Source organism: Pelecanus crispus, chromosome 13, assembly GCF_030463565.1.
Source record: "Pelecanus crispus isolate bPelCri1 chromosome 13, bPelCri1.pri, whole genome shotgun sequence".
NCBI lineage: Eukaryota > Metazoa > Chordata > Aves > Pelecaniformes > Pelecanidae > Pelecanus > Pelecanus crispus.
Genome location: NC_134655.1, coordinates 12,671,782 through 12,740,257, shown reverse-complemented (window position 1 = coordinate 12,740,257; position 68,476 = coordinate 12,671,782). Strand labels below are relative to the sequence as shown.

The following is a 68,476-nucleotide window of genomic DNA, read 5'->3' as shown; positions in this document are numbered from 1 at the left end:
GCCATGGAAAGGGGGTGACTGGCCTTTGCCTTGAAATCCACTCTGGTCCCCTCCAGTGAGCATCACCCTGGGGATGGGTCCCCAGGTGGCCCCTTGCTCGGTGAGGAAGGGAGAAAGCATGACTCGCCGTTATCAGGAGTGCATTAACCCCATGGCAAACATGATTTCACTGGTGCAAGGGTAACGGTGGTGACGTCTGAGCGGGGAACATGGTCCCCTCCTCTCTGGGACCTAATCTAAATTGCTTTATGAGGGGCCAGCAGGTAGACCAAAGCCTTCTGCTCCCTGGGGGACAGGGTGCCAGGGCAAGAGGGTCCCTGGGCAGCCCTGTGCCGTGCAGGGGCTATCTCGCCTCCGACGGTGGGATGTCAGAGGGGGCATGGTGGTTAAAATGTACTTGCTCCTCGGTGGGCTGTGGGGCTGGCCTGCCTGCGCCTCCTCTCCTCCTACCGTGCCCTGGCACACACCCAGCATCCTCCAGTGCTACCAGCAGCCTGTGCAGGGTGTCCCGCTGCTGCTACTGTGCTGGGTGTCCCGCTGCTGCTACTGTGCTGGGTGTCCCGCTGCTGCTACTGTGCAGGGTGTCCTGCTGCTGCTACTGTGCTGGGTGTCCCGCTGCTGCTGAAGGGTTGCGTGGCCCCTGCCTGCCCATCCCTTGTGGCTTACTGATGTCTCATTGGTGGTATTTTTCCTCCCAAAACAGCCTCTGCAAGGACCCCCGGGCTCAGAACCTGCCTGCGAGAACCCTCTGCAGCTGTGTTGGGGTGCTCAGCCTCCACCATGGCCAGCAGCTGCCTCTGGTGCTCGGGACTGTGTTGCCTCCTGGGTGCCAGCGCTCACAGCATCCTGGGATGGAGATGTGGTGATGCTGGGGCTCTCCCCCCTGCCTGGGGACCCTGACATACCACACGCACCTTGGGGGCAGCGAATCCCCCTGTGGGCACACTGGGCCCAGTGATACCTGCACCCTTAGAAGCGAGCAGGGCTGGGGGGGGCATTGCTTGCCTAACAAGGCCCCAGGGAGCTGCGCTTGCCTCTGCTGGCACCCTCACAGCGGTGGCACATGGCAACCTCCCAGCACAGTGCCCAGGGACAAACCGTGCAGGGGACTGACACTGCCCCCCCGCCCCAGACAGCACTCCCACCCGCCTGGGCTCCTGGGTGGCAAAGCCACGGGGGGATGATGGGACACAGGCCAGAGCCCAGAGCAAGGGCCGGGGGGGCCCTCTGCACTATGGACCTGCCAGATGGGTGAGCACGGCCCCCACCATGGCCCACCCTGCCAGGGAGCTGCCAGGGCCCCTCGGTGACGGAAGAAAGCTCAGCCACAGCCTGGCTAGAAACACAGATTTATTGCGACATCAGTTTGCAACCAGCACTCAACCCTCCCAGCGGCGACTCTGGACCCGCGCGGATGCCCTGACCCCCCCATGACGCCTCTGCAGCCAGCAGGCTGGTCCCTGGGGCACAAGCGCACCCACCCCCATCCAGGCAGGCTTGCTGGGGCTGCGGGCTGGGGTCCCGCTGTGCCAGGGCCTGCCTGCGGGCTGGCAGCTTGGAGGAGGGAACAGAAGCTGGATTTGGGGTCCTTCACCGATGTAAGCCACCAGCTGGGATCTCTGAGCAGTCGCAAGGCTCTCAGGATCCCTGGGGAGAGAGCAGGGTCAAACCCCCCAAGCCTGTGAGTGAGAGGGCTGAGCATGGGAGATGCCGCTGTGTCCTCTCCTCTTACCGCGCTCCCTTGGTGCGAGCTCAGATGCTCTGGGGAGCTGGGAGAGGTGCCAGCCTGGTTCCCAGCTGCAGCTGCTACACGTATCCTGTCAGGTTGTAGGAGTTGAGCTCACTCTTGGTCTTCTGCGTCTGGCTGACGGAGGGCTGGGGGCTCTTGCCCGCCAGCAGCCGGGGCTGGTAGGTGCTCGCGTAGGTGGCCGCTGGGTCCCGGGCAGGGCAGGAGGTGCAGAGGATGAAGCCGCCGACAAGGGAGAGGAGGGAGGAGATGATGCCCAGGTAAAGTGCCTCCCCGAGCTCGAACTTCATGCTGTCAGGGAGGACGGGGTTGTGGAAATCCCGCAGCACCACATGGATGTTCCACACCAGCGGGATGAAGCACAGTAGCCCCCCGAGGATGAAGACCGCGCCACCTGCCACCGCGACCCGGTCCTTGCCTGGCGAGCCCTGGCTGAAGACGGTGCACCTCATGCCCACGACGGCGAGGAGGCAGGCGACGGAGGAGACAGCGCAGGAGCTCACCATCAGGGCTTGGGCTGCTTGAATGTCGGCGGGCAGGTTGAGCAGGGAGCTGTAGATGTCGCACTGGGTGATGCCCGTGCTGTATGTGGCGCACTCCATCCACAGCCCCTTGGTGAAGCCCACGGCTGTCACGATGCTGGAGCCGATGTAGGAGCTGGTCTTCCAGCTGGGCAGCAGCGTGGCCGTCAGTGTGCCGATGTAGCCCAGGAAGGCCACGGCATAGCCCAGCAGCTGGAGCCCCATGGAGACCATGGTGGGGGCTGGCTGTCACCTTGCCAGGGCTCGTGGCTTCTCGTCCGGCTCGCCTGCGGCTTGCTCCTCCACGCTTACCTTCCCATGGCCCTGCTGGCTGCTCTGCTTGCTGCACTGCAGCTCCACCCCGCTCCCGGGGGTGCTGGTTTTCTGCGGGCACTGGCACGTGGGTGGGAGCTGAGGGGAGGAGAGGTTACCTGCAAGAGTGGAAAGCAATCCCTCCCTGATTAACGATTGACCCAAGCCTGTGGAGGAGTGCCAGGTGCCCTTTCACCTCTGCTATCTCCCCAGCCAGGCTTCAGAGGCAGAGCAGCACTGCCTGGGAAGGACGCCAAAGCCCTCCCTTGCGCCGTGGCCATGGGCAGGGATGGAGAGTCAGCCACTGGCAGGGGGAAAGTGCCTGCTGCCTTCCTGGGGGTCCTTTGTCTTCTGTGATGTCCTGAACAAAGGAAGCCAAAAAGCTATGGCTGTGCCATGTTATTTGGGACCTGCCGGAGGCGACTTCAGGTGGTGTCCCTGAGGCTCCCCCAGCTGAGGAGGGCGGATTGTGCCTTTTCCCCATCTGCATGAGGCTCACCCAAGGCATCTGCAGCCATCCACCACCCACCCTGAGCTGCCGAGGCTCCGGCGGCACAATGGGATGTGCCTACCTGAGATTGAACCATGACTATTGGCCTTTCTGTGCCGCTGGGGACAATGATGGAAAGGGATGCATGTGACAGTGACGCCTGTGTCCCCAGGAGAGCCCGGAGCTCCACAGAAGGCAGAATTACATCAGGGCAAAGCATGCTGGCAGCACCTCAGGGATGCTTCCCTGGAGCGCCCTGGCCAAGCAGGGTGACCCATCCCTTGGTGAGGTGAGCAGACTGGGGTGCAGCTTGTGCTCACTGCCATCAGCGAGGGGTTTTCTGCGGGTGCAATCTCCTGCCTGCAGCCCTGGGTGTGGGTGGGGGGGTTGGCAGAGGTGGTGGAGTGGGGTGGTTTGTTTTCCCTCTGTCTTGTTTCAAAATTCTCTCTCCTGTGGCATCTTGCGAAACCAGACCGAGCCCACGCCACACCACACACACACCGGAATGCTCCCGGCTGAGAGTGCTGCCACCACCCAGCACCTCTTGCTCCTCTCCCCGTCCCCTCACCGGCACCTCAAATGCTTGGTACCAAAGTTTCCCAACTTTCTGTCTCCTTTTCTGTGCGCTAACCAAGACGTCCCACTCTGTCTCAGGGGTGTTGCTGCAAAAGAAACACCAGGGTTGCAGCAAAAAAGCACGGGAGGGTCATGCTGGAGCTCTGCGGTACTTACGGAGGCGGCTGGAGACGTGGTGCGGGACAGAGGGTGGCTGCGGCTGGGGGTCACCCAGGACTGGAGGTGGCTGGTCCGGGCAGAGCGAGCAGCCGGAGCCCTGGCCTGGGGGATGAGGGACTGCAAATTGTTTAGCTACGGCTTTGCAAAATCCACCTGCAAATCTCAGCCTGGATCAGAGGCTTATTGCAGATCAGAATTAAACCCTTTCGGCGTCGGGAAGGATTGGGGAGCTGGGATGCCTCATTTTGCTTGTTGTCTGTTAATTATCAGGGTAGGTTTGCCTAAGTGGCTCAGATCTGTGGCTTGCTGTCACCTTTCTGGCCAGCCTTGGTGGCTGGTGGGTGACTGTGTGCTACCGTCCATGTGTCCGCTTTGGGCTGCGTCGCCCGTGCTGCGCTTGGAGGGGCAGTGAAACGCCAGCAGGTTGAACTCCCCATGCCTGCAGGGTGAGCTCCAGCTTTCGGTTCGCTCCTCCTGGCCCTGCTTGTCCTCCGCGGGGTTTGTTGTTGTAAGACTCCTGGCCCAAATGAGGAGCAAATGGAGAGGGTAATGAGGGCTGCGCTGGCCCCGTGCCCCCTCCTGCTTGCCGGCTGCCGCAGATGGAGAGGGGCAGGGAGGGCCCCTGGTGACAAATTGTGCTTGGAGCTGAGCAGGGTCCAGCCAGCGTTTGGACGGGGGTGTTTGGATGCTGATAGCAGAACTGCAGCAGGGACCATTTGCTATTTTTCTTCCCTTGTCCCAAATTGAAACCCTCCCAGGAGTGCGAGGTGACCTGTCTGCCAGCAGCACCTCACCTCAAGCACTCGGGCAGGAGCAGCAGGCAGGGATGGGACGCATGGCAGTGCTGGGGACGGGGAGGGCAAGCCTTGCACCCTCGTATCCAGAAGCTTTTCTGTACCTCCCAGTATGGTCCACATCTCAAAAAGCCAAAGGAGAGAGCAGGGAGCACGGACAAGCGCATGCTCTCCCCACTGTGTTGGCAGTGCGGAAACGGGGCCTGGCAGCTCCCCGGGGCGATCCGAGCAGGGGCCATGGATGCCTGAGCAGGACCAATGCCCTGCCTGTGCCTGGGGTCCACGCCTGCTGTCCGTCTTCCCTCCCTGTCCTCTCTTGAGCATCTCATCGCCTGCCTCCTGGTTGCTCTGTACTTGCTGCCACTGCAGCCCACCACATGGTCATCATGCCCGTTGCGCTGGCCCCATCACAAGCCCACCACACTGTCCCCATCCCATGCCCATCATGCTGCCCCAGCACTCCCCATCCCTCCCCTGGCGTCCCCCCTTCCTTATGCAAATGGCTACAAAGAGCACTTAATCATCCTTGTTAATTGTCTCTGCCCTCCCCTGTTCCCCCCTGGGGATTTTCTCACAAATGGTGTCTAACTTTTCCCTTCTGTGTTTTGCTTTTCCACCAGAGATCGCAGCCCCTCCACCCCCAGCCTCCCCTAACCCTCTGTTTACACAACTGGGACAAATTTCACACTCTGGGGACTGCTGTCCCCACACCCCTAGTCCCTTGCTGCCCTGCCCTGAAGAATTTGTGAGTCACCAGCCAGGGCAGGGCTATAAAGGTGTCCTCGCCAAGGGTCTGCAGCATCGGAGGGGACACTGTTGCCTGCCACCATGGAAGCTGCTGCCTGTTGCCTGCCTCCCCACGGGCTCCGGATGCCTGTAGCCAGTGGTCACCCAGCCCCGGGGCTGGAGCAAGGGGGAAGGTACCTGGGTGCTGGGCAGGGGGTGTGCGGGAGGTGGGATGGGGAAGGCTCCACCTGGATTTGGGTGAAGGCTGGGTATGGGGACCCCTCTGATCCTGGTGGCTGCGGGTGGGAGAGAGGGTGCAGAGCCTGGGGAGCAATGCTGGGGGCTCCCAGGGATGCTGGGGGGGGCTGGAGCAGGGTGAGGAGCACAGAGGCTGCGGTGGTACAAGTGCACCCACGTGTGCCTGGCACCCCAGCCACACACCCAGGCAGGGGCTGAGACGGGCTGGTGGGACTGTGGGCTGGGGGTGTGTGGCTGCAGGGGGGAGCAAGGCAAGGGAGGAGCGGGCCAGGGTGCGCAGCCATTGTGCCGAACCTGTTGTCTGCACCTAGATCCCTGCCTCTCTGGAGACCGTGGCTGCCCCGAGCAGAGGAGGGAACCAGGTGGCTGAGGGAGCAGACGGACACTGTGAGTTTTACACTCCCTGCTGGGTCCCCATCGTTTTCTGCTGGCAGGGTTGGGGTCCCCGTTTGGCAGAAAACCAGCCTCTCACCCCAGGCTCCTTCGCCCCTGGCACTGTTGCATGGCAGCACTGTGCCCGCCTGCCCTGGTGCATCACCCCTGTGCCCCACAAGGCACGCAGCCTTGCCGGGGCAGGGCCAGGCAGACCCCCCTGGGCAGCCACGGCCAGCACAGCCACGCCGCGGGGGCCTCAAAGGGCTGTCTGTTCCCAGGCCTGGCAGACATTCCTCAGGGGGTTAGTGGGACGCCTGGGCATGAGCTTTTGAGCACGGGGGGGAGATTACACTGGCAAAAAGCCCTTCGGGGAGGGGGTAGATACCAGCTTCCTTTGCGGGAGCATGAGGACCTAAACCCAAGGGCAGAGGTCGGGGGAGAAGCCGGCTTCAGGGCAGGCTGACCCTGCAGGGGTCTGCCAGGTCTGTGGGGCATCACCCCCGCCAACAGGAGAGAAAGGTCCCCGGCCTCACTGCCAGCTGGGGTCCCCGTGTGCCCCGCTGCCGCTGTGCCAGGAGCAGGGGGCAGCAGGAGCCCCAGGGCAGGTCCCACCGGACTGTGTCTCCTCAGGCTTGGACTCCAGAGGCAGCGGGGGACAGCGGCCCTGACAAAATGCTGGCGTTTTTCCACCACCCAGTCAGGTACGTCCCCTGCTGCTGGGCGCCCCGGCCACGCCCGAGGGCAGTGGGCAGGCGGGGGCTCTCACCCTGGGTCTCCCCACGCAGGCTCCTCTGGCCCAAGTCCAAGTCCTTTGACTATCTGTATGGCGTGGGGGAGAAGCTGCTGGAGAACTTCCCGGTGCAGGCCACCCTCTGCCTCTACGAGGACTCGGGCAGCGAGGAGGAGGACGAAGAGGAGGAGGAAGAAGAGGAAGAGGAGGAGGAGGAGGAAGAGGCAGGGGCCATGGCGGCAGGTCCCCCGCCGCAGGCAGGCAGCCCTGGCAGGCCGGTGTGAGGGCACGGTGCAGCAGGCGAGGGCAGGCCCGGCAGCACCAAGGAGGTGCAGGCAGCACGTGGGCAGGCAGCGGGCACAGACCCCACCGCCCGGGGTCACCGGCCCGCAGGGGTGGCGCGGCCCGGCCCGGCCCGGCCCGGCCCGGCCCCAGGCCCTCGCGGTGCCCGCTGGGCCGTGCCGCCGCGCCCGGACCCCGGCGGTGACCGCGGCCCAGCCGGCGCGGCCCAGCCCGGCCCTGCGGCACGGCCCGCGGCGCCGGGGACCACGACTCCCAGCAGCCCCCGCCGGCCGCCGTAGCCCTCCCTCATTGGCTGCCAGTCCGGCTCGCGTTGGGGGAGGAGCGTGTGGCCCCGCCCCCCCCGCTCCGCGTTCCGATTGCCGCCGCGGGGGGAGGGGGGCGGTGCGCGCCGGCTGCGGCGGGCTCGATTGGCCGAGGGGCGGTGACGAGCGGGAGGAGGCGGGCAGGGGGCGGGGCTCCCCGCCCCTCCCCGCCGGCGGGAGGGAGCGGCTGCGGCGGGGCGCGAGGCGCGGGGCGGCCATGAGGTACGGGCGGGGCGGTGCTGCCGGGGCCCGGGGCGAGGGGCCCGGAGCCGTGGGGAGGGGCACGGGCCGAGGGGGGCCGCGGGGCGGCAGGCAGGGTCATGGGGCGGCGGGACAGGAGCTGTGGGGCCGGTTATGGGGTGCTGGGGCGGGAGGAAAGGGGCTGGGGCCGAGGAGGTGGGAGTCGGGGTCGTGGAGCTGGCAAGGGGTTCCTGGGCGTTTGGGGCAGAGCGGAGCTGCGGAGGTGGGGTGTGTCGGTGGGGCGGGGGGCTGTGGCAGTGGGGCAGGGGGTGACAGTGGGGCGGGGGGCTGTGGCAGTGGGGCAGGGTGTGGCAGTGGGGCGGGGGGCTGTGGCAGTGGGGCGGGGGGTGGCAGTGGGGCGGGGGGCTGTGGCTGTGGGGCGGGGGGTGGCAGTGGCAGTGGGGCAGGGGGCTGTGACAGTGGGGCGGGGGGTGGCAGTGGGGCGGGGGGCTGTGGCAGTGGGGCGGGGGGTGGCAGTGGGGCAGGGGGCTGTGGCAGTGGGGCGGGGGGTGGCAGTGGCAGTGGGGCAGGGGGCTGTGACAGTGGGGCGGGGGGTGACAGTGGGGCAGGGGGCTGTGGCAGTGGGGCAGGGGGTGACAGTGGGGCAGGGGTGCAGAGGTGGAGTTCGTCTGGGCCTGGGAAGCCCCGCTCCGTTGGGCAAGTTCACGTTTGGGCTGATGGGGCAGGTGAGCCGGGGGGCACCCTGCTGTGGGGTGACACTAGAAGCTGAGGGCGGTGGGAATAATTTGGAGTTGGGTTTGGAGAAGGCAGGGCTGGTGCTGGGGCGGAGGGGCCGGGCGGAGGCTGGCGGCGGGCAGCGCGAGGACCGGCCGCGTGGGGTCGGATGGGATCCGAAGGCTGTTTTGGGAGGGCGAGGCATCCTGGCACCCCACGGGGACCCCGTGGTCCCTGGCAAGCCGAGCTGGTGCAGCCTTTTCTCCTCGCTGTGGATCTTGGCACGGAAAACCCCAAATATTGCTGGGATCCTGCTGAGCGGCTGGCAGCCGCAGCTACGTGATGCCAGGACAGCCGGCAGCCTTCCTGCGTGCCGTGGCACGTCACTGGCATCTGTGGATCCCCCCGACCCGTACCTGTGCCCCCCAGCCCGGCGAGGAGGTGCCGCCTCCCGGAGTGCCCACCACGCCTGCTCGAGGTCTGCGGGGGGCTGGCACCACGCGCGCACCATATTTTACCAGCACGATTTCCTCCTCTGGCATCAGTGACGGGAGCGGGGGCGGAGATGGGGGGAGCCCGGGGGAGACACAAATGTGTGACTGCAGCATCCTCACTCTCACGGCTGCATCCCTCGCGCCTCCTCACGGTTGCCTTAGCAACCTCCTATCGATGGGGTATTTATAGAGGAAGCAAACGCGTGTTGGGAAGCCAGAGGGGGGGACCAGGACTGGGTGGGCGTCTGCTAGGTCGGTCTCCAGCTTCACGCTTCTCTCGGCTTGCGTGGCTGTGCGGAGGCAGGAGGGATGCTGCTTGCCTTGGCATTAGTGCGTGCGGTGGTCCAGCTTTTCCTGCTCATCTGAGCTGGGGGAGGTGGTTAGGGATTTGCGTGTGGGAATAAAAATAAGTGTCTGGGACGTCTGCCCTTCTCACAAGCACTGCTCGTGCTTGTAGGCTTGCGTAGACCTGGCTTATTGGTGCACTGGAATAAACCATCTCTGAGCTCTGACACCGGGTGTATTGGCACAGATACTTAGAAAAAAGTTAAAGATAAAATCTTCCTGACGCATTAAATGTGTTGCCTGATGTGTGACGTGGGTTATGGAGCTGGGGGTCCTGACAAATCTGGTCTTGAATATCCTTATTTCTGCATCTCTCTTCTCCTTTCTGTCAAAAGGGGAGAATGCCTATAACAATGAGCGATACAGAGGTTTTGTGTGGAAACAGTGGCAAGTTTTCCATGCTGTGTGTTCTTTTATCCTGTGGGTTTGGGTCTCTTTAAAAAAACCTGATGATAACAAAAGCAGGTCAGGTGGTCCCAGCTCAGAGCTGATGCAGCCTGTGGGGGAATGCACAGATCCCGGGGCCTCTCAGCTGCTCTCACATCCCCCAGCACGGCTCAGAGAAGCGGGGTTGGGTGCACAATTTCTTGAGAAAAGGTGCGGGCTGTGGGGTGCAGGAGGCGGCAGACCCCTCCTGTGTAATTCTGGTGCTCTGCTGCTTTCCCTCACTCCTGCTTAAACTCCACCTGAGGTTTGCAATCTGAGTTTCACAAACTGTTGGAAAGAAGCTGTTTTCTGCCCCTGGAGACAGCTCCAGGCTTGCTTGGTCTCTTGCCACTTTTGGTGCAGAAACCTCAGAAACCACAGTAGGGTTGATGTTGGCAGCGAGAGGTGCTAGATTTACTGAGAAGGTGGCTGTTGGTAAGGTGTCGTGGTGCCTGCTGTGGTGGTGTGCATCAGCCTTTCTGTGATTTTGGATGCCTGCCTTTTACGTGAAATGAGAAATACGTTTCTAGCCCCACTGACCCCGTGAAGGGCCCTGTGCTGTCCCTGACCTCTCGCTCCAGCTGAGCAGATTCAAGTGCTTTTGGGATAACTCTGAATATCTGGAGTCCTGGACCTAAGATCAGCATGTGGGTTAGTTCCTGCTGTTTCTAATGGCATTTGCTCCTTCATCCGCAATAAATCCCTGTAGGGGCTGGTTAGTCCTGTCCCCTCTGTCTGCTGACAGAGTTGTGGCTTTGCCACAGCAAGGTGTCATACAAGGCGAGAGCAGAGGAGCTTGCTCAGGATAGTCTGATCGGTGGGGCATGGAGCACAGGTAGAAGACAAAGTGTGAAAAACAAGTGAGTGAAACTCCTCCTGTGAGCAGCGAGGGATATACTCTGCTTCTGCAGGATTTTGTTTCACTCTTGTGGGGTTTTGTTTAGTTTAGTTTTGCTTTTGAAGCACAAAAGGTGCTTTTCCAGCTGGAGAGCTGTTGTCCTGGGTGTGCAGGGAGCTCTGTCACTTTGGCTGCTGCCCTTAGCTTGGCCCAACAACCTTTAGGAGATGCATATCCTTTTCTTTCTTGCTGTGTAGTCAGCTTTATGGCAGTGAAAACAGAAATGAAACAGTATGGCCCTGTTTATTGCAGATCGTGGGTAGGAGTTGCAGAAGTGAGAACTGGCACGGCTGTGAAGTTGATTTAAAACAGGATGACTGCTTTACCTGTATCCATTGATCTCTTGTGGAAGGGAAGAGCACCAGGCTGCTCCCAGCAGCTTCTGACACGCAGGTCATCTCGTCAGCTGATGAGATATGGGGACTCTCCATCCAGTTCTTCCCTTCCTACTTGACTTGTCTGCAGCCCTCTGGGCTTCTTGGGCAGGGCCCCGGCCCCCCCTGGGCTGGTGCAGCACAAGTATGGCAGAGACCTGCCCCAGGCTCTCAGAGAGCTGAGGGTGCCCTGAGCCCCTCCAGTCCCTCCAGCCATGTGATGGGTGGGGAGGCAGCATGAGTCCTTGGCTCTCTGAAGAGGCACTGCTTGGCTGGGAACTTTTGTGGGTCTACCAGACAGCACCCTGCTTTCTGCATGAATCTAACCCTGGGCGATGGAGGTCTTGGGCTTCAGGGGGTGAAATTTAAGCTGTCGGTGACTCTCCTGTTTTCTTCCCTGCAGGTAGGCAGGAGCCCCCCGTAGCTGAGTGAGGCAGCATGGCAAGTAAGTGTTCCCCAGTCAAGACGGCGAGGTGGTGGTGCTGCTGGAGGAGAGAAGGGGGATGTTTGGCAGCCGTCTTTCAAGGAAGGAGTGCCTGTGCTTTTTGGGGGGTGTTACTCTCTGTGGGGAGCAGATTCCATCAGCTGTTACCCTTGGATGAGGTCTGAGGTCCGGCCTGACTTGTGCTTCTCTCTACCCTTTGCAAGGCAGGAGTTGAGAGGAGGTGCTGAAGGGCTGACCTTTCCGTGATTCCCCGTATGCTGCAGCATTTCTTTATTTGCGTGATGCTGTGCAAGGCATGCCTCCCTGAGGCTCTTTGGACTGACTGGCCCCTCTGCAGGGGCTGCCAGTCTGCGCTGACATCTCCTAGCAACGGTGCTCCTCGTGGCCCATGACTGGCATCCCACAAACCTCCCATCCTGAGGGCCACATTGCCTTGTAGCCTGCGTGGCTGGTGGCACTGGGGCTCTGCATTCCCAGTGGATGGGCAGCTGCCTAACTCAGTCCTGCCGGGAGCTCGCTGCGTCTTGGTGTCTGAAGGAGTGCCTGGCAGATGGGGCCAGCAGCTAAAGCTGGGCTGAGACTGGTGAGGGTGCAGGGTGGAGGATGGCGTGTGGTCTGTAAAGAGCTGGACTCAGCCCTCCCTCCTCGCTCTTCTGGGCAGCGTGCACGGAGGCTGCATGCAGCGACGTGATGGGAGCTCAAGGAGGATGGCAGCTGTGAACGGGGAGATCTAGAGATCTGGCTGGGATCTCGGGATTTGCTCGGGGTGCCGCCGGAGCTAGCTATGAAGGTGGAAGCAGTAGCCACGCTGGGCAGGAGGAGGACCACCGGGATGACAGGTATGCTTTCTTTCATTATGTGTGCTGTGCTAGGTGGGGGAGGGAGCAGGGATCCTCAGGCAGTGTTTTTGGAAGGCAGTTTTAATCTTCTGTTAATAAGGCAGGGTACCCAGCTGGGTCCCTGCCTTCCTCCACTGCTCCCTTTTCTCCCCCCGCAGAGCTCAGGCGCTGGCTCACCAGCACTTACTGGTTGTGGGAGGTGTCCCCTGTGGTGGCAGTGTCCCCCGCCAAGCAGTCCCCTTCGCGGTGACCCTGATGTGCAGGAGGGGGATGTGGTGGTCAGCATGTTCACCATCACGTGCTCTCCGGCAGTGTGCAGCCCTGGCTGTCCCTCCACAGACACAGCCGCATGTCATTCTGCAGAGAAGCCGCCCCGGGGTGTCCCCACAAGCCGGGCAGGAGCTGTGGGGTAGCGGTGTGGCCAAACCTGCCTGCCACCAGGGGCCAGCAGCACCTCAGGAAACCCAGCAAGGATGCGGTGAATGCAGCTCTCGCTCCTGCTCCCCCTGCCTAAAGCTCTGATCTTTCCTGAGCACCGGTTCTCCAGCTGGTGTGGGGAGACTTGCGGAGGCACAGGGTGTCAGTACTGAGGCTGCTGGGCCTTGGGAAGTCCCCTCTGCCCTACGGTTTGGGGACACTACCCGCTCAGCTGTCTGCTCTTTGTGTCAGTTGGGGATCCAGGCTGGAGATGAGAGGTGGCAAGGCTCTTGTTTCCTCAAGGCCATCAGTTTTCCTGCTCTGGTCTCCAGGCACATGGGAGCTCTTTGCACTTTCTGTGTAAAAGAGGGGAGGGATCAGTGACTTAGTTTCTGCTCTTCTGCCATTTCTAGGTCCCTGAGGGAAATTGGATGTGGGGAGAGGCACACACCTCCATTGCAGCATGCTTTTAGTCAGGACATTGCTCGTGATACCTGCCTGCCTGTGTGTCTGTTTTTATGTCCCATCATAGTGGCCAGTTCAGCACGGCAGAGCAGGGTGACTGGTATCTGCAGGGATGGAAAACCCTGACAGTGAGATCTGCGGCCAAGCTTGTTGTTCCAGGGTGTGCTGAGGAAGTTGGAAAGAGGCTCAGACTCAAGTGCTGAAGAGGGGAGAGTCGATACTGCAGCCTGATCAAGGCGGGAGACGAAGGAGGTGAGGCCAGACTCCTCCAACAAAGGATGGGACGTTTGCGGAATGGATGGTGTCTTTGTAAAATTTCATCTCATTCTGGAAAGGCTCAAGAGAAGGTCGGCCTGCCAACCTGCTCCCTCTCCAGCCCGGATAGCCCTTCTCAACTGTGAAAGCCAAGGCAAGCTCATCCCTGCCCTCCTGCAAGATGCCTTCTGTGCCTCTTGAAAATGCTTTTTCGGTTGTTGTTGTAAAAAAAAAAAAAAAAATTTTGCATAATAAAGTTGATTCTGAGGGAAGGTCTCTGACTCACATCATTCATGCTGCTCTTCATTCACACCTCAGTGGTTCAGCCCTCTGCAAACTCTCACTGAAGCAAGCCATTAATAAATCAAGGGGGGAAAATGCACCTACACAGCACAAAAAGAACACAGTGCCTCCAAGCATGGGATGGTGTAGCACAGTAGTAGTTGCTTATGCCATGGTCGTGTCCCTGCCTTGGTATTTACAAATACTCTCACAAATCCCTTGATGTATTGTTTTAGGAGCAGGGTACATGGAAGGTAAAGCAGAAGGAAACCTGCTGGTCTCTCTGGTAAAAGACTCCTAATGAAAGGAGTTGGTAGCTTTTCACTAACTGTTAAGTTTGATCTTCACCAAGCTCCTTATTGAAGGAGTATTTCTGTGTTACAGCCAAGCTGGTCTAATGGGAGATGCTGGCTGTCCCCTTGCCTCCTTGTCCTGCATCTGCTGATGTTGCTGCAGTGTGAGTTGGTTCATCTGGTTGATGCAATGGAAGACTGAGCCTGAGGGTGAAGGAGGTAAATAGGTTTCTGTGGATCAGCCAGCTGAACCGATTCATCTGCCTCAAGGGAAGCAGCACAGTTATGTGACTTGGTGGGAAGAGGTGGTGCCAGCCTACAGCCGAGTGTGTTGAGCTGCGTTACGTAAACACTCTCTTATGAAGTGCTCCATGGGATGTTTGGATCCTGGAGGGGCTGTGGTTTGTGTGGAGTTTCTGCTTTCTGGGCAACAACTCATTTGTCTCTCCTGTGCTGCTACAGGTCCTGGTAGCAGGTACTTGCTCCTTGCACCCCATGGAGGTCTGTCTCCTGCAGAATATGGCGGGAGAGGCAGGAAGCTGCTGTTCCTGCTCAGTCTGGCTTCCTGACTGCATGCTCTGTAGGAAGACCTGACGTGGGCAACGCAGAGTCTCCCAGGCTTTGGGAGCAGAGGAAGGTTTGTAAGGCCTCTGCACCAAAATCCAGTTGGGATGAGACTCTGATGCCATGTGAGGAGAGGTTGCTGAGGCCCCTGTCAGTATCTGACCCCCTGTGCTGTCCCTGTGTGTTGGGGATGTTTGCCTTTGTTGGGCCTGGGCCTGCGCCTGGGAGAAGATGTAGTGGTTTCTCTGGGAGCTGAAGAGACTCCCTGAAGCCACGTGAGCTTGCATGACCCCACAGCAGCTGGCAGCAGGGACACCAGCTTTCAGCAGGCTGTCTGCTCTCCTCCTGGAGCGGTGTGGAGATGTGAAGCAAGAGAGGAGGCTCTGGGGTGATGCATGGGGGTACTGTGGAATGATGCACAATGCACTGTGTGTTGTGAATCTGTCTTGGTGCTGGCCCCGTGTCTTGGCAGAGAGGCCTGGCTCTGCGTCCCAGCCCTGCAGGGTCTTGCTTGCCTGGTGGGATCTCCGTTGCCCTGCAGCAAAGGGGCAGCAAGGTGAAATCCCATCAAGGGCAGGAGGTTGAAAACAAATCTTTTTGGAGCCTTCTGTCTCTTCTTCAGCTGTCTTGTGTGGTCTGCAGCTGCTGCTTCTGATGTCTCTAGCATCTCAGCCCTGCTGGAAGGATGCGCCTGGTACCTTATGTCTCCGGGCAGACCCCAAGAACCCTGCTCCCCTCTGGGTGTGCTCTTCCTCAGTGGGCATTCTGTTGTGCTAACTGAATTGTAGCCCTGGGCTTTTGGTGTTTGGGATGCCTGTATCACCAAAATCCTGTGGGAAGCCAGGTGAGAAAGCCTGGCTGGGCAGAGGCCATATGTGGGGTTGTCCCTGCTCAGCATGTCTCTGCATTGTGTGTTGCAGTGTTCTTGGGGGCCAGGAATGCCCACTCAGTCCTGAAGCGCTTTCCCCGAGCCAACGGCTTCCTGGAGGAGATCCGGCAGGGCACCATCGAGCGGGAGTGCATTGAGGAGGTCTGCAGCTATGAGGAGGTCAAGGAAGTGTTCGAGAACAAGGAGAAGACGGTGTGTTTGTCCTGCCCTGCTCCCCAGTGGATGTGTGAGGGCTTACACCTTAGCAAGCTGGGTGTGGAGAAGGAAAGCACAGGGGGAACAGCCTCTCCTGTTCCTTTTGTCCTCTTCTGTCTGCAGGCAGCATGCTGTGACCTCCCTTTCCAGCATGACTTTCCCTTCCCAGGCAACGCCCTCACCTTGGTATTGCCAGGACACCCTGCCCACAGCTGCAGGTCAAGCTGGCACTCCCATGACACGTGTGGGAAATTTCTGCTGTTGTCCCTGACTCTCCAGGCTGGGGTTGGTGTTAGCCAAATGTCTCCCTGCTTGGTGTGGGGGCTGTTGGCCACTGTTGAGGGATGTTCCTATCATCTTTTGTGTTGGTTTCCACAGTGCCTCAGATGCTGGCAAGCCCTGGTGAGAGTGGTGGGGGATGGCCAAAAAACTGCCTCTTTTGTGGGCCTAGGGAGGGCAGTGATTATTGCTGTGGTGGGCAGGGGGTACTTGTCCCACCCGCAGCACATGATGGTTGCTTCTCTGTTCCTGCCATAGATGGAGTTTTGGAAGGGCTACACCAACTCTGTCTACTCTGTCAAGGACCCCGGGCACAGCACGGAGCGCTCAGACGCTATGTACGTGGTGGTGCCTCTCTTGGGAGTGGCTCTTCTGATAGTCATCGCCCTCTTCATCATCTGGAGGTGCCAACTTCAAAAGGCCACCCGCCACCGCCCTTCCTATGCCCAGAACCGTTACCTGGCCAGCCGAACGGGACGCAGCCTCCCCAGGGTCATGGTGTACCGGGAGCGGTCGCAAAGCCAAGGGGAAACCCCGTGTCAGCGAGAAGCGAGCAACCGGGCGGCTGGAGACGGCAGAGCTGGGGGCACCCCCCAGCAAGATGGTACCCTTTACCCGCCAGAGCATTCGGTCTCCGTCCTCTCCAGACTGTCTAGTGCCACTCCTCCGCCGTCCTATGAGGAGGTGACAGGCCACCCAGAGAGCAGCAGTGGTGAAGAGACCAGCATCTCCTACAATGACCCGCCGCCCAAGTACGAAGAGATTGTGGCCACTGCCCCTGCCGCAGGCAAATAGTGGGTCTGCATCCCTCCTGCCTCTTCACACACTCATGCTCGCCCACCCACCCTCCCTTTGCCTTGCCCCGGACCCCCTTCAGGTGCCAGTCGGCACCCTGTCTCACCTGTACGAGCTGGTGCCATCACACAATAGCCTTACCCTCCTAACCAAAAATAGCTGTCCCCAACTGGGGTGAGGCTGGGCTGCGGGGATGGCTCTGGAGCCAGCCAGCTGTCTCCTGCCCCTCGTTCTCTGCTCACCTAAGTGCTGTAGCAGCCAGAGCAGAGCGGCAGCTTGTTCCTGGCTCAATGTGGGGGTTTCCCCATGGTGCATTTGATTTCCTCTCTTCCCCCGGAATAGACATAACATTTCCCATGATTAAAACAGCCTCGCTGCCTCCCTGGGGTGCTGCTCAGCCTTACCCCATGTCCTCACCATGCCCCGTCTTGCTGCTTGGGGCTCTGACTAGGAGCTGGGGATGCAGGAGGGGTGCGGTGAATGGCTGGCGATCCACACAGTCGGTGTCCATGCTCTGGGGAGAAAGTGCCTCCCTTGTGTGGATTTGCTGCCGGCTGGGAGTGGGGAGCCTGGTCACCTGTAGTGATATTCGCTGTCTGGAGATCAGGGAGGAGCAATCAGGGAAGTGCTCTGTGATCTCCTAGATCCCTTTGGAAAGGAGGAAAGGCTCGTGGTGGTCTTGTACATGAGGTAAGTGACTTTGGAGTAGCAGGTCCTTTTCCTGGTGCTCTCCGCTTTCCCCCTGCGGGGTCCCAGGCAGCTGGAGGTCTGGCTGCAGCGGAGATGGCCGATGGGGTCATCTCTGACCTTGAGCCAAAGGTGGTCCCATGGCTTTAAGCGGTGGGGATGCTCCTCTTTCCTGGAGCATGGTCTGTCTGATGTCTGCCCCAGAGGTGGGATGCCAGCACAGGGAGCCTGCAGACAGGCCAACTCTCCACTCTCCCTACCCCAAACCTCTCCATCCTGCCTGGCCCTTTGGGGCTCTTTGTCCTCACAAGCAGGTAAAGGGGAGTGTGAGACCCCGCTCTCCTCCAGGTCCCTCTGGTGGGCAGAGTGCTTGGTGGCCACAGTCGTGGCACGGCGGGCCTGCTGACAGAGGTGCTGCAGAGGTGAGAGCTGACTGATCGTGCCACAACCCGGCGATGCCAGTGGGTCGGGAGTAGGGCCAAACACTGTTGAGCCTGACCAGGTGGTTGTGGTGCCAGGGCAGGGCAGAGCCAGGTGCTGTGCTGTGGGACCGCAGCATCCCCTTTTCCTCGGCAGCTGCTTTTGGGGTCCAAGCAACAGGGCTGCCCTTTCCCAGTCATGTCTGATGGGTTACAAAGGGGGTTGTGCTCATCAGCGTCCCAGGAGTAGCCCAGAAACTCCCAGTACTGCCACCCCTTGGTGTCCACCCCAGCACCAGTCTCTCCACCAGCACTGAAAGGCTCCTGTACATCCATCGGCTGCCTGCACCCCGCTCGGTCCCAGCAGCGCTCTCGCAGCAGGTGCCCTCAGCCCAGAGCTGAGGTCTGCCCAGCGTGGCCGTTCCTGGGGCAGGACGCGCAGGGTTTGCAGCTGCTGGCACCTTGTCTGTCCCCTCCCAGGCCTTTACTCTGCCTTTCGGCCTTAGCAAATCGGGGTTATGGGAAGACCTGACAACTAATGTCGGGGTCAGAGCTTGGAAAAGACCAGAGGGAGACAGAAGGGCACTCTGCCTCCTCTGTCTGATGCTAGGTCATTATCCCTGCAGTTTCTATTCTGTACAACTAGGTATATTTCTGTGCAAAAAAAGGTATTTATTAAAAAACTTTCACTGTCTGAGTGGAACAGGGTGGCTTTTTCCCACAGGGGGGATGTCTCACTGGGCACAGCTGGATTTCCATCTCATGGGCGTGCTGGGGCTCAGTTCTGCGGGGTGACGGAGGCAGCTGTGGGACAATGGCACCAATGCCTGCCCCCGGCACGGCTGCAGCACAGCCCCCAGTGAGGAGCGGATCATCTCTGGAGGTTGGGTGTGTGCTGCTGTGGGGCTGGGAACGAACCCCAAACATCCATCAGGAGCCTTTGACTTCCCCGGGCATGTGGTGCGACTCCCAGTGAGAGCTGGAGGGTGTCCTGTGGGCTCTGGCCAGTCGGTAGGTGAAGTGCGGAGGGATTTCCTAAGGTCTTTGAGGCGATTTAGGTGCACAAGTTGTCTTGCTGTTCCTCTGCGTGCTCCTAAACCTCTTAGGTAATCCCCTTTAAATAGCGAGGCTAGGGGCAGCGTGGGATTTATTTTAAGCCCTTTCAAAACCAGATTTTATGGTCAGGTCTTGGACTCTGTCCCCAGTCAGGAGTGTTTAAAACTGTCGTTCATCCCAAACGGATCATTTTATCGCTGCAGGCTCCACCGAGAGGCAGGAGAGATTAGCCCTGGCACAGCTCGGTGCTTGGATGGCGGCCACCTCCGCTCCCGCCCGGGCTCCCACGGTGGCACGGAGCCGTGCTGTGGCTGGGGGTGCCACGGGCAGCGGCGTTGGGGTGCCAGGAGGAGACGGGCTGAGGCCTCACCTTGAAGCGTGGGTCGGTTTGCCTGCAAGCATCCCCGGGCTGCGTGTGCGCGGGGACGGGGAACCTGGTGAGGCTCCTGGGTTTGCTTCTGTCCCCCGGTTTTGCCCCCGGCGAAAGCAATCCTTTCGCTCCGGCAAACTTCTTACCTTCGTGATCAGCGCTGGGAGACGCAGCCCTGGGGCCGGGGGATGCCCGCTGGTCCCTCGCAGCTCCTTCGTTTTGCCGCGGCGGCGGCTTTAAGCGCGGCGGGCGGGCTGCGGGGAGGGCGGGCTGCCCCGGCCGCCCCGCCCCGGCTGGCAGCGGGCGCGGCTGTTTACGGGTCCCACACTTGCCTTGGACTGCAAAAAAAACAAACAAAAAAAAAGTAAGTGGCCCCCACTCCCCCCCTCCTTTCCAAGCGGCAGCGCCGGTGGGGGCCGGAGCCGGGGCTCTGCGGGCAGCCCCGGCGGGGGAGCGCGTCCGGCTGCGGGAGGCGCGGGGGCGGCCCTGGGGGGCGGGGGGGGCTCCCCTGGGAGGGCGTGGGAGCCCTCCGTGCCTTGGAGCCGCCCCCAGCCCCGCTCCCCTCCCGCCGCCCACCCCGCGGTGGCCGGCTGCTCTCACGCGTGTCCCGTGGCCCGAGTTTGTCAGCTCCCCCCCCCCCCCGGTCAGAGCCGGGGCGCTGTCTCTGGGGTCCCCTTTGCTCCTCAGCGCATCCCTAAGCTGAGGCCGGGGGGGGGGGGGGCGGCACCCCGGGGGGGGGCACCCCGGCTCTGCGTGGCCGGCTGCGCTCTGCGGCTTGGCTGTGGCCGGCGGCAGGACCTGAGCCGGGTGACAAAACCCGCTCCCCTCCCTGTCAGCCCCTCTCTGCCGTGGCAGGGCCCACCCACCCTCAGGCTGAAGGGCAGAGCGGTGAGCGAGGTCAGCTCCTCTAGCAGAGGGCTGCTCACCCCAGCACCCCGAACTGAGAGGGGAGGGCGGGGGGGGGGGGTGCTGGACCAGGCTGGTACCCCCGCCTGCCTTGTATGGAGCATCCTGAGCTGGGGAGGGACGGAGGGAGGGGGGTTGTGGGGTTTCCCTCCCCAGGGCAGGTTTTCCCAGCTTGCAGGACTTAAACTTACTCACAGGCTTAGTGAGCCGGAAATTCCCTGTCGCTGCAAATGCAAGAAGTGCCAAAGCAGAGGCTGAGAAGCAGTCGTCTTCTGCCGGGGGAGGGGGGGTGGTGGTGGTGTTGCTTGGCAATAGCTAGAAAAAGCCCTAAAGAAAGTTAAAGGAGGAAATCCAGCCACTTAAGCATTTTGTTCTTACAGGTTTTGACAGCTGATATTTTTTTTTCTTTCCTTAATAGCTTAGTCTCTCAGAGCCTGCTTCTCAGTCCCATCGCATCCCTCTGCTCTTTGGGAGCTGCAGCAATTTCATAGGTGATTAGAAAATGAATCAGTCTGCCCTCTCCAGATTTATTGTTATTAATATATGCTGTTTTCCCGGAGAGCAGGCTGAGAAAGCAACATAGGGTGTTCGTTCCTCTAAAGCACCAAAAATGTGAAGGAGAAACTTGGTGGTCTCCACGGTTGTGGACTGTGGGGCTGGGTGTCTGATGCAGGTTTCTCCTGTGGGACCGTCCCAGGACTTACTGCTCCACTCCTGAGTGGGGGGTTCCTGCAAAAATCCACTTTCTTCAAGGTTTTGGGGAGAAGCAGGGGGTGTGTGTGTTGTGACACGCATGGGCTGGTGTCACCCATGCCAGTGCTGGGTCTGGGCAGGGTGATGGAGAGGGTGTGGGGCAGCGGTGCCCTCACACGCCGCATCTCCGGCAGCGCCTCTGGGGCAGACCCGGTTGCAGAGACGGGGATCTCATCTCTGCGCGGCTGGAAGCAGGAAATTGCCACAGCTGATGCTGGGCAAATTTCTGTCTCTTTAATTAAAAGGTTTTTAATGACAGAGGAGGAGAGAGCAGTGTGACGCAGGTCATCACTGGAAGTGCTGGTTATTGCAGATGTGAAGCTGGTTTTGCTGCCCTCGTGTACCTGGAATTACAGGGCCCAGCTGCTGCAGGGGACAGAATCAGTGGCTTGGGGGCCGCGGTACTTCGGGCTTCAGGTGGCGGTGCTGCTCCCCAGGGATTTCCCTCTGCTCCTCTCCCCTGTGTGATATCCTAGGGGGTGGCAGGGGGCTGGGGCAGGCGAGAGGGTCTGAAGCGCCTCGAGAAGCAGCAGCGAGGGTGGCGGTGGGCAGCCCTGGCTGCTGCCGGCTGGGTGCAGCCTGGTGAGCTGGAAATGCAGCGTCAGAGATCTGGTTGCTAAATATAGTCCCTGGACGTGATCAAAGAAGGCAGGGTGCCTGCATGCTCCCGCTCGCTTGCCTCCTCCTGCTTCCCCCCGTTGAGCTTTGAAGAGGAAAACCTCTCCTTCCTCTGGCTGTGCTGGAGCAGGTGGCCCCTCTTATGGTAGAGATTTTGACCTAGAAGCAAAGGGGGACCCTTTCGGGCATGGAGAGCGCAAAGGGCGGCAGCAAGGAGGGTGCAGGGGCACTGTGCATGCACGTGGCACGTCTGGGACTCAGGGGCAGTGCTGGGATCCGGCTGGGGTCTGCCAGCCTCGGCACCCCTCGCTTCTTGGGGTTTTCTCTTCGGCTGTGGCTTTTTGAGAAAGAATAAAGAGTGCATGTGCTGGGAGCCAGGAAGGTGTTTTTTGGGGCTTCTCTCCCAAAAATGCATGTTGATTGCCCTCTGCTTGCATTGCTTGGTGAAAGCGTTCGGACATTGTGGCCCCAGAGCACTTCTCAAAGCTCTGGGTCTTGGCAAAGGGGAAACTGAGGCGCGGGGCAGTTGTGCGTCCTGAGCAGCTGCAGAGTCCCAGATGGTGTCTGTGTCCCATGTCCTGCTGTCAGCTGCGCCCAGGAGCAGTGAGAGCTGGGGACTGTGTCCCTCTTCGGTGCTGGTCCCCCGCCGTGGGAGAGAGATGAGCTGGTGCTGGCCTGGGGGAGCTGATGTGTGCTTCTCCTTCCCCCCTGGGAGGATGGTTCATCATCTGACAGCTCTGCTCAGGGCAAAGTCCATCTTGTTCAGCTTGGTGTGGGTCACTTGAGGAGATGGGTGCTAGATCAGGTGGGGAATGGGGTATGACCCTGTGGGATACTGCAGCGAAAGTGTGTGCAGAGAGAGAGTTTATTGCTCAGTTTTTCCTGTGGTAACCTGGAATCTTATCATCAAAACGTGTGTTTTGTTGTTAGAAAACCTCATTTTTCGATGAAGGTTTATCAACACAAAAATGTGCTCCCAGCCCTCCAAAAAACTTTACTCCTGGATGGAAAATATTTTTTTTTCACTAGTTTTGAGGGTATACTGAACTGCTCTTCTCCCACAGGTGTGCTGAACTATTGCTCTTTCCTTGCTATCAACTGAGGCAATAGGTGCTAAGCTCATGCTTTGCTCCCAGGACATGTAGGAGTTTTCTCCTTCCTCACCCTGCCGGGCAGGAGTTCCCACCTGCAGTGGCCCCGCTCCCTTGCCCCTGCCAGCTGGGATTTGTGGGACACCCCATTCTCTGGGACAACTCTGATGGTGTCTGTCTTTTGGGTTGTTTCTGCCTGTATTTTAGCTGTCTTATAGCACATGTGTTGTCCCTGTGCAGGTGCCAGTTTGGAAGAGCTGCTTGCTGTCACTTTCGCTCAGCTTGCTTTTCCTCTGTGTGACACCCCAGGGTGCTCAAGCAATCTGAGGAGATCAAAAAGGATGTGGCCCTTTTGGGGACTGGACCTGAACAGAGTTCGCTGTGACCTGCTTTTCACAGAAGCCATCAATCAAAGGATGCAGGTTCCCAACAGGCTGAAGGTAGCAGATAGCTTCAGCCCTGTGGACGAGGAGCCAGTGACAGAGGATGTCCCTCCTTCCTTTCGGATGCACATCCCTGATAGGATTTCACTTGCAGGTAATGTCCTGGGTTGTGTTTTGGGGGGGCTGAAGGTTGGTGGGGCTCTACAACATCCTAGGGAGTAGGATCCCTTTATAAAGTCCTCAGTGGTTTGCTTTACAAGAGGAGAGGACAGGGGCAGATATTGTAGTCAGCTTTCTTCTGGAAGGTAGGACAGGATGGTGGAGAGATGCTTGGGGAGAGGTGGGCAAAGGTGACCAACAGAAGGCAGGAGGGGTCTTAGTTCCAAAAGGTGAGAAATAAAATGTGGAGGCATCTCCCTCCACATCTCTTACAGTTCTCTCTTGGCCTTTGGTAGGCTCCCTGCTTCGGGATGCAGAGACATGTAGCCTTGTCTCTCTGAAAAACAGCTCTCAGACCTCACTTTCCTGGAGCAGCGTGTCCAGTTGCTTTGAGTCCATGCCTCTCTGGGCCGTCCTGCCGCTCACACCTGCGGGACATGGGTTTTGATGTACGTCTGGTAACACTAGACACAGGGTTGGCTCTCCTACATGGGTGGATCTCTCTTCTCTCCTGTCCTGAAGGCATTCAGGTTGGCTTAATTCTTCCCTCTCTCCTCTCTGTAGAAATATCGGATGCCAGTTTGAGGCCCGTCCTGCTGAACCAGCAAAGGAAGGTCCCCTCTGTTGTGGTGCACATGTCCCCGGACTCCTCTGTGCAGCCCACCCATCTCGGGGAGCTTCCTTTTCTACATGTAGCCAGCAAATCAAGCTCCCAGAAACGCAAACGATCGGTACTGTATTGAGAGCAGATGGGGTTGCCTGTGGTAGGAAGGGGGAGCAATCCCAGTGTTGGGTTTCTCCAGAGGTCTGTTACCAGAATTCATCTTCCAGAGTGCTGCCTCCTCCTAGGAGGTTCTAGGAGTGAGGGTGTAGGGGTGGTAGGATCTCTTTCTGTCCCATGACCAATACACACCTGTGTGCTGGGACATCGATTCAGCCAGATCTCCTACCGCATTTTGTGAGCCAGAGATAGGCTGAGGTAGGTGCAGTTCCCCCAAGCTCCTTCTGCTACTTTTGAAGTCAGTTTTCAACCAATGTTTCCCCTGAATGAAATACGAGGTGGAGCTGTTTCATCATTGCATGTAAAGGGTTCTGGTGTCAGAGCTGAAAGCAGATTTTAACCTTGTGTGAAATTAGTTCAAAGAGAGGCCCCTGACATGGGCAGGCAAAGGCTCGGTTTGGCTGCCGGAGCTGCTGATCTGCCTTAAGTGCTTTCACATCCCTGAGATTCAAGAGCTGTTCCTGGATGCGTTAGGTTCAGGATTTTTGGTCTGAATAGAGACCAGATCAGCAGGCTCCTTGCTGGTGACTCTTGCCCTGCTCTGAGCATGTCTCCCCACGCACTCCAGCATCAGCTGAGCAGGTTTGGGGCTCTTGTAATGCTCCCACCACCAAGGGCTTTCCCTGTGCTGATGGGCTCCTGACACTGCAGACCATGCAGGGCAGCGGGCTGGACTCGCCCCGTGCAGGCTCTCTGCACTAATGTGGTTGTGTTTGATGCCAACAGGGCCATCACAGCAGCAGGTCGCGGCGGGAGAGGACTCCAAGTGACTGCGCCCAGCTGGCTTTGCACAGCCCGGGCCAGCACCATGAACGGTGAGCACAACCCAGAGACATCTTAGGTGCTCTTACCCAGAGCATCTCCTGTTGTCTGTGCTGCTTTGGTGCTCTCTGATGTTGGTGCCCCGAGGTGGGGGGGTATCCAGATCAGGGCAAGGCAGTGCCTAGCAAGTCCTACTCTTGCACAAGAGGAACATGGCTTCTGACGTCAGAGAGGTTTGTGCCTGGCAGTGTTGAAAGCAGCTGCATTGGTCCTCAGGGTGACGAGCTCTCTGCTGAGATGCACATGGCGGAGCACATCTCCTCTCGCAGCAGGCTGGGAGTGCTGTCGATCCTTGCCCGGCCATTGGGCCAAGAGGACCTCACTGCCTGCTCTGGCTTGTCCCAGTTTCTCTGTCTCTGCCCATCTTCCTCTCAGTGCTTTGCAATGTGCTCTCCTGCCTCAGCACCAGCATGGCAGAGTGCTGGGGCCTATGGGCAGGTGACCACTGGCAAACGAGGCACCAGGGCTTTACTGGCTTTCTACAAGGGTTGTTAAAACTTGCGGTGCCTTGCAGACAGGGTAGGCTAAGGGCACGCTTGCTTTTCAGCAATTGGAGCGTAGCTTGTGAGCAAGTAGCATGGTGGTAGTGATCCTCTGCTCATGGCCTTGTGCTCCGGAGTCTCTTCAGTGGAGAAATTGTCTCTAACTTAATCCCAGAGCAGAGCCACCTTTCCCCCTAGAAGTCCAGGGTTGTCCTGGGTGGCAGGAGAGCTGCCTTCTGCAACCCCTGTGAGAGCAGCTGGTGAAGGTCCAGTTATCACACAGCTGTGGTTGGCTTTGGAGGAGTTGGTCGACTGCCTCTGAGCCTGGGGGCTGCTGGAGGGGGTTCTCCCACCTGGTGATGTTGGGGTCTGGGTGCAGATGGCATTGCTCCATGCTTGGAGCTGCTGAAGGGACAAAAGGCACCGCCCAATGCCAGGCTGTGCCCATGCTGTACAAGGCCAGGAAATAACAGGCGTGATTCTATGTGCACCCCAGGCCAGACCTGTGCCCCCTGCCCGTGCGCAGCGCCCCGCTCCCCCTCCTCGCAGGGACGGGCAGGATCTACTCCATGCAGAACATCTTCCAGACCATGTACCTCCTGGGCCAGGTGCTCTTCCACCGTGTCCAGGACTCTCTGCAAGACCCAGTGCCATCCAGGTGACTTTGGCTCGTCTTGAGCCACCTCCCTGTCACTCTGCAAGGACTTGCCTTTGCCTTGCTAAGGCGTGAGCCGGGCATGAGCTCTGTAAACCACAGACTGCACGGTGCAGGAGCAGGATGGTCCTGCGTGGCTGCCTCAGACTCTCCTCCTCATCTGTCCTGTCCGCCAGCTCCGGGTGCCCGGCCAGGAGTGCCTGGTGCAGCCAGCCTGGGTGCACCCTGCTAACCCAGCCCAGCTTGTGTCTCCTGCTTAGCTTAACACTGGTCTCCCAGGCACCCGGAGTGATCGAACGCCACCTGTGACGTTGCTGGGATTTCAGCTGCTCTTCACTGCTAAGCAAGTGCTAATTTTTCTGCATGCCTTGATAGCTTGATGGAGAGAAATGTGTGAAGGGAATCAAAATCCAGAACAGATAGCCTGACCCAGGTCCTGTCCCTGAGACACCCTCTCCTGCAGGCTCCTAGCACCCTTGGCTGTACCTTGGTCACTCTTAATTAACCTTTTCCATGAACTGGCTGCAGCGAGTTACTCATCCCATAGCCGATGCCTCTGGCTGGGGTGCAGTATGTCTGTGTGCTCACTGGAGCAGTTATGCAATGACCTCAGTCTCTCTGGATGTGCTGGAGCAACTATCTCCACCACACTCTTATCTCTGCAGGTGTGGTAAATTTAACATGTTCAAAGACATCATTGCAGCCTTAAGGTGTCCCCACTGCTCTAAGGCTGCTGAGCACCCGGAGGAACATCTAAATACTTCTAATTCTCCTTGAGCAAAGCCTCCAGGCAGAAAGAAAGGGAGGAGAGTGAGCATCCATCATCAGTGGCACATCCTGCCTTTCCTCCCCAGCTGGTGCGGAGGTGCAGGCGGCAGAGCTGGCTTCTGCCTGCGGACAATGCAAAGTGGTGTCCCTGCTTTTAACCACAGTAGGCTGACTGTCTTCAAATGTAGCTTTTTTTTTTTTTTTTTTAAATGAGGTCTGGGCATGCCAGTAGATCTGGTTAGTGGCTATGTAAGGCTTTCTCCCTCCTCCCATCAGCAGCAGAGGAGGTTTAGGCCATGGTACCATGAGAGGTGGTAGCTTGTGGAGCTGCTGTAGTGCAGTGGGGTGAGTCCCAGGCCTCTCCCCAGGTCTCAGGCTCCCTTTGGAGCCAGCCACCTTGAAACGCCTCTTCTTGGTACTTTGCATCACTTCAGATGCATGTGGTATCTCTTCGATACGACAACTTTTTACCCCTACGCAACAATAAAAGTAAAAACATGACTGACCTGACTTGTTTGTCCTGAAATTTTAGTAAAGAAAAGTCTGGACTCAGAGAGAGTCTGGAATATTTACCTGACAGTGACCTCTTGAAGGGTACGAGTCATTGGAAGGTAATTTCTAGTCTTTAAAGGGCATTCACCTGTATCAACTGGGATTTTCCAGTCAAAAGCTGCAGGATGTGTCCCTCTGTGCTGGGGAAAATTGGATTATCTTTCTGCTGTGACTTTCATTTTACACCGCAGCTACATTACATGGAGGTTTTATCTCACAAATGTTTTTTCAGATAGAGATTCACTGAATCTCCACATGCTGTTCTGGCTTGTCTTCAGTGAGATCGAAGTCATGTTGCAAACAGGAATAAACACCCTCCCCTCCCGAAGGTCTCCAAAGGATCGGTGTTAGATGCTTGTTAGCCTGTACGGTATCAGCAAGTGCCCGTGCGAGTTATTGGTTTGCATAGGGGAGTTTTGATTATAGTTTTCCCCCCAGTTGATGGCTGCTTCCCACCAGCAGGATCCTCACTTGTTGGTGTAAATGAGATCATCCCTCCATTTTGGCATTGGCCCTGTGATACATATTTACCTGACTGGCTCTAAAGATGATTTATCTAACCATCAAAGAATTCCTCTGACTGTAGAGAATGGATGCTCGGTAAATACCATGTTTTCCCTCTGTTGGACCTCTAAAGAAACACAAACATGTGTTGTTCCTGTTGTCTGTCATGGCATGTGCTGTATGTTTTATTGTGATCACTATGGGGTGCATGTTGGAGGGGTATAAATATGCGTGATGGGGGTTAAGAAGAGATGAGTAGATGCTGTGCAGGTGCTGTTACCTCTCTCCTGATGCTGCATCCAGACAGCACATCTTGGGCGCGCGCACGCTACCTGCATGGCTTGGCTCCCAGTGGCAGTGCGGGAAGACAATTGCACCTCTTGAGCAGTGTTTGTCCGTCTGCATCTCTGTTTTTCTTCCCCAGCTCCCAGGAGGCTGGCCCAGCCCCAGAGAGCGCCTTGGAGGAGGTCGGGGTGGCTGAGATGGCAGCAATGAAAAAGCAGGTGAGGCGGGGGTGAAGGGCTGCAAAAGTTTCCTGGAAAAGCTATAGGAGGGTGGGTAAGGAGGCTCCAGGGGTCTGATGCTTAGTCCTGATGGGCTGGTGTTGCCAAGCTAATCCCAGCTGATGCTGCTAATGGAGAAGCAGGGGAGGACTTACATGTGTGTTGACCCATCAAGCTCCTACCCTGAAGAGCCATAGGGCTACAGGAGACAGCCAGACCCCTCCATCTACTGGCAGTAAAGGGATCAGGTGCTCTTTTGATGGGAAGGAGCTGAGGTACTGCTAATTCTCCCACACAAAGATAGCTGCTGCTCTAGAAAAGGAGGACCTGAAGGAGACAGCAGCTCCCATCCCTCCATCCCTTGTGGTCCCATGCCTCTGGGGTGTAGCCAGTGTTCTGCACTTTGCTGCAGGGCTGACAGTGGCCCCACTGCTTCCTTTGCAGCTGACAAAGATCTCGGGGAGGCTCCGCGTGCTGGAGGAGCAGTGCAATGCCTGGCGGCAGAAGGAGGCCCTGGTCTACTCCGTGCTGATCTCCGCCTGCCTCATCAACACGTGGCTCTGGCTGAGAAGATGATTTCCTGTGCCCTGACCTCCCCTGCCCACCCCTGGCAGGGTGGGTGAGGGCAGGGAGAGAATCCTTGCTCGTGTACTTGCAAACAGTAAAACTACATGTTTCTCCTTAACTTGACCTGCTTTTTGTACTGCAGGCCCTTGAGGATCTGTTTCCTTTAGGCCCCGATTACAATGAAGGTGCCATCCCTCTCCCATGTTCTAGCGTCAGAGGTGGGTGAGGGAAACGATGAAGCTGGACCTCGTGCCACAGCAGCTGGAGACGGGTGTTAGGGAGAGGTGGGGTACAAGGAGTATGGCCCAACAGGTGTGGTCCCAGGGCTGGGCTATGGCTACAAATGCGCTGTGTACACTAGCAACCACCTTGTGTGTTTGAGGGGGTCAGTACTTGTGTGGGAAGCTGCTGTGAAGAGCCTAGGTCTCTTATGAAATTGGTGGCTGATACGGGAAGTGCCTGTCCTGCACAAAGCAACGGGAGACCCTCTGGCCCTTGGGCTGTCTGCCAGAGGAGATGCAAAACCAAGGCATTGGGTGTTTGCAGACATGGGGTCCTGTCACAGTCTTAGCCTGTGGTGGGCCCAGTTCCCTGACCACTCAGTTCTGGCCCTGTAAAAGTCCTCAGCCAGCTGCTGTGGTCTGTTCCTCATCTTGCACCCCAAAAGCTTGTGTAGAGTAGTTGAGTGTTTTTAAACTGCTGGTGGGTTTTCTTTCCTTCCTTGCGCAGCTGCTCTTTGGTGGAGGTAGTACTGCCAGTTCTGCTATGCCATACCCCCTGCTCTAGGAGGCATGGAGCTGGAGGAGCCAGGAGCTCCCATCCCTGCAGCCACTGCTGTGCCACTGTCTCCTCAGCTCCTGTCCTGCTGGAGGCAGTTCAGCAGCGGCTTTGCAAATGCTCACTTCCAAAGTGACTATAAGAGAGTTGCTGAGGTCTGGGCTTATCCAGGAGCTTGGCTCTTTCCCAGAGAGATTTAAATGGGAAACCTCCCCATGGTGACTCTCTGGATTATAAGACCTTGTACCAACAGTGATAGCGCCAGGCAGTCCATGGAAAAGTGCCCATTTGGGCAGCAGTAGATATTTGTTAGGTTGCCAATGCCAGAGGGCAGGATCGCTCCCAGGTCTGCCTCCAAGCTGTAACTTCGGCGATGGTGCAAGACGACAGGTGAGGAGAATTCTTGGCCCAGATGCTTTTCAGCTAAAAACAAGCCCAGTTGAACAGCTTTGGTGTTTCTTTCCTTCCGTGGAGTTTAGTAACACTTGGATCTGAGGTGACCTTGAGATGCTTTTGGTGGTTCATCCAAGCACATCTGCTGGAGTTGTGCTTTCAGGCTCCGGGGGCAGGTTTTGGCATGGCCTAACAGGACCTCTCTGTTCCGCCTGTAAGTAATTGTAGCTGGATCTGCAGGTCATCCAGATGTCCCAATAGCTTATTTACAGACATGGATGCTTGGGTGTTTTCTGCCTGCAACTGCATCAAGCATCTGTGACTGTAAATCTGGCAGCTGGACATTGACTAATAAATAACTGTCCCACAAGTAATTGCAGGTCTGAACCTGTGCCTGATAGCTGAGCTGAGGAGATGGCTGAGATTTATTGCAGATGAGAGCCAGGGTGGAGTGGTGGGCTTGGTGTGCTGTGCCGTGGCCGGGTGTATGCGAGGGATGGGAGCACTGGTGCAGGTTTGGTTCCTGTGGCTTGTGGCTCAGGGATGCGGTCAGGGTTACCAGGGGACCTTACACAACAGGTCTGCATAAGGGGGCTGCTGCTGTGTGACTTGTTCAGGGAAGTAGGTAAATCATTTGGCTGGTTTCTCTTCTCTGAGAGGGGCAAATTTGTTTTGGAGGAAGCTTGTGTTTTTTTTTTTTTTTAAGGTGTATTTTAGGGTAAGAGCTGACCCTTTGCAGGACACTCCACCTTCAAAGTGTGGCTTGAAGGTATTTGGAGGAGAGGTGATCAAACTGTATGTGTTGTCACAGGCTAATTATTGGCAGGTTGCAGGGGAGATGACAATATGACTTTTATGTAAGGCATAAATGCTGGTGTAAATCTGGAAACACTGTCCCATAAAATTTATTTTAATAAACTCTGGGTGTTCTGGACATGTTTCTTCTACCAACCACAGAGTCTGATCCTGGTATCCCGGTGGATGGGAAAAGGTAAGGTTTATTCCCTTGGCTGCAGGACTCTGACCTGGTGCTGGATGTCTCAACCACACATATTTATTTAATCAGATGCTGGATTTCTGACATCTCTAGAGGTACAGGCTGTTTAGACTGCTGGTATAAAACATGCATGCCAGCCACCCTGGCTGGGGTGGGATCTGGAGGAGGAGAGTTTCTGGTTAATACCATCCCTGTTGGGGCGCGATGCTTTTATTTATTTCCTTCCTCTCTTCCCTGCCTCCTCCTCCTGGCTCTTCTTTGTCCCAGGGCAGCACACGTGGCAGGGCTGGGTGTCTCCTAGGGTCACTGCCACAATGACGTGCATGGAAAGTAAAGTGTCTTGTGCAATAAGGTGCTCGAGGGAGCTGCGAGGGAGCAGCTCCTGGAGTTCCCATGTTGCTTTTGAAGGCAGCTGCAGGCAGGGAGCAAAAGGAGAGGTGGAAGGGGGACACATGCTGCTGTCAGTGCTCCTGATCTGCGTGCGAGCTGTCCTCAGTGCCACAGTCTGTGGCGTGGGGACAAGAGCAGGGTGATGTGTCCCTTGCTGCTGGGTGCTCGCCCAGGCAGCACCCAATGCTGCCAGCAGCCCCGGCCAATGCTGCAAAAATTCTGTTTCTTCCTTTGGGCTCCCTGCTGTCCAGGTTTTCAGTGAGATCAGAACAAGTGGAATTTAAGGCTTTGAAGAAAAAAAAAGGTAAACTTTTGACAGTGAAGGGACTCCCTGTGCTGGTGCTTTCAGACCAGCCCTGCACATGGTGCAGGACTCCATGCGCACAGCAGGGACTGATCCAGCCTCAGCCACTGCAAGTGGCTAGATGCTGGAGGAAGGGGGTAAAAATTAAGCTCTTCCTTATTGCCTTGGGGATGCAAATTTTTTGCTACCTGGTTGTTAGAATGCATTTGTGAACAAAATACAAGGGCAGAAATTGGTGAAAGATGCATTTCATGATCATCTTCAAACTCTGCAGCTCTCTTCTCTGGGATTCCAGAGCAGCACATTTGGTCTCGTGCTCACTGGGCATGAGAAGAGGTAACTGGATGGGAGGGTGTTAAAGTGTGGCTACTTCTGCAAATTTTTCATCATAGCAGTAGCTGTGGCAAAGCCTGTGAAGCAGGGAAATAGTCACCAGCTTTGTTTTTCCCTAGGGCAGAGAGCAGAAGCAGGTGGCCTGGGGGGCAATCCAGGTGCATCCCCTTGTGCAGCAGGACCTGAGTCCAGCTGGGGGTCTGCTGGCTGTGCCTGTCCCCGTGACTCTTCCCTGAGGTTTGCTGGGGACTCAGGAGCCACTGGACCCAAAGCTGCTCAGGATGGCTGCCATCTCCAGCTGGGCTCTGCCCTGAGAGATGTCTGAGGTCCCTCCAGCCACTGATGAGGTGGCAGGGGGAGAAGAGGGTGCGTGGGTAGGGAAATGGAGCATCCCTGAGCGGCATGGTTCCCTCCTCCCCTTTCATCCCCCAGACACAAAGCTGGCTGCTATTAACTCATCTGAAGTGCGCCTTGCTGCTCAGGGCGTCGAGGATGCTCAGGGGATGGGCGTGCTGTAGTGACGAGACAGGCGCACACGCGCGTGTGCATCCTCTCTGCGCACCACGGAGACCCCTCTGCCACTGCTGGGGTGCTGCTCAGCCACCTTGCCTGCTTCTCTGCTTGGGCAGGGGAGAAGGGCAGGAGCGCAGGCAGCTCTGCTTGTGCTGGCTTTGCTTTGCAGCTCAACACACATTTTAAAAGCTTGAGTGCTGCGGAGACAGCCCAGGAGGCTCCTGGGGGAGGGATGCTCCCCAGCCGCCCCTGCTAGCCTGCATTAGGCAGCAGCCAAGTGTTGAAGGCTTCGGGGGACGCCAGGCTCGTAAGTGGATGGTGGTGGCTTCTCAGCAACAGCTCCGCTGCCCTGGGGAGGTGGCTTGCCTGGGCGTGTGTGACTGTCCTGTGCGTGCAGCGTGCATGTAAGTCTTTGTGCGTGTTGGTAGAGGTGTACAAGTCATTGCCTTCCCCCAAGCAGAGCCTTGTGCACATGCACCATGTGAGAGCATGAGCGTGTTGTCTCCAGCAACCTGTCTCATCTGTGCATTGCGAGTATGGAGGGTGTACTGTGCGCCGGCGGGAGCAGGCAGGGCAGCCAGGGTAGGAATACGTGGTCTAGGTAGGGCTGGGCAGTGCCTGTATGCCTTTGCATCCATGCATGCGCAAATCTGTGTTTCTGCAAGGTGCTTTTGTATGGTGTGGTCTGTACTAGGGTTCAGCAGAACAGTGATGGCTGCATGTGATGCTGGGACTGGGCAAGCCCAATGGGCATCTCTTGCTTTTTAGATAAACAAACCCCGGTGAAATCCCACACTCCACAGCAGCCTCTGTGTATTAATGTAGAGTCTTCTCTGCTGCTCTCTGAAACCAGGTGGTAGCTCCTGCCAGTAGGAACCTCAGCAAGTCTCTTTTTAAATAGCAAACCTTAATTTGTAATGCAGGGGAGATTTCTGTGGTGACGAGAGGTGGGGCTCACTGGGCAGACCACCAGCAGGTTGCAGGGCCCTGGGGTAGGAGGGTGGTTGCTCAGGTGCAAACACCTTTGTACATGGAACATCTATCCCGTGCTGCTGCACAACAGCATCTCCCCACCAGGGCTGGCCTTCTGCTTAGATCCCTTACAAGTCTGTTTTCTTGTCCTTGGGCAGGCAGTGGTGCCAAGAGCCGTGGGCTCGTTGTTATGGCACGGCTCACTGGGGATGCTGTTGCCCCGGCAATAGCCGAGGAGCCTGAATGATGAGGAGAGCATTTTTCATGGGCCACAAGCAGATGTGGGATCTCTTGGGGAGGGCAAAATGCTCTGCAGGACTCTTACTGCAGCATCAGCAATGGCTGGTGGTGGAAAACATGGGGTGGGCACATCCCGTGGGGTTTGACCCTGTCTCTTCCCGTGCTGTGTCGTATCTCTGTGTTCAAACCATGTGATGTGTCCTGCATGACTCTTCTTGTGGCTGTTTTCTGTTCTTTGCAGGTCTCTGGGGCAGGGTATGCGCCCGTGGTCTCCTCACATGGAGGATGATGGCCAAGAGTAACAGTCCGCGCAGCTCACCTGCCAACCGCCGCCCCTGCCCACGCGCCCAAGCCCGAGTGGAGGGTGATGCAGAGGGGACAGGGCTCAGCACCAGGAGGTCAGGCTGGTCCCTGGTGTGGTTGGGGCGGGGTGGGGAGGGCCAGCTCGGTGTGTCTGCCGAGACCCGGTGTGGGCAGGGCTGCGATGCCAAACCTCAGCTGCCTGCTTCCTCCAGTTTGTCTGGCTGTGGGCAGGTGCCACGATGGCACGGTGTGGCTGTGACCGCCTCTCTTCCCCACTGCAGGACCTGCTCAATCCAGGATGACACCTCCTCAGAGATGCAGAGAGGGACTCCCCCAGATGGTGGGGAGCAGCCGGCTGCCTCCGCTTTCCAGGGCAGGCAAGCCTTGGCCAGGTACCTGTGTGTGCCACTGGCCCAGGGTGAGCCTGAGCCTTTTATGCCTGGCTTTGACACTGGTGACTTGCATGGGGTCCGGATCCTGTCCTGCTGTATTGCATTCAAGTGTTGCAGGGACCAGTTGTCTGTGAATGCTGCTCTGTGTGCCCCGGTGCCCATGGAGAGGGCTGTGGGAGGGGACGGCTCCATCACCTCTGTGGCTCCAGGAGGGCTTGGGGGCTCCTTTCCCTTGCAGGCAGCCTCATGCTGCCCCAGTCACCCACACATTCCTCATGTCCCTGTGGGAACGGCAGCAGGATTAGGGAAGGAGCTGTGGGACTCTGCCATGGTGGGCTCTCTTGCTTGTATATTCTTGGTCCCATACCATCACTACAAGGGGGGAAAAAGGAAATGTTTCAGCTTGAGAGGGAGCTGTGAGAATTTTCTTCATAGCTGTAGCCTCCCTGCTTGCTCTCAAGCTTTTGCTTCTCCTTGCTTTGCAGACACCTCCTGACTCTGCCTCTCTCCCCCATTCAGGATAGTCCGGCTGGTGTTGGTGCTGAGGGACTGGGCCAGCAAGAGCTTGCATGAGGAGCAGCAAAGGCCAGACCCCTTCCTCGAGCGGTTCCAGGGCCCCGAGCTCCACACAGTGGCTGCAGGCGATTGCAATGATCTAGAGGATGAGGAGACCGAAGAGGGAAACAAAAAGTAGGGTCCCTTCCCTGTGGCTCCAGCTGTCCTTGGCTGGAGATCAGCTACGCACAGTGCTCGGGGGCTCCCAGCAGTGATGTCTAATGGAGGTGGATGGGGATGGGAAAGGGGGAGGTAGGATGCAGTGGTGAGAAGGGTCCTCCCTAACCTCTCCATACCCTGTCCTGGCAGCCAGCCTGACTTTGCCAGGCAGTTGTGCAGGCGCACAGGACCTGGTAGTCTGTCCCTGTGGAAAAGACATGGCCTGTCCCTCACCGTGGGGTCATCTCTCCCCTGGTCCATGTGCTGGTAGGAAACACACATTGCATGGCTCGTGACAGCCAGCAGACCTCCCCATTTTCAGAGCAGTTCAACACTAGGGTTGGCATTTGGAGCCAACCCTGGGTCTGTAAAAAGATGCACCTTCAGCTTGTGCGTATGAGGAGCTGGGGACAAGCCAAGGGATGTGGGGTCTCCACCCAGGGGACCGCAGCAAGCACAAACACATGGGATTTGCCAGTCTCATTCATCATCTGCAGGATGAAGGAGATGAAGGGAGTGCATTTGCTACCCATGCCCCCCAAGAGCAGACACTGCGACGGCAGCTTTCTGAAAAGGCTCTTTCTAATACAGCCCTTTCATCTCTTCAGCTCACACTCCCAGTGAAAAGCAATAACCTGGCTTTTCTTCTGCTGGCTAATTAAAGGGCAAAGGTCACAGACTAGTCTGGACCCTACCATTATACATGGTAATTAAAACACCAAAAATTAATTGTTTTCTGTAGGAGAAAAATATCTGAGCCTTGTATCTGGGTCTTTACTAGTCATGGAAAAAAACGTTCTGCCCTGCAAGGTTAAGGGGAGCTTGTTAATTATCGGAGGGAACTGAAGCGTGCTGTGAAAGGGCTGCTCGGTGCCAGTGGGCTCCTGGGGAGATGGTGGTAACATGCTGTTTTTTAGGTCCTCAGCTCCACAGGTAAGAAGAGCCCCAAGTCTGGTAACTGAGCTGCTGTTCACAGCTGTGGGAGCCTCCATGGTTGCAGGCTTGGGTGCAAAGCCTTCAGGAAGAGGCAGATGATTATTCCCTGTTCCTGGGTTAACCCAGAGCCCTGGTTTTCCAGCCTTGGTCCCGCTCTCAGCGTAATGTCAGTGACTCTGGCCACCTGCCATGGGCAGCACTGCTGATTTAAAGCTGAAATTACCAATGTAATTAAAACCGTTATTGAGGTTATTAGCGCTTGTGGGTGTTACAACAGTACTGGGTGGCTGCAGGTGAGTCAGTGCTTCCTGTGCTGTGTGTCCCAGGGAGCAGAGTCCCGTTCTCAAAAAGCATTTAAGCCACACTTTCTGAGCAAAAGACACACGCTTTTAATGGGCAGGTTGGACCACCCGCTTGTCTGTGGCTGTACCCAGAGCAAATGTGAAGGACTGCCGCTGGCTTTGTGCCTAGTGCCAGTCCCCATGCTCTGGGCACTGCAGGTGCCATTGCCTGTGCCGCTGGGGAAGGAGAATTCAAGGCAGAGTTTGCTTTTGAAGCTGTCAGAAGCAGTGGGGTGGGCACAGGGAATCTGTTGGCAAGTGGGTTGTTTTTTTTCCTATCACTGGAGGGAGTTTTGCATGTTCAAAAGCTGGAAGGGAGGGAAGGAGGGAGAGGGAGTTTTGCCCTACCACCCTGCAGCAGCTAAGCCTGTCAGCCCAGCTGCAGAGTTTCTCTTCCCTGGCTTCTCCAGTGAGATCTGGTGACTGGAGTACACACATCTTATCTCAGAGTCCCAAGATGAGCAGGATCAAACACTTGGGAGCAGTTCAAAGGCTGGACCCAGGGCTGAGCAGACTGCAGGCAGGCAGCTGCAAGCAGCATGGTGATGGCAACCTTGCAATGCCAGCTGGCCCCCAGGTCGCTGTTCTGGGGCTTGGGCATCCCCTCCTGGTGCTCCCACTGATCTGCAGCACACTTTCCTTCCTGCTCTAATTAATCTCCTCTAAGATCTGTCTGGCACCAATCTGTACCTCATCTGGGAGAGGCAATATCATGTAATGAGAAGTTTTCTGATCACCCTCTTCCATACATCTGTTTCTGGCTCTGCCACTGGGGTGCTCTGTGCATGTAGGACACCTGCTTTGCCTTACTGTCTTACAGTTTCCTCTTCTGGTACATTACTGAGCCCAGTTTTGGGGATAAAGGAGCTTAAAGAGTGCTGGACATTTTTGCTCAGCCCTGCTGGGACTGGTTTTAGCTTACAGACTGGCACTCAAGCTGCAGCTATGTTTGAGCCAGTCTAGTGCAAGGGATGAAGGATGCGGCTCGGATGGTTCCTTCCAAACCTATTTTCTATGTTTAGCCCTTTATTCATACATTGCCAGCTCTGGCTTCTCTCTGCTTCCAGGAAGAAATGGCAGATCTTTGTCGTGGACCCTGCAGGGGACTGGTATTACCGTTGGCTGGCTGTCATTGCGGTTCCTGTCCTCTATAACTGGTGCTTGCTTGTAGCCAGGTGAGCTGGGAGGTTGTAGGGTCCCTGTCTCTCTAATCCTCCTGTTCACCTGGTTGCTGTGGCTCAGCCAGGATCAGACAACTGACACTGGTGGTGCTGGGGCTGGTGGGAACCTAAAGGAAAGGGACCCTTCTGCAGTGCAAAGGCAGAGCATCCATCCTCTGTTGCCAGTTGGAAAGGACCACGATTTCAGGGTAAAGCTGCAAGGTGCATTTGGGAGGTGGTTTCAAGATGTTGCTTTACCTAGGTCAAGCGAGGGCAGATTTTTCAGAGAAGGGGGTTTTAATTTCCAGAAGAGGGGCAAGTGGCCAAGCTCTGTTGCAGAGTTAGGAGCCTCAGAATCAGCCTATATTCAGCTGTTGGAGATGGTACAGAGATTTGTTGGTCTCACCACCCTATTTTATGACCTTCTTCCAGGGCTTGCTTCAGTGACCTGCAAAAGACATATGTTGTCCTCTGGCTGGTATTAGACTACATCTCAGACTCCATCTACATTGGGGACATAGTGATCCGCCTGCACACAGGTAAGCAGAAGCAGCATCCTGGCTTGAGAGTGCTTTGCTTTAATCCCCCAACAGTGGAGATGAGCTGCAAGGGAGAGGCCTAATCTGCAGCTCCATTAGAAGAAGGGTTTTGTCTACCTTGGCACTTGCTAGTATGAAACAGTCTCCAGAGAAAGAATCTAATTAAAAGATCTGAGAAACGGATTAAGTTTCAGAATGAAAGATTAATCGTCCCAGCTTTCAACTTCACCTTTGAATAATTATACAAAATTACCTGCATCACTATTAGTATTCGGGCATAGTTGAAGGTCTGTATCTCTGATTTTGCACCAGTTCAGCTAATGAATTATCTACATGGAAAAATGGTAGAATGTAATGTTCTTGGAATGTGGCAGGCGGCTGTACGTTTTCTGTCGGAACTGCAATAATTCATGATCTGGAAGATGAAAACCTTTGTGTCCCCATTTCTTCATGGCAACCAAGTAAATCCCTAAGTGATATCTTTAGGTGGCTTTTGCCAGATGAGGGGCTTGAGTGATAACAAAAGCTTGTAAACTGAGTAGATCAGGTGGTACTGGTAATGTTTGTATGACCCTGTGTATATATGCACACATGTGCATGGCATACCATAAAATGTTTCTCAGAAGTCCTTACAAAGCCTGCAGAAGAGTTGAACATAAGCCAAGATAATTCTATCATTTGCTTCTCTGTTAGGTTTCTTGGAACAGGGCCTCCTGGTTAAGGACCTGAAGAAGTTACGGGATAACTACATCCACACCTTACAGTTCAAGCTGGATGTTCTCTCCATCCTGCCCACAGACCTGGCATACTTTGCTGTGGGATTGCACTGCCCTGAATTGCGTTTCAACCGGCTGCTGCACTTCTCCCGCATGTTTGAGTTCTTTGATAGGACTGAGACCAGAACCAGCCACCCCAACATCTTCCGCATCAGCAACTTGGTTCTTTACATCCTGGTCATCATCCACTGGAATGCATGCATTTATTATGCCATCTCCAAGGCCATAGGCTTTGGAGAGGACACCTGGGTCTATCCCAATGTCACAGACCCTGAATATGGGTATCTGACCCGGGAGTACGTCTACTGTCTCTACTGGTCTACACTGACTTTGACTACCATTGGAGAGACTCCTCCCCCTGTGCGTGATGAAGAGTACTTATTTGTGATCTTTGATTTCCTCATTGGTGTCCTTATCTTTGCCACCATTGTGGGGAATGTGGGATCCATGATATCCAACATGAATGCCACCAGGGCAGAGTTTCAGGCAAAAATTGACGCCATCAAACACTACATGCAGTTCCGCAAGGTGAGCAAAGACGTGGAAACCAAAGTCATCAAGTGGTTTGACTACCTGTGGACCAACAAGAAGGTAGTAGATGAACAGGAAGTCCTCAGAAATCTCCCTGATAAGTTAAGGGCTGAGATTGCCATCAACGTTCACCTGGAGACACTGAAGAAGGTGAGGATTTTCCAGGACTGTGAGGCAGGTCTACTCGTGGAGCTGGTGCTGAAGCTTCGCCTTCAGGTGTTCAGCCCAGGCGATTACATTTGCCGGAAAGGAGACATTGGGAAAGAGATGTACATCATCAAGGAAGGGAAGCTGGCTGTGGTGGCAGATGATGGAATGACACAGTATGCTTTGCTCACTGCAGGGGGCTGCTTTGGTGAGATCAGCATCCTTAACATTAAAGGGAGCAAAATGGGCAACAGGCGCACAGCCAACATCCGTAGCTTGGGCTACTCTGATCTCTTTTGCCTGTCAAAGGAAGATCTTATGGAAGCAGTCACAGAGTATCCTGATGCCAAAAAGATCTTGGAGGAGCGTGGCCGGGAGATTCTAATCAAGGAAGGGCTGCTGGATGAGTCAGCTGCGGAGGAAAGCATGGAAGGGAAGAGTGTGGAGGAGAAGCTGGAGAGGCTAGCCTTGAGCCTGGACACACTGGACACCCGCTTTGACCAGCTCCTGACAGAGTACAGTGATGCCCAGATGAATCTCAAGCAGCGCATCACTGCTCTGGAGTCCAAGATGAGGCAGCAGGATCTGGAGGACTTCTTCTCTGATAGTTCAGACAGTCTGCTTGAGGATGAGGAGGAAGCTTTGCCTGGTGGGACGCAATGAGGGGGTGCAGCAGTCAGCTAGATGATGTCTGGCCTTGTGCTGAGACAGTGTTTTCTATTTCACAAAGCAGATCCTATGGCTGCCTTGCCAGGGACTTCTCTCAGGTCCTTAGCATTGCTGCTGCCGCTGCCTTGATGGCAGCTCCTGAGATGGCTCCAAATCAGGTGATTGTCCTAGCTCCTCCTCCGTCCTGTCCCTTTTCTCATTGCCTTGATCTGAGACCTTGGACTTGGATCACTAAAAAGAGGAGAATGGCTAATGCCACTGCTAACATTTCCTTCCAGCTTCTGCAAATGGTGCCCATTACAGCTCCTTCCTCCTATTTCCCTTAATAGACAGTGAGACATGAACCTTGCATGGCGGGGTGCCTGGACATGCTGACCTCCCATGTATGTTGAGGAGATGCAGAGTCATGGCAGACAGAGCCTGCCATGTGCCACCTACCCATCCACACAGGGACCAAGGAGGAGACGGGCTTTGAAAGATGCTGCATTCCTTGCAGATAACAGAACCACCCCAACAAGAGAGACCAAAACACAAGCCAGATATTTACAAATGCATTTTGGGTTTAGTCTTTATAACTCACTTCAGGTAAATAGTCTCCACTGAGTGCCTGCGGACACCCAGTCTGCACTGAGAGACTCCTTACCTGCAAGATACCAAAACTCAACTAAGACAGCCCAATCTGTGCCTCTTATGTCTGCAAATGGAGAGGCTTGTCTGGGTCACCGTCACTACTTAGGTCATCTCCAACACCCACACTGAGGCTGGACATCTACCTGGAAGGGCAGGCAGGTGCCATCCTCCTGCCTACCTCTCTTTCCCTTCTGTTATCTTTGGTGCTGTCAAATGACACCTGGCATGGGTGGCTTGGTACCCCGAGCACTGCACCTTCCTGGGGGACAGTGTTCCCAAGCCCTCCCGCTGCGGAAGCAGTGTGATTTCCATTTGGGCCATGGAATGACAAGTACAATACAGAGGTAAAGACCGTGGCTCCCTGGCCCAACAGCCGGTTGTGCTGTGTGCAGAAGGAAGACAGTAGCAGTCTCTCTCCTCTATCTAATGGTGGCCGGATGTGTCGGGAGGGGTTTGACTGAAATGACACATTTTTAAGGAGCAAAGCAGTGCTAGGGCCCAACTGTGCCCATATTTGCTTTGCTGTGGGTAGCTCAGAACATGTTTATTTTCTTAGGCAGGAGGTTTTCTTGTACTCAGTGGGCATTTTGGGGTTTTGCAGACCAGTTGCCTTCTGGAGGAGAAATGAGTGGCAGAGCCACAGGGACACATGCAAGGGTGAAAGCGTGGCACCATTGCATGCGCTGGCAAAGCTCTGCCAGGCTATGCTGCAGCCCTACAGGCTCCACGGTGCAAGCAGCTTGTTGGTGAGGGGTGCAGTGCAGAAAAGGCCACCAAAACCCTGCAAGCAACAGCAACCTCAGGACAAGCATGCCTAACGGTCCTGTGCAGGTGGTGGAACTGGGGGATGCAACCTCATTTCTTGCTTCTGTCGCGTAGCTTGCCCTGACCCATGTGTAGGACTAGGTGACGTAACATTTCTCAGGTGATAAGATGGTATCTGGGACCTCCTGCTCCTGCCCACTGGGTCTGTGGGGTGGGCTGGAGCTGGCTTCCAAGGAGGAGAACGGTTGGTGGAGAAGGGAATTTTGGAGGAATTCATGTTCTGGGTCAAATTCAGCCAATACTTTGGCTAAAACAATGGGATGTCACATGGGGAGGTATCAACCCAGAAAGGTTTGTGGTGGAAAACTGAGGGTATTTGCCTTGTCCTTTCTTTTCCCTCCAGTGTAAGACTGCCTCTCTTCATTTGTATGAGAATTTTCCATTTAAAACTAACGCCCTCGCTTTTTGGGATGAGTGGGGGGAGGGATGGTTAGATAACTACCATTAGAATTTGGGGTAAGATAAAAAGTTTTTTTGTCATCTCTAAATTAAATTGTAGGGTTTCTGGTTTTTTGGTTTTTTTTTTTTTTTAATTATTATTATTAGTAAGATGATTTTGGTTGAAGATGAGGTGGTTTCTGTTCTGCTCTTTCTGACACCACCAAGAGCCCTGGCTCCCAGCTTTCCCCTTCCCTGTGGTTTATCGCTCCTGAACAGGCTGCCCATTCTTTGCCTGCGGCAGGCGGAGTGGGGACGGGTGAGCAGCTGTGGGCCGCCGAACCGTGCTGGGTCTGGGACCGGACCCGCGGGGCTGCGGGGGGCTGGAGCGGCCCCGGCAGCCGGGACCCCCGCTGCGGGCAGTGGGTTCACAGCCACGCGTGTTGCAGCTGCGGGGAGCCGGGCGTTTGGCAACGCAACATGGAGTGTTTCCCGATGGAGCTGCAGCTCCTTGGAGGGTGAGTTGGAACCTTTTCCATCACCCCGGCGCTTCTCAGTTCCCTTTTACCAGCCCCATGCACCTAATCCGTGCCCCTCTCCGTGGGTGGCACGCCGAGAGCCTGTGGGCTTTGCTTCTCTGCGGCCGTGGAGCGGGGGGGCCGGGGGTGCAGCCAGCCCTGGGACTGCTGTGCCTCTGCTCCTGCCTCTGCTCGTCTCTGGGACAGGGCAACTCCTGCCTCCAGGCTGGGGAGCTGCTGGCGGCTTAGGGGTTATTCTGGTTTATTCGGCGGGGGGGAAACCAATCCCTCCCCCAGTTTTAATCCAAGATAATAATCCACTCAGGAAACTTTAAGCCTTCAGACAAATTACCCCAGAGGATGGCTTTGTGAATTCAGAGCAGATCCTGCTTGTTCCCTCATGTCAGCAAGCCAGGAAATCATAGATTGATGAACCGCTTGACGGGCCTGCTAATTAAATTAGCAGCAGCTCCATGATTTTTGCAGTGAGCAGGACAGGCAGATATTGGAGAGAAGCACACAATGGCACAGCTGCACTTGCGGGCTGCCTAAATTCCTGGCAGAGCAGACACGGGGCACAGCAGATACACCTTTGGCTGCTGCCCATTTAACAGGTGGTTTTGGTACATACCTTTCCCCCAGAAGACTCTCCTGGAGATGGGGAGCAGAGGGCTACCAAAGGCTGCTCCTCAGGGCTGGCATCCAGGAGGATGCCCACTGTAAGGGTCTGCTCAGCACCCTGCAGACACTTGCCCATGCACCACAATACATTAAACTTCTTTGTCTGTATATTATCAATCGTTTCCTTCTTTTAGATATTTCCCATTGCAAAAAATAATCCCCTATACAACAGAAGCTTTCTCAGCTGTGTGTTGTGGGTGGGAGACATCAATTATGGAGCAACTATATTGACCTCCTGAGAGGTCAGACCATGGGGAAATGTGTGTGCCTCACCAGGCAGCCACCACTTCCAGAGCCACCGAACCAGGGAAGCCCCCTGACTTCTGCGGCAGATGTCTTCTGCAAATCTGCTGCTACCAAAGGGTGCATCTTCAAGACCTCGCCTACCTCTACCAGAGCTGCAGGAAAGGGTCTGGGATTGTCAGGTGAATCACCCGTAAATGCAATGTGTGGTACGGGGTTTCCCTCCTTCTTTCTGAGCACCACTTCTAGGAATGAAATAATCATCACTGGATGATACCCAGAAAAAGCTCTCTCATCGGCCTCTGGGAAATCGAAGTACCCATTTCACAGCTGGGGGAAATGGAGAGAACTTGCCAGGACACAACGGTGATAACCCCTGCCTCCTGGCTGCCTGCTTTTTGTTTTTCTTAAGATGTTCATGAAGAGGCCATTTTGGTGATTGTGAGAAAGCCCCAAAATAATCTCTTTTCCTTAGGCTGTGGGCAGCAGGGCTGGAGACTGCAGCACAGGAAACCATCTGGCTTTGCCCCTTCTCCAGAGGTAAGTTAGGTCAGCAAGCTGCAAGCAGGGTTCATATAGAATCATAGAATCATAGAATCATCTAGGTTGGAAAAGACCTTTAAGATCATCCAGTCCAACCATTAACCTACACTACCAAGCCCACTCTAGACTAATCAAGGGTAGACCAGACTAAACCATATCCCGAAGTGCCACATCTACCCGTTTTTTAAACGCCTCCAGGGATGGTGACTCCACCACCTCTCTGGGCAGCCTGTTCCAATGCCTGACCACCCTTTCCGTAAAGAAATTTTTCCTAATTTCCAACCTAAACCTCCCCTGGCGCAGCTTAAGCCCATTTCCTCTTGTCCTATCGCTAGCTACTTGGGAGAAGAGACCAACACCCACCTCACTACAGCCTCCTTTCAGGTAGTTGTAGAGAGCGATAAGGTCTCCCCTCAGCCTCCTCTTATCCAGGCTAAACAACCCCAGTTCCCTCAGCCGCTCCTCATAAGACTTGTTCTCCAGACCCTTCACCAGCTTCGTTGCCCGGTTTGGACCGAGTTTGGACCACTGGATTTTGGGATTGCAGAGTGGGCCTGGCATAAAGCCTGAAGCCTCTGAGTCTTGCAGCACAGCAGGCTCACCCTGGTGAGAAGGTCTGCTGTGGTGCATGCAGTGCTGGGGGAAAGGTGTGAAATGCAGAGGTTGTGGGGATGGTTGGCTCATGGCTCACCGGGATCCCTGATGACTGCAGTTCTGGCATGTGGTGTGGCAGGGGCAGCAGTACAGCTGCTCTTGGTGCTGCTGAACTTGGTGATGGTCTTCTCCATAGTGCTGTGCCACTGCAATAATCTGCTCTGCACTGCTGAGATGGGGTCTGGCTGTCCAGCCAGTGTGAAGCAGCGGGCAAGCTCCAGTCTTTCTCTGTCTTCCTGACTGCATTCTGTCTCTTCCATGGGCTCAGCTGGACTGACGTTTCTTGAAAAATTGGGAAAGTTCAGAGGCAGCTCCAAGCTCTCTAGCACAGATCCTCTGAGTGCTCCCTAGATGGCTTTGCCTCCCCCAGCTCCTGCCTCCTCTGCGCCCAAGGGAACCAGGACTGCCTGCGTGCTGCTGGTGCTGCCTTCCCAGGAGTGAGGCACTGCATGCAGAAGGCTGCCGTGAGCAAGATTTCTACCCGTTCTCCAGGGGCTGGGGTGTGAATGTGATATAGAAGGTCACCAGGCTGCCATGCAGCTGTTCCCTGGAGGGGGGATGGCTTGGTCATGATCACTTGGATTCAATAGCTCTGAAATCAAAGCACTGCCTGCTTCTCCTGCAGGTATGAGTGGGGTTTCAAAGAAAAGGCTCTACACTCAGCTTGTTCTCATGGTCCACAAGCGATGCAGGATGTACTGTGTCCTGGGGCTGCTCCTGGGAGCTGGCTGGAGAGGAGAACAACCACCCACCAATGTAGAAGCTATTGCCAAAGAGTTTTTGGTGGTGCTAGGCAGTGTGTGTTTTCTTTGCAGCCCCTCATGAGTATCTGAGGACCTTCCTGAGTGGTTTCAGTGCATCTTGACTCCCTGAGGTGTGGTCTGCCCTTTGGAGGGGAAGGTTGGTGCTGAGCACCCAGCACATCATACAGACTGGTGGGTGCTCAGTCCCAGTTTTGTCCTGTGGAGCTCAAGCTCTCTATCACCCCTGTTTTCATGTGGGGTCTCAGTGTAGCATGGGGGCAGTATCACCATCCCCATGAGTGTGTTTCCCAGCCATGAGGAGCAGAGCCAAAGTGCCTAACCATTGCACCCCTCTTGCAGGTGGCAGGAGGCTGCAGACCTGCACATTGTGCAGGTCCAGGTCAGCCTCCATGTGAGCTCCCATGCCGACTGTCTCGCTTGCTCCCCTCATCCTTCCCTGTTCAAAACACCAGGATGCTGCCTTCTCCTTGGTTAAACAAGCAGAAGTACCCATTCCTTCCTGTATCGGAGTGTGTGTTGCCATGACAGCAGCTCAGGGTGATGGGTGAGCAGGAGGTGAAGCCACCTCAGCCATCTCCCTTGGAGGGATGGAGGGAAAACCCTGGGATGCCTTCCCAACACCTCTTCTCCCTGACCCACCAGCTTGGGGCTCCTGAGGGTGAAGGCTTCCTTGCCCTGTTGTGGGTCTCTCCCTGGTGCCCTCCTCAGCCCCGCCCTGCAGGTGGTCTCCTAAGAGAAACTCCCCAGGCTGGTGGTGCATGGGGGAAAGGCTCAAGCTGAGATGGTGGTCAGTAAATCAGTTGGTGCAAGATGGGGTTTGGGAGACCCTAGCAGGCTCTGCCCATTGCTGGGAGCTCCACGGTGCAGGTAAGCTGTGCCAGGGCAGCGGAGGGTGTTGGAGCCAGGCAGCCTTGGCAGGGTTGTGGTGGTAGGGTCTGAGCTGGGTCTTGAAGCCAGGATCCAGGCTTGGGCTGGGTGACATTGGCACAGGGCTGGTTGCCTGTAAGCTTGCCACCTCTTGTGGGGACATCTGCCTTGGCTGGTTCCTCCAGCCTCTGGCATGAGACACATGTCTCCTCCATGCAGCTGGTTTAGGGTGAGAGCCTGCAGAGCCAGGGTCTGCAAGGAAGGATGTTTGTAGACTGCAGGTCTCCTTCCCTCTCCTTCCTCTGAGACTTCAGTCACCCTTGTCCCCTCCCTGCCCCAAGCAACACATTTTTCCTGGACCTGTTCCTAAACATTGCTTTTTGGTCTTGGCCACATGTCACATTACATCTTCTAGACTAGAAGGTGGAGGGGAAGGAGGGGAAATACAGTCAAGGATTTAGGCTTATCCTTCTTGGAGCCAGATAAAGTCTGCAAGAGAGAGTGAATCCTTCTTCCTGCCTGGCCTGATTACCTGCAGTAGCAGGACCCTTGATCTCCTTCAGTGCTGTGATCCCTGTGTGTGGGGTGGGGTGGGGTGGGCATGCTGGGGGAGTGGCCGCTGGCCCCCCCTGTGTCTGGCTGTGCTCTAGGAAGAACTGCCTGGGTGCTTTGCTAGGCAGGATGGTCTGCAATAGCTTGGGTAGAGCAGGCTGCTGTCTGGGGAAAACAAGATAGACTGGGGGAAGCGGAGAAGGAGCTTAAGCATGTGCCTGCAATCCCCCACGGCTTTTGCTGGAGCTCACAGGAAGACCAGATAACACACCAGGCAGAAGGTGAACATCGTCCCAGGGCCCATGCCTGTGATGTGGATGCAAACCTTGCTGAGGAGGCAGCCAGGGCACTTTTGAAGGTAAGAAGTTTTGAAGGTACTCTGGCACTTCTCTGAGAAGCTTTTGGAGCATATCCAGAGCAAAAGTGCCTGCAGGATCATCCTTGCTTCTGAGTCCTCAGATGGTGGTGCTGCACTTGGGTATCCTGCTCCCTTTGTAATCTAGGCCATGGTGGCATCTGCTTGGTGTGTGTGATGAGAGGGATTGGGAGCAAGTTTTCAGTCCCAGTTTCTGGCTCTTTTCCGACCACATGAGGACAGCTGTCAGTAGCTACAAAAGACAGAGGGGTGGTGAGATGGTGACATGGGTAATGCGGAGCAAGAGAGCGGCAGTTTCTCACCTCATGGGTGGCTGTGGGTGCTTCTGAGTCTATTCATAGCTCTGTCACTGGCAGAGCGCTATCTAGATACTCTTCGTTTGGCTTGTCTCTTGAGATACAAAGTTTTTGCTCTTGTTGAAGTGATGATTCAGCAGCCACCTTCCTCTCCAGACAGACCCACTCTGGCCAGGCACAGGCACTCTCAGCTCCCATCTTGTCATAAGCACCTTCCTCGTCTAATGAACTGGGTGTTTCTACTGAGAGGAACTTAGCCACGGCAGAGACCCGAGTTCCTGGTGATGGCTTCCATCTCCCCTGCTGCTATTCCCATGTGAGCTATAGGCACTGGCTTTGGTGCTAAACCCCATCTTCTTGTAGCAGGGAGGACTTGATGGTGTGCAGAGCAGATGAGCTGTGGACCATCTAGACTGGAAGTTGTCCGGATTTGCTGGCCCCAGGCACCCTCCTAGTCCTGCATGTACCTGAGTCACAAAGACAACATATTCAGTGTGTTTGCATATGGCTTCACAAATATGAAGGTCAGAGGGCAAGTGGTAGACTTTGAATGTGCTGTGCCATTGCTGTAGAAACGCATCCCAACTGTGTTTTTCCCCAACTTCAAGGTTTTTGTCTGCCTGCCATCAGCTAGTCTTAAAAATACATGAGGCATGCCAAGCTTCAGTGGGGGTTCACATGGAGCTGATGTAATGGGAATCTTGGAGACTTCTCTGGTAAAGAAAAGACCCAGTGTCTTGGGGACAGTGCATTATAGGAGCAGGATTGTTAGAGCAGAAGAGTCTTCCCCATGGTAAGAAATCACAGGGAGCAAGGATACACCTGTCTGGAGCATTGCAGTCCTGCCATCCCCTCTTCTTCCTCCAGGCTCCTCATCCCTCTTTCCCCCCTGGCTTGCTCCAGATAGTTTTGAATGCCACATGAATCGATACTTTTAATTAGCTGCCATTCCTCATTTCTGCTTTATTGCTTGGGTAAGCAAATTAAAAGTGAGCATGTTGTGGTGAACTGTTACCCTGGGTGGGCTGTAAGCACAGGCTGTTTCTTGCCCATGGGAGGACTGGGAGGCTGCCGGGCAGTGCGACAGGGGCTGGGGGAGCATACAAAGGAGCTCGAGAAATGCCTGGCTTGTTTAGAGTGCTGGGGGGAGCTGGGCAAAGTGCCCCTGCTTGAAATGAGGGACCTGGGGCCACCCAGTTCTCTGCCAGGTGGCCAGGCTCCTCTTATCCCTCCACCTGGTTTTCAGGGTGGGGAAAGCCTCTGGACTGAGAAGGTGCAGCTGGTGTGGGCATACAGAGGGGTTTTGCCTGGGTTAAGAAGCCCCACACAATGCCAAGTTTTGGGATTGCAGAGTGGGGCAGAATATGGGGGGCTGTCAGGCCCATGCCAGACTTCAGAATGGTACATCTTCAGAATGTGACATCTGACCCCAGGAACGTCCTGGGGGAGGCTGCAGGGGATGGAACAAATGGGAATGGACCCTGATGGGGGTTGGTGTGGGGCTGAGCTCTTGCTTGCTGGCAGATACCCTGAACCTCAGCCCTTTCTCAGCCTCACAGCATCCTTCCAGCCCTGCTCAGAGCCAGGTTAATGCTGTGGTCAGATCCAGGGGAGGGGTGTGTGTGTACGTGTCCTCTGCCCTGAAAAGGGATCCTACTGATCCCCATGTGTGGGAGCAAAGAGCTCCCTGCTGCTACAGGGGCTCAGCATTGTGTAATGCTTTCAGGAGCTTATATGAACTGGTAACATGCTGCTGCCTGCATGGGTATAGAGATGCTTTCCCATGGGCAGACTTGTCCTTCGCAGAGGTTTAAAGCCTCCCTTTGCTGCCTCTGACCTGGGCTGCTCCTGGGGATGTGGCTCAGCTACCTGGAGCACGGCTGATGTAAGCCAGTCACGGCTATCCCCTTAACCTGCCTCTGCAGGGGTACCAGCAACAGGCTGAGATTAAAGCTCTGTGCTTTTCTGCTATGCCTTCATGTGCCAAGGTGGGGACTGGTTGCAGAATTCACAGCGGCTTTGTGGTGGGCAGCCGTGCAAGGTGGTGGCAGTGAGTTAGTCTGTGCTCTGACCCACAAACGTCACTTTGCAGGGCAGAGAGCTGCGAGGCGTTAGCTCTGACTGCTCTGAGAAGGGTCTCTGTGAAGGGGGTGGTGTTGAGCCACCGGGAGGATAGCAGCTCCCTGCATCCCATCCACCCAGGGAGGCAGGGCAGGACACAGATGTGTTAGCTGAGCTGAGCTATTCACCAAAAGACAAACACACCTTCTTATGCCAAACCAAGTATTTACTGTTAGTTTAATTAAAACTTTTAACAATATAACCAAAAATGCAATGAACAGTTGTTATTATTAGTCCAGTTAAAATGATACTAACACTGACAGCCTGTCGATTCTGCAATCAATACTTAACAAATTCCATCAGCAGTGCTGCAGTTACAAGCTGCTGTGCAAATAAAAGCCGGTATTTCCCCTGTGCCCCTGGCACTGGGCTTCCCCCGGGTGCCTTGGGGTGCAGGCAATGGGGGCGATGAGCCATCGCCCTCCTCAGCTCTTTGCCAGGAGCAATGTGCTGTTCACCAGGGTTGTTTCTTCTTACTCTTGCTTGAGTCCACTTGGGGCTGGTTTTGTGTATTTTCCAACAGGCCTTACGCTCAGCTCTTTCTTCACTGGTCTGCGAGTTCACGTTGCATCTGACTTGACTAAATCTGGTGCCTTGCACATATGTGGGACATCTGCTCTCTGATGTTGCTGTTACCCCTGGGAGGGATTTTGCTCAGCTCCCAAGTTTGCATTGCCATCTGTGAGATGTGGGTAGTCCTGAGGTCTTTTGCATCATCTGTGCCCACATCTTCGAGGCTCAGGCTCGTAATGCTGCCACTGCAGCTTATTCTGGGGCCTTAGGTAGTTCACCCTACCTCAACTAAGGACTTTTTAATCATTTATCTATATCACAGTTACGAACAATGGGTGCTATACTCCACAGTGAGCCTTCTCTGCTCCCCTCCTGCCCTGGCAGTCCCTTCTCCCTCCTACCTGGTCTCTGGTACCTGGCTGATGGCTGTCCTGAGCAGGTGTCCCTGGCCCCCCCTCACATCCTCAGTGGACTCATGAATCTGGGCTGGTGTTAGCTGTGGAGCCCAGGCATGGCTCATGTCCACCTCCCAGCCCGCTCAATGAAAGAGAAGTGTAAATGATTATTCTTAATAATGTGTGCTGATACAAACTCTTCTTGGAGCTAGCCCCCCCCATGATGCTGGCTTGTGCATGGTTTGGTCTGTGGTCTCTGCTCGGATGCCACCCTCCAGAAGGACTGGCAGGAGCAGAAGAAGTTCCTTGTGGAGTTTCTTCACCATGGTCAGGGCTGGAGGAGGACCCTGCACCCAGCAACTGGGCTCTCCTGGCTGCTCTGCAGTCTGTAGGTGACACAGAGGCATGCCCTCCTTGAGAAAAGGCTTCAGGATCTCTGCCATTTCCTGATGATCTTGCCTGCCTGCTCACCTGGGACACAGTGAGTCTTATTCCTATTCAACCTCCTGTGATCCCTGCAAATCTCACCATTATCTGGATGCTCCTAAATTGCTCCTGGATGCTCCTAAATTTGGGACTGTTCTGTATCCTACTACCTGGATAATGTCCGCTTTGGTATTTCTTACTGTGCCCACCCTCTGCAGCATCTCCCTGGCAGTAAATTGAATTGTAAGACTTCTGTGCGAAGTTCTGCCTTGTGCTGGTGCTCTCTGGTTTCTGATAGTGCACTGGCCTTGAAGGGAGAACTCCATTAGGAAAATAAAAATGTTGAATGCAAAACCTTGAACGTAGCTGGGAGGCAAAATGTGGTCTGACAGTTCCTTTGGCTTGTCAGAGCCTCTGAGTGATGGGCGCCAGTGGGCTGCTGTCTTTAAAATGACCTTTTGTGAAAGACAAATTGAGGGAAAATGTCTCATGAAAAAAACCCAACCCATCAGTTTATGGAAATCTTTCTACTGCAAAGCAATGACAAAGGTTCCCTGTAAGTTGGCCTTGGCTTGATTGCTTTCTGTCAGGCATGAAGGGCATAGCTTGTGCTTTCTGTGAGAACTCAGATTATGGACCTGTCTGCATGGAGTAGTTGGCTGTTATTCCTTTTCCATTCTCCAACTTTGATCTCAGACCAGGAGGATGGCAAGGTTCTGCTGCAGATAGACCTCACCTGAGATATTTTCTAGCTGCGCATCAGCACAGGTCATGTTATCTCAGGAACTGAGCAACAGCCCAGAAAATTTCTCAGCTGCCACCTCCAGACCCAGGTGTGGCCAGGACTGGCAAGCACTCTGGTGACCTGCCCAAGCTGACTATCATGCTGCTGTGCATTGACCCACCAAACTCTCCCTCTTGCTCCAGCACAGGATATTCTGCATTGGTTTCTGCCACAGCAGCTTATGACTTTGCCATGCAGTGTTATGCTGCGTGCCACCATGCTCCCCAGCAGCTGTCTGGTCCTGTGTCCCTGTGGCTCTGCATCCCCATGTGCCAGCCTCAGCTGGGATGCAGGGGCGGGGGATCATGTCGGCTGGAGGGCCCCAGGGTAAGCTCAGCATCTCCAAAGCAAATCCCAGTGCCTGGGGCCTCCCATCCGCATGGCACTTCACTGCCTGCTTAAACCCATGCCCTTCTTTCTCAGCCTCTTCTCTCTTTTTGGAGTGGGTTGGCTTTGCGCTGCAGGATCTTCAAAGTGTCAATGAATCGTATGGATGTTGTTAACATTGTCTGTAAATTCAGAGAAATTACCAGATGAATATTTGATCAGGCTAATTAAGGCTGAATTACTGCCCCACTCCTCCTTCCCTCTGTTCTCTCTGGAGTGTGGATGCGTGTTTGGTCCCTAATGTGTCCTATCCCCAAAGCCTGGGTCTTCTGGTGGTCATGAACCAGCCATGGCCCACCTTGGAGCTTTTAAACCAAACAAGTCAGCTTGAGAAGTCCCTTGAACCACAATTTGATGGAGGCTGGGAGCATGGGGCAAGTGTCTGTGCCTCCTTGGTCTGTTTTTATTCTCATCCTGTTATTCTCCTGGTTTTCTCCTGGGGCCTGTTACAAAGCCAGATTTTCAGGGTCCTGGTTCTGCACTGGTCAGACTTACTGTTGTTTTGGCCTTTAGCTGCTATGGTGGTTAGTTCAGACAAGAGCTGGCACACCTACCACCATAAAGCTGGAGGTTACTTATGACAAGTGCAACATTTATCACAGTATGAACTGGGGAGGCAGGAGAATGAAGAGCTGCTGCGACCATTTTACTGGAGGTGAGACATGTCAGAGAAAGTGAGAATCATGCTCTGAGGCTGTAGAGCTTTTCCAATCCAGCACACAGCAAGTTGGAGGTGCCAACGAGCTTACAGTGGAAAAGTGTGATAATGAGCTGCTTGACACCAGCTAAGGGAGGAGGAGAGCCTGCACTTGTACGTGGCAGGATCTGGCCCCTTTCACCACGCTCTGCCACTGGAGGTGGGGGAAGGACTTACAAGAAGAAGGATCTGGTGAATGCCTGGCTCCTGCTGGAGGTACTGGGAGTACCAATTGCTGTGTAGCCCACTGCAGCCTGGATGGAGCATCCCTCTGGGGCAGCGATGGAGTCCAGTCACTGTTAACCATCCAGGCCTCAGTTTCTCTGCCCAGGAGCATGTAAGAGAGCACCCAGCAGGGCTGTGGTGGGACTCTTGCATGGGAAGCATGAGTGTCAACTTTTCAAAGCCCACTAGCTTGCGAAGAACACGGGAGGAATTTGAACCATTGCTTTTGAAGCCCTAGACTGCAGTCTTACACTAGAGTAACCAAAGCCAGAACATAAATCTTTACATGCTATCTCTTTTTCCTGACCTTCCTGAGAACCCAACAGGACATTTTAAATAAGGACGTACCCTTGCAGCCTTGCTGTTACTGTTTTTTTTTTCCTGTGAAAGCAATTTCCAGTTGAAGTGCTGGGACTACAACATGGGGACAATTTTTATTTGGGGCATGAATCTTCTCAATCTTTGTCTGCCGCTGGTGGTTGTTTCCTCATCTCTCATTTGTGGCTGTGGCAGGAGAGCAAAAAATGGGCTTTGCATCAGTGTCTTGGTTGTTGGTGGCCCAAGCAGGGGCAGTCTTGTAGTTCAGAGACAGAAATGGAGATAGCATCTTTTCTGTCCCTGAGCTACTATGGGCTATGAAGTAAACCAAGGTGTAGTCCCAGGATTTCTACTGCACCAGGCCGTTGTGACTCAGGACACGCCTGCAGTGCTTTGGACTCCTGGATAGCATCCTGCAGGAACACCTTCAGTGAAGATCCATGAGTTTTTCCCTTGGCCCTATTTCATGGAGCTGCATGTTCCCACTTTTCTTCAGCATTTACCAGTGCTTCTGGGAGCAATTATATCACAGTGCTTGATGGGGTCAAGATTTGGGAATTTCCTGAGGCCTCAGTCTCACTCAGGAAGGGCACTGGTCTTTCTGCTCGCTTTCCAGGTGAGTCCACACTCTGGACGTGCATGAGCATTTCTACTTGCGTAGATTTGCCTGGAGAACAGCAGGGTGCTTTACAGTTAGGAGCCATCCTTAGGAAAACTGCGATAGACACTGGGGACACACTTGCTGAGGATCCAGATTTACCTTCTGGCCAGGGTCTGGGTTTCCAACCCAACAAGGTGCGCCTTGTCCACCATGATTAGCTGTGGTGGCTGTTGATGAGTTTAAGCCTCTGTTAGTGTTCCAAGCCCAGTTCCTCAGCAGAAGGTAAGCCAGTCCCCAATTGCCTTCATGATAGATGGACATCCCAGTGGTTTCAGTGTCACTCTCGATATGCTACATGCACACTAAAAGTGTGCTTTGGTGGTTTCCAGATATGGGGCCTCCAGTGTGCTCAGTCCCACAGAAAAGGATGAAAATATGGACCAGACCCTTTGTGAGGGTTTCAGCCATGCTAAGCCCTGGGGAGAAATGGCTGGGCAATCTGGACATCCATTAGTTCAAGCCCTCTGAAAAGTGTCTGCCTGCTGAGTAAGGAGGGACTTTATTGACCTGCTTTGAGACAGAAACTCCTTCTCCTTCCCTTTGCTAATAACAAAGGCTTGTTTTTAACCATTATGGAAATCCTGCAGCATGGCTCACGTTAACTATAAGTTAACGAGCCAGGGTAAGTGAAAGGGCTTTGTTCTTGGCCTCTCTCTTTCAAAGTTCACATTTAAAGACATGAAAGGCAAAAATAAAACAAGAGCAGCTCTGTGGGCATGGCCACATCCTCCCCCTTTTCTCAGTCTTTGTTTTCTCCTTTCATCCACCTTTCCCTGTTCCCCACTTTGCCCTGCTATGCCCTGATCCAGCCAGCATGGCGAGCTGACGCCACTGTCAAAGATGCCCTTATCACCAAGGCTGGCATTTCAGATTCAGAGGCAGCATTAGGTTCCCTGCTTGGTGTCCCTCCTCGCTGGGGAAGGGGAAACACAAAAAAGGAGGCCGACATGAGCTACACATTGTAAAACAGGACAGGTGTGCTGCAGTAAATTGAGTGACAGGCAGAAATAAGCACAAAAGAATTAGATGGATAGATAGGAATGAAGGATCAATAAACTGAGACTAAAGATAGCAAGAGAGATGCAGCGAGGGCTGTTGACAGAGAAATAGATGTTGCAGCCAGAAAGATCCTCAAATCAGAGAAACATCGAATGAGAGAGATGAAGCTTAGAGAAGGGTCATTTTAAGCGCACTTCACTGCTGGGCCAGGATTAGCCCAGACAATACATGTCTAATGCTTCCTTTTTTTTCCTCCTTGTTTTAACTCCCCTGAGTGGTGGGATGGGAGCAGCTCCACTGGCCCCGCTCTTGGCTACTGGATTCAGACCTCCATGTTGGAGTCAGCCTATTGCATGTTTTGAAATAATCCTTTCTCTTGCACTAGCTTAGCCTGGCTTTACCCTGTCCTCCCGGCCCAAGCCAGTGATGCTAGTTTGGTCCTGCATGCTGGTGAAAGGCTGTTCAGAGTGATCTCGTGGAGCCAGGCTGCGTAGCTGCTGCTTTTATGGTCTCTTGACCCAATCTGTGTGCTGTATAGCCAGATTCCAGATTTAAAACAGACTTAGCCATAATTGAAACCTGCCTTTCTCTCAAGCCTGCCACTGCCAACTAGAAGGAGTGGCAGTTTTGGAAAAGGAAAAAAGTGTAGAACAGGCAGCATTGGGATACTCGGGTACAGGATGTCCTGGAGGACACAGTTTGGTAGGGTGAGGAGTAAAGGCTTTCCAGGTGTTGATCCCTGGCAGGTTGATTTGTTGCACTAAGCCTGGATTTTGCTGGGTTTGGTTGTTTTTCACCAATCTAATGACCGGTAAGCTTTTTAGGGAGTCCCTGAGGCATTCTATAATACCTGTCCTTAGGGGATCCTGTTCCCCAGGTATTCCCAGTGTGGTGCTCTGCCTAACAGCTGACTGAGTTTGAGGAAGCCTCATACTCTGGAATTGCTTTACTTCTTAAGGGCTGGTCTGAGAAAGGAGTGAAGGAGTTCAGCAGCTTCATAGCAACTGTTAATTTCCTCTTGTTTTTATTAATTAGGCAAGCTACTCCCCATCTCCCTCCTCCTCTCTGGGCGTTTGCTGAAAGACTGTGAAACCACTGAAGGCAACTGAAGTTTACTCTTCTCTTCATGCATCCTGGGAGGCCCAGCCAGAGCAGACATCCCCCTCCGGGGGCTGTGACGGAGGCATCTTCTCTGGCTCTACAGGCTCCTTTCTCAGTCATCTCCTCCTCAGCAGAAGACCCAGAGCCTCCAGCTCTGCTGCCCTGCAGCCTGCCCGCTAGACAGAAGAGAATGGCTGTGGATGGGGACAAGTGACAGTGCACCACACGCTGCAGAGGTGGGCTTGTCTACACTGCCCTGTGGCTGGCTGAGAGGGCAAGAAGCAGTGGAGTGACTGGCACTGGTGCTGCTCTGGGAGCACCCGAGTCCTCTGTGACAAGGGATGGGGAAATAGGGGACCAAAATCCTCTCTCGTGCCAAATAAGTGTTTGCAGTGGTGCTTGGGAGAGATGACAAAGGGAGGTGGCTGCAAGTCCTTCTCTGCCAAGGTTTAGGAAGTTTGGGAAGCCTCCAGCTCCTCCCATCTGTTGGAGGCTTGGGTACCCTCCCAGAGCATGCCAGTGTCTCATGGTCACTCTCCAGTCCCTGTCACGCTGCAACCCAGCTGGCATCTCTGCAAATCTAGCAGGGCTGAAGAGCAAGAAGGACTCTGAGGTGTTCATCTGCTCCAAACCTGCCCTGAAAAGAGAGAGGGGAGACATGAATTAAGAGCCTGAGGGGACTGATTTATCCAAGCATCGCTGAGATAGTATCTCCGGGAAGGTATCTTCGTTCAGTGAGCCGTGAGAGGGGAGTGAGCCTGTCCTGCCTGGGAGATGCCTCCCTCCCTGGCTGCCTCTGGTTTACCCTAGCATGTCCCTTCCTGAGGGACATATCCATGCCTAGAGTGCTTTGTTCAACAGGCTCACGGTGATCAGTGTGCTGGAGCCATTTATCAGTCCTGATGCATATTTAATGCCAAATAGTGAGCAGAAGTGGAGCAGTGTTTGCAGATGGGCAAGCTGGGGAGCTTTGCTCTGGCCGTTAATGGTCCTGCATTAATTATGATAGAATAAATAATTCACAGGTCTAATAACAAAGGCTTGTTTTTAATGGTTATGGAAATCCCAGCTTGCTCCTGGAAGCGGGGGGTGGGAAATGTCTGGCTCTGCTTCTGAACCAAGTGGACAGCAGAGCACATGGGATCTGCTGGGGATGCTGTGCTGGCTGGTGATGTTTTGTGGGATCTGTACCCCTTGCTGAACCATGCACAACCCAGGGCCATCATGGATCTCCCCGGCACCTGCCAATGCATATGGAAAGCCCGGGGGGACAAGGGCAAGAGGCATCACCTTCTGGGCCCAGGCACTTGTTTTTCTGCTGTGCATGTTGGGGAGCAGGGTGGCAGCCAGCTTGTTCCCCAGTGCTCCCTGTCCACCCCGCTCAGGTCCTGCACTGAGCATCTCTGCTGTGACACCTCCATAACCCTAGTCCTGCCCTCTCCTGCCCCTGCTCTTTCTCCCACCTGGTGCCAAAGACTGTCTAATTTTGCTTGTCCATTTAACCTTGTCAGGTGGGAAATGCCTGAGCTCTGCAAGGGCATCGATCCCACTGGAATCATCCCCTGGGAGGGGCAGCCCCTGCTCAGCCCCTGACTGGCAGCTCTGTGGTTTGTCCCACCTGTATCTCCTCTGTCTTTCCTTCAAGCCATTCATTCCTCCCTTTCTTCTCCCCATAACCAGCTCTTTTACTTCTTCAGACATTAATATGAATATTTTCTTGTGCCACTATTGTTCTTCAGCTTAAACAGCTTTCCCCCCCTCCCTGGTGTTTACTCTCCAGATGTATTAATAGAGAAAAAAGATCACATTACTGCCAGTTTGCTTCACCAAGGCTGAGCAACCTAGGTTCTTCTATACTGCTTTTATACTATATGCCCTCTGTTCACCAGCTCAATCAGGAGACCTTCTCCTTTTTAACCTTCTTTAATGTGGATAGCCTTCTGGCTTAACCACCACGTGGTGAGTGACCCTGGGCAAATCATTTCCTGCTTCAGCTTCCCCACCTATAGAGAGAAGACAGTGACCCCATCCTACGGCATGGAGTGTGTTAGATGCTATAGAAGGTATAGGAGCTTTCTCCTTCCCAGCCCTGGTCCTTTACATGGGGGCTCATTTCAATACTCTGTGAATATCCATCTCAATAGAAACATAAACTGAAGTGATATGGGACATGAATCCTGTCCCAGACCATTGCAGGCAGCCTCAGAATAGCTGAGTAGTCCAAATGAGCATCCAGAGTAGGCTGAATGCTGGTGGCTCACCCACATATCACCAAACACATCCTAGGTCCTGCCATAAACCTAAAACTGGGGGGAAAAATAGTGATAAAAAAGTTTTCCAGGGAAAACAACAGCAGCTGGGAGCTTGTGTGATGCCACCTCTCCCATCTGTTGATGCTGAAGGGTTCTCCTGAGGGTCTAACCAGTGCCCCATAGACTGCTGTGAGTGGGATTGTAACAGCTCCCCTAGAATTGCATTTCTCTCTTCTGGGGTTCCATCACACAAGTAGTTTATCAAGGCTTTCCTGGACTCATAGACTTGGATAATTTTCTTCCTTGGCCCTTCCCAACTGATGAGCCCTTGATGGATGGTGGAAACAGCTGTTCCGAACCCCATGCACATGAGCCTGAGCCCTGCATGCTGCACTCCTCATTCCCCCTCCTGGTGGGCTCCAAGCAGTTTTCTGCTGGGTGATGGGCTGTGCGCCCTCAATCTGCTCCTGCTGCCTCCTGGCTTTGTACCGGCATCAAATGTCATCCTCATGAGGTCACGAATGAAAAATTTCTATGGGTCACAAACCCACTCTGCAGGAAGCTCTGCTGGTACCTTCCCTCCAGCCTCATTCTTCCCCTTCCAAGACTCACTTTTGGCTGTTTTTGGGTTCTCCAACTCCCTGCACGTTCCTGCTTTGGTCACCATCTCCCATGGAGCACCAGCACTAAGACCAGAGAGATGACACTGCTCTATTCCCTTTGCCTTTCTCTTTCAAGACAGTTATCACATTAGCCTGGGAGGATAAACACACTATGGGTTTTAAGCCCTTTTTCTTTTGTGTCTATGCTGTTGGTTATCCTTTTCTTCCTACTCCTGCTTTGCAGCCCCATCTGCTGTGATGGCACAAGGAACAGAGTGCACCTAAAAACTGCCTATACAGGGGATCCATTTGCATGGATAAATAGTCACCCCTGGACTGTTCCCATCCAAGACAAAAGACGTTTCAGAGGAGACCAGGACAGCCCCAAGCACCGACTCTGTTGACACAGGAGAATGCAGCAGATTTCACCTAGAAAGTGGCTGTTTGAACAGAGGAGTGCAGCACAGCTCAGAAGTGCTTATGTCTGGAGAGTGGCTGTTTACACAGGGGAATAGTGTGTTCGCCCTGCTATTAGAGCACAAAACAAATGTTTGCCCAGGTAAGTGCAGATCCCAAGATCAGGTTTTGCATTGGGTGTGAGGCTTTGGAGCATACACACAGGGAGGCACTGCCTGAGTGAGTGTTGCAGGTTAGGTGTCCTGCTCCGGATATCTGAAAGCAAAGCAGTGGCTTGAAGAGCTGCTCCTGGTCTCTCCCTGGGCACCTGCCATGCAGATGGAGTGGGCTGAAGGGCAGGGCCTGGTCAGCTGCATTCACAACCAAAGCAGGGCTTGGGGAGGCAGGACCCAATCTCATTTCTCAAGAATTAAAATAAAGTATACGCTGGTGAAAATTGCTTTTAATATTATTTTTATTAGACAAACTCCTCTCTTTCTCTTGTTCCAAGAGGACTTCGTGAAGAAAGTCCCTGACAGCTTTTCTCGCCTCTCCATTTTACTCAGATGAATACATTTTCACACCACCAAATTCTTATCACACTTGCCCAAGTCTGTGGAGAAAGTTTTGGGGCTGGCACCTAGGATTAATTGCAGTGCTCCTTGTACTTGTAAAACCAGTGTACCTGTGGCAGGTGGCAGCTCATGCCTCTTTGCATTCGGCAATGGTAAGACACTGCTGCAGATGCTCTGATAGTTAAAGAAGATATATCCCTGTCCTCCCCCACACCGCTTGCACATCCCAGTGCGGATACTGCACCTGCTGTGGCAGAGAGTGGCTCTGGTGGCCAAGCGCTTCTGTCACGGCATGGGGAGGAGAAAAAGAGGAAGAGACTGGAAAGTGGGGTGGCCTGTGGCTTGGGGTGGGCTGGCGGATGTGTTGTGTGGGGCAAGGGCAGGACCCGCAGCAGTGGAGAGGTATCCTGGGGAGATGCTCTGCTGCTGATGGGAAGGGCTTATGTTGGGACCAGTGCGGCTGACGAGGCAGACAGATTTCCCATTGCGTTGCAGCCATCATTTTAATTTCAGATCAAGCATTAGTTTTTAGGCTGTTAACAGGAGAGGGAGTGGACTCAGCTCTTTTCTGTCATGGGGGATAACAGGAACAAAAAGTACCAAACAGCTCCATGAGAGCTGGGTGTTGTTGCAAGGCAGCCTGCCATCTCCTTGTCCCTAAATGTGATAATTGCTGTGGTCTTTAGGGGGAGCAGCACCTTCCAGGAGCCAAAAGCCCCCCTCCACTCCACCAGAAGCCCCTCTCCTCCCTGGCAGTGCCTGGGAGGCATGTGGGCCTTTGCAGGCGGGGGGGGTCACATGCAGGGTTGGGGGTTTCTGCCCCAGACAGCCAGGTGAATTTGCGTAGGCTTTTGTTGCAGCAATTATCAGTTACTGTGGGGATCAGAGGGAGCCAATTGCCAAAATGGCTGTGATGAGGGCTGCTGTTGTGGTTTCCATGCTGGAGCTTGTGGGCTGTAGAGGAGGAGGCAAACCAAAATATTTATACTATAAAATGTGCATTTTTTTTGAGCTGAAGCTTGGGCAGCATCCCAGCCCCTCCATATGGGCTTGTAGACACTGCTTACCTGATTTCTTTCTCTCACGCGGCTGCTTGGTTGCAGAAAAGGAGGCAAGAAGCTCCCATGGCCGGACACTGGAGACGCGGGGGCTGCAGTGGCTCTGGCTGCTCTTCCCCTGTCCCCTTGTGCCCCGGTGTCCCTGGCTGGAGCCCAGGGCTTCCTTCTTTACTGTCGGTGCTGGCCTGCAGGAGGTGGCAGTGATCCATCTTATGTGGACCCCAGGCTTGCGGGGAGGCTCCTGGGTTTGCCCCTGTGCTGCTGAGTTCATGCTCCCCAAGTCCTTGCCATGAAAGCTCTACCCACCGGGCACATCTGCCTGGCCTGCAGACTTGCCAAGCTGTGCAAGGACCTGAGGGCTGGGATGGAGGGGAGGGCATGCGTGGGGTGCAGGCAGAGCAGTATAGGTGCACCCCAGCGTGGGCTCTGCTCAGCGGCACCCACGTGATGCAGAGAGAGATGAGTGGCTCAGGGTGGGGCCAGAGGTTTTGTAAACCTTGTGCTGGTGAGGAAAGGACCTTCTCAGGATCTGGCCCTCTCCAGCCCTGGGAAGCTGCTGTGGGGATGTGTCCTCTTTCCCATGGCTGGGACGAGGGGCACAGCAGTGGCTAGGCTGGAAATGCAGTGCTATTAATCAAGACTGTGGGAGCAGGGATGTGCGGGGCTGCTGGTGTGTGCCACTGGATGGGATTGGCATGACATCCTCAGTAGCTGAGTCTTTTGAGCCTTTGAGCTGAGCCTTTTGGTGCATCCTGCATTTGGGCTTGCAGCAGCCCGGTGGCGTCCTGACCCTCTTTGGTCTTTGGGAGAGATGCTGAGCCTCTCCGCAGTGACTCCTATGTTATTTAACCTCCCTCCCTTTGTGGCTGGCCAAGAGCTGGCCCTCTCTGACCGCAGCGGCCGGCGCTCAGCCCTAACCAGCTCTGAAAGTGCAGGCAGAAGTGCGAGTCCCTTTCCATGGAGCAGCAGCCAGTGCAGGGTGGGCTTACTTTGTGATAACATTAAATCTTCCAACCTGTCCACCGGAGATGGCCCCTCTCATCCTCCCTCTGACAAGATTTAAGATGATCACGGGTAACTGGCTTTCATTATCGCTGTGCTCGTAAATCCTTCCATTATCCTCTTTCAGGTGGGCTCCTGCCATCGCCCACACAGTGGCTGCCCTCTGTCTCCAGCAGTGGGGAACTTCCCCCTGCTCCCCTCATCCCATGCTCCCTGCCTATCCCCACTGCCCCCCACGTCCATGTGCTGTTGGCTGTTGTGCACTTGGTATCTCGTCCCTCCTACCCATTTCTCCTGTGACAGGGCCAAACTGTCTGCAGGTGCAAGAGCACTGGCTGGGCAATTTTCCCTGTTGTTGCTCATACGGTTTCCTATTGCTCCTCCATCCTTGCATCTAATGTCCGATGCCAATGAATTCCCCGCTCCCAGGCACTGGTCTCACAGCTCCCATTGTGCCGGGGCTGTTCAGCCAGGCAGCGCACAACTTGGCCCTTCAACACGCCTTGAGGTTTTGAATGACATCTGTTACTTTCTTCGAATTCCCAAATCATTTTTGACATGTTTTTGGCTCTGGCTGCCCAGTGGTATTGATTAGACTTTTTATGGACTGAGCGCTCTTCCTGTATTTAGTTATCATGCAAGACGCATTTCTGTGCTACAAGAGCTATACGATTGAAACAAACTGAAAAAGAAAGGAAGAAAGTAAGGAAAAAAGCCTCCACATAAAACCAGACCTTATGTCCTTACTCCTTTAATTGCCTGTGAGTAGAGATGGCAAATAAAAATACTTCAAGGCTTCTTATTTCATTTTTAAGAGCATTGCTTTTTGATAGAATCATAGAATCATTTAGGTTGGAAAAGACCTTTAAGATCATCCAGTCCAACCATTAACCTAACACTACCAAGTCCACCACTAAACCGATTCAGGGTAGAGTAGCAATTTCATGTTTCCTGGCTTGGTGGCTGGATTATTTTTTAATGAAAGTAAAAACTAGGAATCATTAAGGTTGGAAAGGATCTCTAAGATCATCAGTCCAACCATCAACCCAACACCACCATGCCCACTAAACCATGTCCCAAAGTGCCACATCTACCCGTTTTTTGAACACTTCCAGGGATGGTGACTCCACCGCCTCTCTGGGCAGCCTGTTCTAATGCTCGACTACCCTTTCCGTGAAGAAATTTTTCCTAATATCCAACCTAAACCTCCCCTGGTGCAGCTTGAGCCCATTTCCTCTCCTCCTATTGTTATCTACTTGGGAGAAGAGACCAACACCCACCTCACTACAACCTCCTTTCAGGTAGTTGTAGAGAGCCATAAGGTCTCCCCTCAGCCTCCTCTTCTCCAGACTAAACAGTCCCAGTTCCTTCAGCTGCTCCTTGTAACACTTGTGCTCTAGACCCTTCACCAGCTTTGTTGCCCTTCTCTGGTCATGCTCCAGCACCTCAGTGTCCTTTTCATACTGACGACCCCAAAACTGGACACAGTATTCCAGGTGCGGCCTCACCAGTGCCGAGTACAGGGGGACAATCACCTCCCTGTTCCTGCTGGCCACACTATTCCTGATACAAGCCAGGATGCTGTTGGCCTTCTTGGCCACCTGGGCACACTGCTGGCTCACGTTCAGCCGGCTGTCAACCAACACCCCCAGGTCCTTTTCGGCCAGGCAGCTTTCCCGCCACTCTTCCCCAAGCCTGTAGCGTTGCATGGGGTTGTTGTGACCCAAATGCAGGACCCGTCACTTGGCCTTGTTGAACCTCATACAGTTGGCCTCGGCCCATCGGTCCAGCCTATCCAGGTCCCTCTGCAGGGCTATCCTACCCTCGAGCAGATCGACACTCCCACCCAGTTTGGTGTCATCTGCAAACTTACTGATGGCGCACTCAATCCCCTAGTGTTGAAGACCTAGTTTTGAAGACCTCTGGTCCTAAACAGAAGCTGATAAAGGTTTCTTCTGGGTATATAGAGAAGACCATAATGGTTTCCTCATCCCCTGAGAGCATGGTAACCCCACCCCTTTCTTTTCTCTAGAAAGGGGAGCAGTATGGACTAGTGATGGGAGTTTAACTGCCACAGGGACTGGCTGTGTGTGAAGCATATTACAGGTTTGTGTGGGGGAAGACTCTTGATTTTGGTTTCTAGACATTGGGATTTAAAGGTGGCAGCAAAACCCCTGCAGCCCCTCTAAAAGTCAGCTTTGGAAAAGCGTCACTGATCTGATGTGTCTCTGATGGCTGACCTGATGGCTGATGTGTCTCAGCGGCTGCTTGACCTTGAAGCAGGATGGGGGAGTGGATGGGGAGGCTTCCTTCTTGGGACACAGAAGAGAGCATGTGCGGTGGTGGGACCCCTCACCCTCAATACACTTGTGAAGCAAAGCTTGTCTCCCAGGAGAGCACCTGGGTCACCAGTTTGCAGTCAGTTTTAGTGGTTAGCTCTGGTGATGGGATGGGGATGTGTGGGGCTGCCTGGGTGTGAGCTTGCAGCTGACCCTGTGGGTGCTTGTCCATTCAAGGTCCTGCCAGATTTAAAAGAGAGGGTGAAGGAGGTACTGAAGAGGTCAAAATGAAAGCCAGCACAGCAGAAAAAGCCAGAAGACACCCACAGCTTTATGAATGGCAGCCAGGAGTTGATTAGCATTGACTGCTAGCTACAGACCATAGCAGGACCCTGGAGCTTAGGGGTCACTGGGGCAGGAGATGAGGTGAAACAGCCATGAATCAAGGAGAATGGTTTCAAAGAGGGACCAGTGGGGGAAATGCAGAGAGCCAGAGAGCCATGGCCAATGCTTTGGGATGCTGCCCTGGGAGCAGGTCCAGCCCTGGAAGAAAGTGTGGGGTCACTGATGCCCAAAATGCAACTGAGGATGGGAGCCAATAGAGGGAAAAGTTGCTGAGCATCAGGTTTGGTGCATCTGGGTGAGGAAATCCCAGGAGCTGTTGTGGAACAGACCCCCTCCTGGCCTTGATGGGGAATGCAGAGTCTCATTCACTCGGCTCACAGCCGCTCCTGCCAAAATATTTGCATTTGAGGTACGGACACCTGCCAGCCAAATTTGGGTTGGCCTGAACACCTCTCTGTAGTGGCCAAGCAGCCACAGGAGATGGAGCCAGGCTTGCTCACCATTTGTCTGAACTAGTGGCAGGGCTGTGATGCCAGCTCCAAAGGGAACCTCACCTTGTGCCTATACTGGGGCAGCCGGGCAGAGCCCCTGGGTGCGACATCCCCCCGACCAACTGTGCCAGACCAAGAGGCAGCAGGAAGGCCCCGTCCCACCACCAGCAGCACAGGTGGAGGCAACCGTGACCGTGTCTGGCACTGCTGCTCTCCCTGGCCATCGCCAGCTGAGCAGGGGGCTGGTTGGGATGCCAGGCTGAAAGTGGAGAGGAGTCCTGCATTCTGTGGGCGCCAGTTTGGACAGAAAGCACCGATCCTGGGCCAGTTTTCCAGTCCATTTGGTTTCTCTGTGGCTTGATGGGGACATTAAATGGCAGGCATTATGTGCCAAGCTTGGGCATTACATCCCTGTGTGCAGAGGCCAATGATGAGCAGTTCTCAGGCATGGACACTGATAATCATTAGCAGAGCTGACTGTAGTCATAGCGAGGAGTCTATCTGCAGTGAGAAACAGAGCCAGTGTTCACTGCAGGAGCTCACAGTCCAGTCCTTCCCCAGCCCTGGCCTGGGTTGTTTGGGCTTGAGACAGAGGATTTGATTTGTGGACTGCAGCAGTCGGGGGAGAAAACACTTCTGCAAACGGACTCTGCCTTGCTGAGCTGCAGGTGGGCTTTGGCTGTGGGATGATGGTGAGTAACCCAGGGACAGCAGAGCAAGGACTGCACATCTCTGGTATGCCCCAAGCCAGCCCCAGGCTCTCTCTGCTCCCAGCAAAAGAACTTTAAACAAGGTATGTTTTTCCCCTGTTTTTGCCTGCTCATTGACTAGATTTCCAATAAGATCACTGCAGGTCTTAAGCAAAGTTTCCTAAGTTAATCACCCTGAACATAATCATCAGAGAAAACCTTGTTTTTGCAAGGCTGTGCCTTATGCTTGTTAGGAGGTGAGTGGCAGCATCTGTCACTGAATAATCGTTCTCATTAACTCGTCTTTCTACCTTTCTTTTGCCTGATGAAACCCTCTCTCCAAAACACAGCCTTGAGGGCTGCTCAAAAACAAAGCAGACAAACAAAATGAGTTAACAAAGCAGACAAGGAGAGACAGGACCAGGGAGACTAGAAACTGTTCCACCTCCTCATCCCACAGAGAAAATTTAGAGGGAGAGTGTGCCCCAGTTTGTGGTCCCTGCTGGGCCCAAGAGGACAGACTGGGCCAGCTGCACAAACTCCTGGGGCAGGGCCAAGGTCACTATATCTCCTATCCCTTCATCCCTCCACCTGCTGCCAGTGACTCCAGCAGAGACCTCGTTACCACTGCCCCTATACTGGCCTGCTTCCAGCCCCTGGTGAAAAACTGGCCACATCACCTGGGGCTGATTTTTTTAAGAAAACTCTTGTCAATCCAGTGTGAGCTTAATTTTCATGATATGCTGTTTTGTGATACTTTTTGCAATCCCAGAACCTAAAGCCACTGGAAGGGCACTCTTAGACTCTGGTTCTAGCTGTGGGTTAGCAGGTCACAGTTGTAGTCCTGTCTCTGCTACTGATTTCAGTGGCATAAATGGTATGGGATCCCAAGTCCCATTGACTCCTTCTGCAAACTACAGAGACCACTTGCTTGGCTATGCCTCCAAACGAGCAACCATGAGAAAATAACTTTAGGTCAAAGGTTTCTAGCTGAGACCTCAAAGTTAGTTCCTGAATCCATGTTTTAGTATACTCAATGTGGCACTGGTGTCTGTCAGGCATCTAGAGATCTCACAGACCTGCTGGGCCCTCTCCCTGCCTCTGTGTCTCTGCTTCCTAACAGCCCTTCTTTGCCTCCTGCTGTCCCCAAGACCCAGCCTCCTCCCAGCCTGCCCTGAGCTCCTCCAGCTCCAGCATTCAAAGGAGGGAATTGCGTGTGGTCTACTGCCACCTCTGCCTGCAAAAGGTGAAGTACTCAAGAGGGAGACTTGGGGCAGGAAGGAGGGAGGCTTCAGGGGCTATGAGCAGAGAAGATAACAAAGAGGCAGGACAGTGAAGGTGGGGTGGTGGGCTGTATTTGTGGCTGTGAGCCAGTGATGCAACACTCAAGGTTGAAGGAGATGTCGTATGAGCGTGATGGAGAGAGCAAAGGGACTTGGGAGCTAGAGGGATCCCCATGAGATCTGTGGGAACAGTGCTGTGACAGAAGTTGTGAGGTGTCAGGGTTGTTTTGTAGCATAGCCAGAAGGACCCTCTCCTGTTCCCACACTGCAAATTGTTCCTAGGTGTTTATATCACTCTGAGGTCTTTCCCCCTCTGCCAGCCCTCAGCCTTTCAGAGAAGCAGAATCCCTGGGAGCCCATCATGAGATGAAGAGCAGTCTGCCTCCTTCTGCTCTGCTCTGCTCACTGCATATCTCTGGGACACTGAGCAGTTCTGACTTTTAATTGACCAATGGTCTCCTGGTGACAAGGAGCATACGGCCAGGGAGGGTGCAGAGGCAGAAGCGATAGATTATTCTTAATTGACTAGAACAGACGAAGCTGACCTTCAGAGAGCAAAGCCATGAATCTTCAGACAATGGAGTAAGTGCCATGTGGATTTACTGTCCTCTGGCTTTAAAGGCCTGACCTCCACAACCCCTCTCCTGCTCTTGCAAGAGAAGAAGCACTAGGAGGATCCGCTGGGCAAAGCCCTGATTTACAGGTGTCTCCCAGCTACAAGTCATGAGCACATATGTGCTTTCAGGAATGTTTTGCCTGAAAACTGCTCACAGCTAATGGACAAGAGGGAGAGCAGATGGACAGATAGACATGGAAATAGCACAGCAATAGATGGAGGGACACAGTCTTCACCAATGTTTTCTCTAGCCTTCTCTGGAGAAAGAAAATCTTCTAAGACCAGGAACCTCATTAAAGAGCTCTAGAGGAACCTGTTATTTTTCTGTTGGTGATAGTGCCTTGATAGGTCACCTTGGGGGAAGGCAATACACCTTCCAAAAAGGAGAGAGAAGTTGAACAGGAAGATTTGTTTAGTTCTTGTGGGGAAACTACCCTACAAACCTTGCAGCGCTCCATCACAGAGGCAACAGGGACCAGCTGAGCTGGGGGTAAGTGCCACCTCCAGAGTGACCTGAAGGATCCCAAATCTCTTGCTGTCTTTTAAAGAGAGCACTGGGCTCCTGCCAGGACAGAGGGAGATGGTACGGCATCTGCCTTTCCCTCTGCTCCATCAAACCTCATCCTTGACATGGCTGGGAGCAGTGGGCATAGCTGCCTGTCTCTGCGACTCCAGGGCTTGACCTGTGTGGAGAGGGATGAGAAGTCAAATGTGATGGTAGGGTCTTTCCGTGTGGTTTCCATTTCTACAGTGCCAGTGGTCACCAAGCATTCATTGTTGATGTGGGAGGATTCCTATCAGATGCTTGGTCACTCTGAATCAGCAAGGCTGTGTTGATGTGTACCAGCTGCAGCTGGCCCCTCCTGCAGACTCTTGGTTGTGCTCAGTACCAGCTAAGAACCAAGAGAAGATAATACAAGTAGAAAAGAGGAAAAAAAAGCTTTGCTGCCTGAGAGCCGCTCTGTGAA

At 54.7% G+C, this 68,476-nt stretch overlaps 4 protein-coding genes across 4 annotated transcripts; 3 read left to right on the top strand and 1 right to left on the bottom strand.

Annotated features, from left to right (window-relative positions):
• Positions 1–1,806: 1,806 nt before the first annotated feature.
• Positions 1,807–2,502, bottom strand: CLDN2 (claudin 2). The gene has a single exon (XM_009484806.2). The coding sequence runs from the start codon at positions 2,500–2,502 to the stop codon at positions 1,807–1,809; it is 696 nt and encodes a 231-aa protein (XP_009483081.1).
• Positions 2,503–15,115: 12,613 nt separating this feature from the next.
• On the top strand, positions 15,116–16,463 carry PRRG3 (proline rich and Gla domain 3). Its single transcript, XM_075720657.1, has 3 exons — positions 15,116–15,137; positions 15,226–15,386; positions 15,927–16,463. The coding sequence occupies exons 1-3, from the start codon at positions 15,116–15,118 to the stop codon at positions 16,461–16,463; spliced, it is 720 nt and encodes a 239-aa protein (XP_075576772.1).
• A 2,881-nt stretch (positions 16,464–19,344) lies between these two features.
• On the top strand, positions 19,345–28,815 carry LOC104031703 (mitochondrial fission factor homolog B). Its single transcript, XM_075720399.1, has 7 exons — positions 19,345–19,359; positions 22,673–22,900; positions 23,470–23,636; positions 24,413–24,501; positions 25,487–25,648; positions 27,894–27,972; positions 28,417–28,815. The coding sequence occupies exons 2-7, from the start codon at positions 22,705–22,707 to the stop codon at positions 28,546–28,548; spliced, it is 825 nt and encodes a 274-aa protein (XP_075576514.1). The 5' UTR covers positions 19,345–19,359; positions 22,673–22,704; the 3' UTR covers positions 28,549–28,815.
• Positions 28,816–33,461: 4,646 nt separating this feature from the next.
• On the top strand, positions 33,462–39,960 carry LOC104031704 (cyclic nucleotide gated channel subunit alpha 2). Its single transcript, XM_075720398.1, is given in 8 exon segments — positions 33,462–33,488; positions 33,490–33,609; positions 33,612–33,856; positions 34,043–34,153; positions 34,673–34,843; positions 37,212–37,319; positions 37,737–37,843; positions 38,537–39,960. Coding segments are annotated over 8 exon segments (2,313 nt in total).
• Positions 39,961–68,476: the final 28,516 nt, after the last annotated feature.

Coding starts and splice junctions, on each gene's coding strand:
- CLDN2 (XM_009484806.2), bottom strand. CDS start 2,502: ATGGTCTCCATGGGGCTCCAGCTGCTGGGCTATGCCGTGGCCTTCCTG.
- LOC104031703 (XM_075720399.1), top strand. CDS start 22,705: ATGTGGCCCTTTTGGGGACTGGACCTGAACAGAGTTCGCTGTGACCTG. Junction 24,502..25,486: donor CCGGGCCAGCACCATGAACG/GTGAGCACAACC, acceptor TGTGCACCCCAG/GCCAGACCTGTGCCCCCTGC. Junction 25,649..27,893: donor CAAGACCCAGTGCCATCCAG/GTGACTTTGGCT, acceptor TTTCTTCCCCAG/CTCCCAGGAGGCTGGCCCAG.
- PRRG3 (XM_075720657.1), top strand. CDS start 15,116: ATGCCTGTATCACCAAAATCCT. Junction 15,138..15,225: donor GCCTGTATCACCAAAATCCT/GTGGGAAGCCAG, acceptor TGTGTGTTGCAG/TGTTCTTGGGGGCCAGGAAT. Junction 15,387..15,926: donor TCGAGAACAAGGAGAAGACG/GTGTGTTTGTCC, acceptor TTCCTGCCATAG/ATGGAGTTTTGGAAGGGCTA.